This window comes from Giraffa tippelskirchi, chromosome 10, assembly GCF_054371585.1.
Source record: "Giraffa tippelskirchi isolate mGirTip1 chromosome 10, T2T-mGirTip1v1.2.pri, whole genome shotgun sequence".
Taxonomy (NCBI): Eukaryota; Metazoa; Chordata; class Mammalia; order Artiodactyla; family Giraffidae; genus Giraffa; species Giraffa tippelskirchi.
Genome location: NC_137284.1, coordinates 256,434 through 322,416, shown reverse-complemented (window position 1 = coordinate 322,416; position 65,983 = coordinate 256,434). Strand labels below are relative to the sequence as shown.

The 65,983-nt window shown below is 60.0% G+C and overlaps 4 protein-coding genes across 9 annotated transcripts in view; 2 read left to right on the top strand and 2 right to left on the bottom strand.

Moving 5' to 3' along the window:
• The window catches only part of ANO9 (anoctamin 9), a 23,763-nt gene extending 1,277 nt beyond the window's left edge, over positions 1-22,486 (top strand). The window contains exons 2-24 of one of the 3 annotated variants that reach the window (XM_081536086.1): positions 5,821-5,895; positions 5,999-6,124; positions 6,309-6,451; positions 7,679-7,725; positions 7,851-7,909; positions 7,990-8,060; positions 8,283-8,417; positions 8,641-8,737; positions 8,872-8,932; positions 9,013-9,095; positions 9,850-9,954; positions 10,035-10,196; positions 10,279-10,315; positions 10,527-10,638; positions 19,355-19,412; positions 19,505-19,602; positions 19,717-19,844; positions 19,927-20,079; positions 20,824-20,971; positions 21,494-21,595; positions 21,667-21,760; positions 21,857-21,966; positions 22,039-22,486. In XM_081536086.1, coding sequence (XP_081392212.1) covers positions 5,821-5,895; positions 5,999-6,124; positions 6,309-6,451; positions 7,679-7,725; positions 7,851-7,909; positions 7,990-8,060; positions 8,283-8,417; positions 8,641-8,737; positions 8,872-8,932; positions 9,013-9,095; positions 9,850-9,954; positions 10,035-10,196; positions 10,279-10,315; positions 10,527-10,638; positions 19,355-19,412; positions 19,505-19,602; positions 19,717-19,844; positions 19,927-20,079; positions 20,824-20,971; positions 21,494-21,595; positions 21,667-21,760; positions 21,857-21,966; positions 22,039-22,066 — 2,232 coding nt within the window. In that variant the 3' untranslated portion in view covers positions 22,067-22,486. Of the gene's footprint in view, positions 1-5,820; positions 5,896-5,998; positions 6,125-6,308; positions 6,452-7,678; positions 7,726-7,847; positions 7,910-7,989; positions 8,061-8,282; positions 8,418-8,640; positions 8,738-8,871; positions 8,933-9,012; positions 9,096-9,849; positions 9,955-10,034; positions 10,197-10,278; positions 10,316-10,526; positions 10,639-19,354; positions 19,413-19,504; positions 19,603-19,716; positions 20,080-20,823; positions 20,972-21,493; positions 21,596-21,666; positions 21,761-21,856; positions 21,967-22,038 lie in introns of those variants that run through there. The other 2 variants (XM_081536087.1, XR_014067331.1) reach the window with 2 other exon arrangements.
• Positions 22,487-26,303: 3,817 nt separating this feature from the next.
• SIGIRR (single Ig and TIR domain containing) lies at positions 26,304-32,345 on the top strand. Of its 3 annotated transcripts, none has more exons than XM_081536083.1 (10): positions 26,304-26,491; positions 28,153-28,315; positions 29,124-29,322; positions 29,825-29,958; positions 30,057-30,197; positions 30,556-30,699; positions 31,043-31,145; positions 31,210-31,360; positions 31,543-31,732; positions 32,078-32,345. In XM_081536083.1, the coding sequence occupies exons 1-10, from the start codon at positions 26,441-26,443 to the stop codon at positions 32,173-32,175; spliced, it is 1,374 nt and encodes a 457-aa protein (XP_081392209.1). In that variant the 5' UTR covers positions 26,304-26,440; the 3' UTR covers positions 32,176-32,345. The 3 variants fall into 3 exon arrangements, with proteins under 3 accessions (XP_081392209.1, XP_081392208.1, XP_081392210.1); XM_081536082.1 differs by having other exon boundaries at positions 32,012-32,345; XM_081536084.1 differs by having other exon boundaries at positions 31,543-31,798; positions 31,894-32,345.
• A 1,020-nt stretch (positions 32,346-33,365) lies between these two features.
• On the bottom strand, positions 33,366-44,130 carry PKP3 (plakophilin 3). Its single transcript, XM_081536081.1, has 14 exons — positions 41,893-44,130; positions 40,241-40,436; positions 38,196-38,272; positions 37,437-38,062; positions 37,226-37,349; positions 36,520-36,724; positions 35,997-36,171; positions 35,401-35,518; positions 35,159-35,326; positions 34,894-35,079; positions 34,520-34,673; positions 34,110-34,302; positions 33,928-34,015; positions 33,366-33,744 (listed from the first exon to the last, which is right to left on the bottom strand). Exons 1-14 carry the CDS (start codon positions 41,971-41,973, stop codon positions 33,709-33,711), a joined length of 2,427 nt encoding a protein of 808 aa, XP_081392207.1. The 5' UTR covers positions 41,974-44,130; the 3' UTR covers positions 33,366-33,708.
• An 8,549-nt stretch (positions 44,131-52,679) lies between these two features.
• Positions 52,680-64,492, bottom strand: B4GALNT4 (beta-1,4-N-acetyl-galactosaminyltransferase 4). Of its 2 annotated transcripts, XM_081532874.1 has the most exons (20): positions 64,260-64,492; positions 61,360-61,463; positions 60,905-61,000; positions 60,738-60,833; positions 60,566-60,656; positions 60,392-60,492; positions 60,166-60,233; positions 59,939-60,017; positions 58,716-58,782; positions 58,463-58,597; positions 58,275-58,384; positions 58,056-58,156; positions 57,868-57,965; positions 56,889-57,786; positions 54,786-55,075; positions 54,547-54,700; positions 54,338-54,410; positions 54,083-54,236; positions 53,616-53,742; positions 52,680-53,139 (listed from the first exon to the last, which is right to left on the bottom strand). In XM_081532874.1, the coding sequence occupies exons 1-20, from the start codon at positions 64,408-64,410 to the stop codon at positions 53,001-53,003; spliced, it is 3,132 nt and encodes a 1,043-aa protein (XP_081389000.1). In that variant the 5' UTR covers positions 64,411-64,492; the 3' UTR covers positions 52,680-53,000. The 2 variants fall into 2 exon arrangements, with proteins under 2 accessions (XP_081389000.1, XP_081389001.1); XM_081532875.1 differs by lacking the exons at positions 60,738-60,833; positions 60,905-61,000; positions 61,360-61,463; positions 64,260-64,492 and having other exon boundaries at positions 60,392-60,481; positions 60,566-60,606.
• Between the last annotated feature and the right edge of the window lie 1,491 nt (positions 64,493-65,983).

The following is a 65,983-nucleotide window of genomic DNA, read 5'->3' as shown; positions in this document are numbered from 1 at the left end:
GGATCTCCTTGTAGTCCAAGGGACTCTCAAGAGTCTTCTCCAACACGATAGTTCAGAAGCCCTCTGGTCTAGCTTCTGCTAACTCCCGGTCTCACCTCCTGGCAGCTGCCCTCTTGTCCTTTATACTTCTGCAGAGCTGAAGTGCTGAGTACCGAGTCTCTATGCCATCAAGTCCCTGAGTCTCTGTAGCAGGTCCTTGGACACCAATTGCGTGCTGCCCCTCAGGCCCCATCCACGCTACCAGGGCAAGCTCTGGGCTACCTCCCCTGCCAAGCAGGTACCTGTCTCTCCAGGTCCATGTCCACTCACGCTGGGCACTGCCCATGAGGGCTGCACACAGCACGCAGCATCTAGGGTGGATGACTAGACGGACACGTGTTCTGACAAATGAGATAGATGGACAGTGGGAGGCATGGTGGGAAGGAGGGGCTGAAGGGAGGAGGGAGGCAGATGACAGAACTTGGAAGACAAGGAAGCCGGGACTGGCGGCCCAGTGGTTAGGACTTGGCGCTTCTACTGCAGGGTGCACTGGTTTGATCCCTGGTTGGGGAGGTGAGCTCCTACATGCTTCATGGTGTGGCCCCCAAAAGATGAGGAAACAGAGCCAGGAGGGGGGTCGCGAGTGTGGGCAGGCCTCTCCATATCTGGGCTTGGTGGTGGGGGCTGGCGGGTCCCTTTGCTGGGTGATGAAACCACCGCTTGCTGATAGGGCCAGGAGGGTGTGGAGCGCTGGCTGGGCTGTGGTGTGACCCTAAGCCTGAGGCAGGCCATGGATGGTGGGGGGAGGCCCCTGCCTGCTGCGGGCAGCTGGGGTGATGTCGTGTGCTCCAAGTCGCCTGCCTGGCCAGGAGGGTCGGGAGCTGGGTGGCAGGCACACCCACACCGCAGTCCCCTGCCCTGCTGGTGACCTGCAAGTTGCCTGGGGATGGACAGACAGAGTGTGAATCCCCAGCTCTGGCCCCCATCCCTGGGCTGGTCTCCCAGGGAGCTGCAGCCTCTAAAGAAGTCAAGCAGGCAGTGGGTGGGTCGACTGGGGCTCTGGCCTGGACTCAGTCCTGGGCCTGGCCCACTGGGTGTGGCCTGCAGGGAGTAGGGGCTGGAAGCCCCAAGGGAGGACAGTGGAGAGCCGGGCGCCGGGAGCCTCCCGGGTCCTCGTGCACAGGCTTGCTGGAGACCTGCACGTGGTGGGCCTGGGATCCCCGGGCCAAGCGGGCCCGGGGAGCCTCCAATCCCGCCTGGCGTCGGGGAGCCGGATGGGCACACGTGGCTTCCTGGAGGCGGGGCCTGATGGACTGGGACAGCGGAGCCCCCAGATACCTCGCCTCAGGTGCACCAAGCAGTCTGGTTGGCTGGAGGTGGGGGTGACTTTAGGGGAACCTGGTTCTAATCCCTGAAGGCCTCTCTCCCTGGAGGACAGGTGGGCAATGGACAGCCTGATCCTGGAGCCTGGGGCCCAGGCAGGTGGCCTGGGGATGGGGCCGCTGGGCACAGAGCATGTGGGCACCAGATGTCCGGACGTCGCATGTGGAGTGGCTCGACAGGCCGGGGCAGGGGACTTACAGCTGGCTGCTCCTGTGCCTACCGGCCCTTTCCCTGGGGGACCAGGTCATGACCGGGGAGGGCGGGGCTGTGTCCCTGTCCTGTGGCCGGAATCAATGATGGGTGTCAGTGCCCATGGGACCCCTCTGGTCCGGGTCACACAGCAGCCTCCAGGGAAGGCTGACTCCCCTCTTCCAAGAGGCTCTGGGTAACGCCCCAAAGTCATGTGATGTCTCTGGGGAAGACAGCTGCCCCAGCCTCATTCTGGGGCCACTTGAGGGTTAGCCTCCCGCTGCTGCCTTTGGGAGTCCCTCAGGGACAGTCCTCCCCAGGCTCCCTCTTCCTGTCTGGATCCCTGTGCCGTCCCTCCCCACCCAGGGACCCCATCTCCCCGCCCAGGTACCTCATCTCCCCACCCAGGTACTCCGTCTTCCCGCCCTGGGGACCCCATCTCTCCACCCTGGAGTCCCATCTCCCCGCCCCAGGTACCCCATCTCTCCACCAAGGTACCCTGTCTTCCTGCCCTGGGGACCCCATCTCCCCACCCAGGTACCCCATCTTCCCGCCCTGGGGACCCATCTCCCCGCCCCAGGGACCCCGTCTCCCCAGCTGGGACCCCGTCTTCCCACTGCTGGTCCTGCCCACTCTTCAGCCTCAGGGTCACGTGAGGGAGCCTCTCTTTTCAGCCTCTGTGGGCCTGTTGGCGAGGGACCCTCAGAGGGTCGTCCTGCAGGGGGTCCCGGCCCAGCAAGCGTAGCCCTCCCCCTGGGTCCGAGGTCGAGTGCGTGAGGACCCATTTCACTCACGAATTTGTCTGACATGACGCTTAGCTCCTACAGTGGGCAAGTCACAGAACTGGCTGCTGGTGACAGAAATGCACCCACATCCCTCATCCTCGTCTGCATGAGGCCAACTCCCTTCGCTGAGACGGGGCCTCAGCCCGGAGTGTGTGTGCACCCGCCGGCCTGAGAGGGCGGCCTTCTCCTCCGCCCCGACCCCACTGTGGGTCCGAGGGCTGGGAGTGGTGGGGGGTTGCAGCTGGGGTAGAAGGGGGCAAGCCTGCCGGAGGGGGGTGACCGCTCCCCAGGGAAGCGGGGCAGAGGGCCAGGCGGGGGCTGCACTGGGGCACCAAGACCCTGCTGTCCCATGCCCTGGAGCCGGCCGTTTTGTGGCTGAGACAGAGGGGAGAGAGGGGGCAGACCCGGGCCTGGTTCTGGACCCAGTAGTTCCCGGTGTGTCTGGGGGTGGGGAGTTGGGGTCAAGTCCCAGATTTAACGACACGAAATAAAAAACAGATCCCCAGTAAGCTGAATTTCACACAAACAACAGTATTCTTTTTTTTTTTAGTATAAGTTATGTCCCATGCAATAATTGGGACATACTTATACTGAATGGTATTTATTGTTTATCTGAAATTCGAATGTGATGGGTGGCCTCTGTTTTCTCTGGCAGCCCTCAAGGGCAGACTGGCTGGAGCAGTCCAGTGAGGCTTTCTGGAGGAGGCAGGAATGTGCCAGGGAGGAGAAAGGGAGCAGGCCGGGGGAGCCGCTGGGCAGAGGCCGGGGCAGGAGCACAGGGCGGCTGCGATGCATGGGGTGGGGTGGGGCGCCCAGGGGCGGTAGTGGGTGGTGGGCTGGCGGCGGGCCCACGGTGAGGTGGGGAGCCACCAGGCCCTTCAGGGAAGGCAAGGGGCTCCAGCGGACACGGCTCTCAGTGCCCCCAGGCCCTCACCCCGGGCTTCCTGTCCCTCCGGGGCCCCGTGCTCCCTGGGGAGCTGCCGGCGGGGACACGGCTGGAGGCCTCTCACTGAGCACACGGCCTGGCCAGCCCTTTGCTGGGCCTGCAGGATGCTACCCGCGTTGCATCAAGCCCCCCAAGGCTAGGAGAGGTGGGCTCTTGCTCTGGAGGCAGTGTCTTTCCCCCGCCTCGGCCCCAGGGCTCTCCCTGATAACCTGCCTGTCTGCCCTGGTCCCCCATCTTGTGTGTCCCCGACTCCCTTCAGCCCAGTGGCTCTTCCAGAGAAGGGGCCCTGGGTCACTTTGTCTCAAGCCTTTCGAGCCTGCTGTTTGCTCTTTGGGAATCAGTGAGGCCTCAAGACGCCCCCTCCCACCCGGATGCCAGTCCCAGCACTTTCTGCTCCCCCACTCCTGTGTGCGTTGTTGCTCGGACCCTGTGCGGCCCCATGGACTGTAGCCCCCCAGGCTCTTCTGCCCATGGATTTCCCAGGCAAGTGGAACCCACTGGAGTGGGTTGTCATTTCCTACTCTAGGGGATCTTCCCAACCCAGGGGTGGAGCCCATGTCTCCTGCATTGGCAGGCAGATTCTTTACCACTTTGCCACTTGGGAAGCCCCCGACTCCTACTTGTACAGTTTTTGCAAGTCTGTAAGTTTTCCTAAAGTGTCACAAAGACAGCACAGGGTCTGCTGTGCCTGTTGCCTGGGGCGCCGGTGCAGGTGAAGGGCCTGACACGGCCTGGACTCGCGTCACCGGCTTTTCCGAGGGTGTCATGCAGGCCCCCTGCGGCATCATCGCCCTGTCCCCACGTCCCCTCTCATCTGTGATGGTCTCTCCGTCCCTCTTGTCCTTGGCCACCTGACTCCACTGGGGTCTGCTCGCTGGGGCTCTGGTGGAAGTCCCTCTGCCATCTCCTGCTGAGATGGGACTGTGGGCTTTCGGGACCATCACGTGGACCGTCATCTCCTGGGCTGGGTGCCTCTGCCAGGTCTCTGCTCTGTAAAATGACTTGTTTCCTGTTTCACGCTTTCTTCATTAGTCACCGAGTCCAGGCCACCCTCAACAGGGAGGATTCACCTTCCGGAGGGAGGAGCATGGAAGGACAGCTGTCGTTTGTTAGTGAAAGTGAAAGTGTTAGTACTTGGTAGTGTCTGACTCTTTGCCACTCCATGGACTGTAGCCCACCAGGCTCCTCTGTCCATGGATTTCCCAGGCACGAATCCTGGAGTGGGTAGCCATGCCCTTCTCCAGGGGATCTTCCTGACCCAGGGGGTGAACCCAGGTTTCCTGCATTGCAGACGGATTCTTTACTGTCTGAGCCACCAGGGAAGCCCCGTGCACCATCCGCTTCCTCCTGAAGGTTCTGTCCCTGGTGTTAGTGTCCTTCTGTCTGTCCTGGCCGTCTGCCCTGCACCAGTCGCTCCGGCACAGTGCTCACTGGACTTACTTTTTGGAAACTCAGTGGCATGTCGCACTGACCCCCCGGGCAGCTGCGGCCCTCACGTCCCCTTGCGTGTGCTCACAGCGCGGGGTCTGCATCCCTCTGCCCGCCGATGAGAAGGGGACAGAAGTGTTAGGCGCTCAGCCACGTCTGACTCTTCGACCCCATGGACTGTAGCCCCCCAGGCTCCTGTGTCCATGGGATTGCCCAGACGAGAAGACTGGAGTGGGTTTCCATTTCCCTTTCCAGCGGGTCTTCCTAACCCAGGGATCGAGCCCACGTGCCCTGTGTCTCCTGCATCGGCAGGTAGATTCTTTCCCACTAGCGCCACCTGGGAAGAAAACTGATGAGAGTTGGGGTTATTTCCACAATTTTGGTTTGAAATATGCTCGTGTGAGCACCTTTGTCTGTCTCCAAAGGGGGCTGGGCCAGGGGGCAGGTCCAGGAGGTTTCTGGGATTCAGGCACCAAGGCATGCATGGCAGCAGCACATGGGGTCCTGCTGAGTTGCCCGGGCTTTTTTTTTTCACACATGTAGCTTATTTTCAATATTACATGATTTTCAGGTGATTTACAGTATTATGTTACAATTCAATATTTTTATAGATCACCCGGGTTTTTTTTGGTTGTATTGTGCCTGCAGGGTCTCAGTTCCCTGACCAGGGACTGAACCTGGGCCCCGGCAGTGAAAGCGCCGAGTCCTAACCACTGGACTGCCAGGAACTCCCACACCTGGACGGTTAACGTTGTCTGACTGTAACATGTTTGCTACCAAACGGGTGGACAGTGGTGCCTCCTTCGTCACCTGCCTGCGTTTTCCGAATGGTCTCCGTGTCCGAGTTCCAGGCTTTCACCTTCTGGGTGCCCCTCCTCCGTGAAGTGTCCATTTGCGTCTTCGGCCATTTTAACTGGGCTGCCTGCCTTTTCTTATGAAGCCGGGCTGCTCTTTGTGTTTCCAAACAAACCTTTGCCATTTGTGCTGCGGCCTCGGTGTGCACGTAGCCCCACCAGAAACCATCCCTTTGGTGCCGGAGTGCCCCGCCTGGAAGGCGCTCTACTGTGGCAACGAGTGCCAGCCTCTGTTCCGTCTGCGCTTCACCCCCAGGGGGAAGAGAGTCTCCGGATCCTGGTGCCGACGGAAGGTGAGAGCCTTCCGCTGATGGACATCAGTACTTGTGAGGTGAGCCTGCGTGAGCCCCTCCTGGGCTTGGTCCCACTCCCGCATGCCCTGCACCCGGCCTGCCCTGGTTGCCAGCCCCAGGCCCCAAGCCTCTCTCCTCTAGACCGAGGCCACTGAGCTGTGGGACTATGTCCTTGTGGTTGATCGTCGCACCCAGAGAAACCCCAGGCAGGTCCAGCGGCAGCGGCAGTTCCTGGAAGAGCTTGAGAACCAGGGGTTTTGTTACAAGGTGGGTGGGCTGAGGGCCCTGCCTCGGTGCAGCAGTCACAGGGGCTGGGTGGGTCCCAGGAAGGAGTCTGGGGAGGTTGCCTGTGGCCTCATGCCAGAGTTGGAGGGGACAGACTATTGGCTCTGGATGAAGAGGGAGAGCCCCAAGGAGGAGCAGAGGGTCCCATGCTGCCCCCAACCCTCAGGCAATGGAGGACCGGGAGAAGGAGTTCTTTGGGATCCGAGCTGACAACAGGATCTTTGACCGGTACCGGAGACTTATGGAGCCTGAGGATACTGTCCCCAGAGGGGAGCTGTCCAGGCCAACTTCCATCCGAGCCACCAACAGGTGAGAGGCTGGCCCACAGCGGGGCCAGGAGGACCCCTGCCCACCTACATGGTGGTCCAGACTGGCAGCAAGGCTCCCAGGTGTGGTCCTGGGGCAGAGGCCATAGGGGGCAACCCTCTGTGCCTTACTTACCATGTCTGTAATACTGGAAAACGTGCTTGAAGGTTACATCTGTGACTGTGTCCCCAGGTACAGAACAGAAGCCAGCCTTAAAGGGTGGGCTTGAAGGTTATGTGTGTCTATGTCCCCAGATGCAGACCAGAAGCCAGTCTTAAAGGGCGGGCAACATTTGGAGATGCTGGGAGGACTCTCTCAGCTGTCCCTCCTGGGCTCTGAGGTCGTCTCCCTGGATTCAGTCGCCACTTCTTTTCTCCAGACCGAATGCCCTTCTCTGGACATCTGTCCCTGCCTCCCAGGCACCCCACACCTCCTCTCTCTCTGCAGGAACCTGCTTCTCCCCACTTTGATCCTTTAGCTCACCAAGCCAGTCCACCTGCCCTCCCCACAGCCCGCCTCCAGCACCTTCCTGGTCCTAGCCCCAGCCCTCTGAACTCACCTGGGGCCAGTCAGGGAGGTTAACAAAGAACACTCTGGGAGTTTGGATATGAGGCAATGGAGGGGGGCTTCCTGTGAGCTCAGGAGGACGGGCTGGTCTGGGAGGACACATGAGTGGAGGCACCTTGTTGGGGCCTGGACGGAGCAGGCTGTGGCGAGGGCCCTGGGACACTTGGGGGGTTGTGCCTCACAGGAGGGTGTTCCAGAGGAGCAGGACTCTATAGTCAGATGCCTGGATGTGCCACTTCCTGGCTGTGTGGCCTTGGCCAAGTTACTCACCCTCTCTGAGTTTTAGTCTCCCATAGGCAAAATGGCTCACAGGGGTGTAAAGAGGATTTATTTGTGCACATAAAGGGTGTGCTCTGAACGTGTTGGGGCTCCAGGTGGGAGGTGTGATTGGAGGTGGGGAATCCGGGAGGAAGTTGGACGGCCAATTGTAGGGCTGAGCACTGGGGCCCTGGGACGAGAGACCACCCTGAGAGAGGCCCACCCTGCAACCACGGTGTAGCTGGACTCTGGGAGGATTCGAGGAGGTACGCTCCCAGATGAGTCCTGGATTCTGGGTTCCGGTCAGGCAGTCCGGGCTGGTGGTCTGGGGGTTCTGCCAGGATGAAGAGGGGCCTGGGACCTGGCCAGACAGAGGACCATCCTGAACCAGCTCTTGTGTTCTAGAATCCGAATTGTCGACTTTGTCCTGAACAGCAAGGCGGCAGCGGGTGGTAAGGACTGGATGGACAGGTGGCCTGTGCCGCAGCCCTCCAGGAGGGGCGTCGCATGGGGAGAAGGGGACAGGGTCCTCCCTCATCCCCGCCCTTTCTGACCCGAGAACCCCTGTGACCAGCAGACACGCTCCAGGATTTGGTGAAGGATGGGGTCTTTGAGGCCGCGTTCCCCTTGCACAAGGTGAGGCGTGGGCTGGCTGGGAGAGGCCCTGGGGCAGGACTTGAGGCAGGAAGCTCTCACTGTGTCTCACCTGCGCCCAGGGGGAGGAGCACCTAAAGAAGTGGGCCCGGTGGAGAAGCATGTTCCAAAGGCAGCCAATTACCGACATCAGGTACTACTGCCCTCGCGGACACACCTGCGCCCCCACAGGCAGGCTGCCCCTCTGTAGACACACCCGTGCCGCCAGGAGACAGCTGTCTGGCGAACCATTTAGACACACATTTAGATGCCCTCAGTACACTTCTTGCCCCCAGCATGGTGAGCTTCACCCAGGCGTTGGCGGTGGACAGTCACCCCTGGTGGGAGTGGCCCTGACGGGACGCTGTGCCCGCAGGGACTACTTTGGAGAGAAAGTAGCCCTGTACTTCGCCTGGCTCGGCTGGTACACCTACATGCTGGTTCCCGCTGCAGTGGTGGGCCTCATCGTCTTCCTGAGCGGGTTTTCCCAATTCGAAGCCAGCCAAATCAGGTGGGCGGGGCCAGGGAAGGGGCGGGACTGAAACGGAGGGTGGGGCGAGGTCAGGGAAGGGGCGGGACTAAAGCTGAGGGTGGGGCGGGGTCAGGGAGGGGGCGGGACTGAAGCTGAGGGTGGGGCGGAGTCAGGAAAGGGGCTGTCTGGGGAGGGGCCCGGGAGGGGCCCCTCGAGGGTCCACAGGAAAGTGCTGCCGCCAACCCGGTCCCTGTGCCCTCAGCAAGGAGATCTGCAAGGCCCACGACATCTACATGTGCCCTCGCGGCGACCATAACCGCAGGTTCCAGCGGCTCTCAGACACCTGCGCCTATGCCAAGGTTTGCGTGGGGTGGGGGGCCCTGCGGCCGCTGGCCCCGGGGAGGTGGGCCCAACAGGTCCTCCCCGGGAAGGGGAGGCCTGGGCCGGGGAGTGGGGGGAAGGCCGCCCCAGCGCCACGTTCCCTTCCCTCCAGCTCACCCATCTCTTCGACAACGAGGGCACCGTGCTGTTTGCCATCTTCATGGCGCTGTGGGGTGAGTCGCGCGGACCTGGGGCCCCCTGAGCACCACACGTAGAGGGGACACGCCCCTGAGACCTCTGCTTTCTGCCGCAGCCACCGTGTTCCTGGAGCTGTGGAAGCGGGAGCGAGCCCGAGTGGTCCTGCAGTGGGAGCTGTACGGGTGGGACGAGGACCAGGTGAGGCTGAGCTGGCGGCCGGCTCGGGCCCTGAGAGGCTGCTGAGTCCGAGGGGTTCCACATCCAAGAGCTTCCCGGCGAAGGTTCTCGTGTCTGAAGGGGTTCTGTGTCTGAGAGTGTTCCATGTCCAAGGGCTTCCCGTCGAAGGTTCCTTTGTCTGAAGGGGTTCCGTGTCCAAGGGCTTCCTGTCCAAATTTCCTATGTCCAAGGACTTCTTGTCAAAGGTTCCCGTGTCCAAGGGGTTCCGTGTCCGAGGGGGTTCCATGTCCAAGGGCTTCCTGTCCAAAGTTCCTATGTCCAAGGGCTTCTTGTCGAAGGTTCCTGTGTCCCAGGGGTTCCGTGTCCGAGGGGTTCCGTGTCCGAGGGGGTTCTGTGTCCAAGGGAGTTCCGTGTCCAAGAGCTTCCTGTCTAAGGTTCCCGTGTCTGAGGGGGTTCCGTGTCCAAGGGCTTCCTGTCCAAAGTTCCTATGTCCAAGGGGTTCCCGTGTCTGAAGGATTCCGCGTCTGAAGGGGTTTCGTGTCCAAGGGGTTCCACGTCCCAGGGGTTCCGTGTCTGAGTGGGTTCCATGTCTGAGTGGGTTCAGTGTCCATGGGGGTTCAGTTTCCAAGGGGGTTTAGTGTCCAAGGGGTTCTTGTGTCTGAGGGGGGGTCCTCTGTCGGGGGGGAGTCCCAGGCCCCAGGGGGTTCCGCGTCAGAGGCAATTCCGGCATCAGAGGCAATTCCTGCGTCTGAGGCGAGTCGGGTACCTTCCACAGGAGGAAATGGCTCTGGGGCTCATCAACTGCCCGGACTACGAGCCGCGGCTGCACCAGCATTCCTACCTGCGGAGCACCGTCATCCTCCTCCTGTCTCTCCTGATGGTACTCCTGGGCTCCCGCGGCTGGGCTGGAGAGCTGCCGGGGCAGCTTCCCGAACCCCGTTCATCCTGCTCCCACCTCAGATCTGCCTCATGATCGGCATGGCCCACGTCCTGGTGGTCTACCGGGTCCTAGCTGCCGCCCTCTTCAACTTGGCCTTGCCCTTCCTGGGGGAGCAGGTGACCACGGCTGTGGTGGTGAGCGGGGCCCTGGTTCACTATGTGATCATCATCATCATGACCAAGGTAGGGGTCGGGGCAGGGGAGGGTGCAGGGCAGCGTGGGGCTCTGCCCAGGTCCAAGGTGAGCCCTGTCGCCCCTCCTGCAGATCAACAAATATGTGGCCCTGAAGCTTTGTGACTTTGGTGAGAGGAGGGCTTCTAGGGGGGAGGATTCAGGGTGGGGGTCTTGCAACCGTGGGGTAGGGAAATGGGGCCCATGAGAGGCCAGGGCATCCTGCTTGGGAGACAGGTGAGGGTCCCAGGTGACCCCGAGATTTTAGGATATGGACAGGCTGGGCGCGGGCTGTCACTGGGGTGAGAGATGGGGGAAGGATGGCCCCACATCTCATTCCAGAGAAACCCAGGACCTTCTCAGAGCGAGAGAGGAAGTTCACTATCAAGTTCTTCACTCTGCAGTTTTTTGCTCACTTCTCCTCCCTTATCTACATCGCCTTCATCCTGGGCAGGTAAGGGCCACCGGCTCTCACATGCCTCCCTCTAACTTATTTCTCCCCACCTTGAAAATGGAAACACATGTTCTTTTTAATTTTTTAAAAAAATCAAGCTCAGAACACATGGAAACCTAATCCAGAAATATGTGAAGGAATCATACAGTCAACCCCTAACTGTCCAGTTCATGTCCCCAGAGATGACACTGTATGTTGCATCTCCCCAGATATTTTTACACATTTAAGTACACACAGGTACACCTATTATAAAATTTTTATGTATTTGTTTTGGCTGTGCTGTGTCTTTGTTGCTGTGCACATGTGATGATCTGGGGCTACCCTCTAGTTGCGATGTGAGGGCTTCTCCTTGCCGTGGCTCTTCTTGCAAAGCATGGGCTCCAGGCACACAGGCTTCAGTAGTTGCTCCGCACCAGCTTCATTGCTCTGTGGCGGCGCGTGGAATCTGCCTGGACCAGGGGTTGAAACTGTGTCCCCTGCATTGGCAGGCAGGTTTTCAACCACTGGGCCACCAGGGAAGTCCCAGATACACTTATTGACATAAGTGGTTTGTCATGTAAATTATCCTCTCTGCCTTACCCTGAAAACACACAATAGATATCTTCCATGTCCACATGGGTGGTGAGGCTTTGTTTTTAAAACCATACATGAGCATTCCTTTGAGAGATGTCCTTGAATTTATCTAAGCATTTCAGTTGGTGGACTTTGGGGTTAATTCCAGTTTTGAACTTTGTAAGTAAAGCGGCAGCGGGCATCTCATATACCAGGCACAAGCACACACTTGCCCTCACCTTCCAAACGTGGGCATCTCATATACCAGGCACAGGCACACACCTCCCCTCACCCTCCAAACTAGTGCAGTTAACCTTTTTGATTCAATCCACAGACATTTTCTTGTCTTTTTGGAAGAAAATAATTGCTCCACGTGCTCTCTGTGTTTGCTCAGATTTTGTAAGTTGCATCGTTGTTGTTGTTCAGTCACTAAATCGCGTCCGAGTCTCTGTGACCCCCATGGACTGCAGTGCGCCAGGCCTCCCTGTCCTGCGCCACCTCCTGGAGTTTGCTCAGACTCATTAACCCCGAACTCTCTAGTGGAACTTTAAAAACAGAAAACTCCTCCTAGTTCGTTCAAAGACATCGTGAGGTCCTTGGAGAGGCTTTCCCGGCATCTGTCCCCCTGTCTCCGGGCTCTGCTTGGCCTTTCCGTCCTGGAGATCCCATCCCTGTCTGCCAGGGGGGACCCTGAGTTTTCCAGTGGCTTTCTGGGAAAAGGTACAGGGGAGATCATCTGTGCTGAGTTCCTCTTTATTGAGGACCGGACTGAGCAACTGCTAGAGACAGGACACTATGATGGATATGGTTTTCCTCAGACTTGAGGGATAGCTTTGCTGGCTTCCAGTGTTCTGTCCCACAGACCTGACGTCAACGCGATTCTGACTCTCTCTGCATCTTCTCACTATCCTCCATCTCCGGAAACTTCTTAGCAGTGTGACTTGGTGGTTCTTTTTCATTCCACGTTGCTTCAGTAATTCACACCTCTCTCCTCCACATACCAACTTTTCTGTCTCTCCTGGATGATTTCCACATCACACAAACTTGCCATCTTCTTTCTCTCCAATGCCCGTCTCCCTGCCGTGCCCAGTTCCTGGTCCTCCCCAGCTCCTGCTCCTCCCTCCCCACACGGAGGCCACCTCTGGCCTCTGACTTCTGCCCTTCTCCTGGCCTCTGAAGAGCGCTGGACCCAGAACTCTGCTCCCTCAGACCCGCTCTTGCCTTGCCCCGTCTGCTCCTAACCTGCCCTCTCTCCCTCCATAGCCCTCAGGAGGGAGGTATGCACTGGCCAGGTATGTAGAATCAATGCTGATCAAGTGGAAAGAAATTACTGGGTACTCGCTGGGCATGGAGCCTCGGGTCCTTCTGTTTTGAGTGATTTTCTGATGTGTCTGATAGCCCCCTCCTTTGGTTCCCTCTCTTCCCGTCTGGGAAATTCTTTTTGTTTGGAAATTGGATCTTCTGAATCGATCATCAATTTTCTTTGCTTTTTCCTTCCATCCTTGTCCCAGTTTCTCAGAATTTTTCTATTGAATGCATCACTTCTGCTTATGTTCTTAATTTCAGAGCACTCGTTTTGATGTTTCAGGGTCTTTACAGCCTCCTCTTCACGTCACCTGGACACCAGGGTTTTTCTTGTCTGAGGACGTGGCCTCTTTTTCTTCTACTCTGGTGTTGCTTCTGTCCCTTCCAAGTATTTTATGCTCTTTTGTTGACTGGTCTCTGATTCCGGTGTTAGGGACCTCCCTTAGATGTCTTCTATTCTTGGACACGTGTCTTTAATTGAGAAAGGCGTGTGCCAGTGTGCTCTGAGAAAGGCATGTGCCAGTGTGCCCTGGACCACGGGTCTCCTGGCAGGGCCTCCTGCTCAGTCAGTTCCTGAAGAAGAGTCCCTGGTGTCCTGCCTGGAGGAGGGAGGATGCCCTTGGTATGCTGGGAGCCCAGCTGGGGAAGGGACAGCGTGGGGTCTCGGTGTCCATTGGCTCAACCCTCAGATCTGAGTCTTTGGTTGTTCAATCCCCTGGAAGTGTCTCTGTCTTTTCACTTGTGTGGGGGGATTAGAGGTCAGATAGGAGGCCCAGGGGTTCAGCTGGGCCTGTGTCCCATCCAGCGGGTGCGCCCGGCCCACCAGAGGGGCGTCCCATCCAGCGGGTGCCCCCGGCCCACCAGAGGGGCATCCCATCCAGCGGGTGCCCCCGGTCCACCAGAGGGGCCCAAGTCCTGGGTGCTCCGGGCTGAGGCAGGGCTGCCGGCTGTTCAGACGTCAGCCCTGCAGGTTCAATCCTGCAGGATGTCTTGAGTGGGCTGCAGGCCTCTCCAGGTCCCTCCCTGCTCTGAGGTGATGCCCAGCTGTGGGTGTTGGCAGCCAGCCTTTTTAATTGAAAGCTGGGAGCGCACACTTGCGTTGCGATGAGCATTGCTAAAGCGACCTCTGGAAGCGCTGTGGTGACTCACAAAGACACACACGGTTGATCTGACGAACAAAGACCCCTCATCCTTCTAGGTGCCTTATTAAAACCTATTAATGAGAATCCAGCTTCTTCCCAAATATTTGTTGGCCATTAAATTTCCTTTTCTATAAACTGTTCATATCATCTGAGCATTTTGGTAATCTCAAAATCGAATGGATTCTCTTGACATTATCAGTTTCTTAAAATCATGTGATTTTACTTTGCTTCTTATTTGACCATTTCTTTGTCATACAGCTCTTTATTTTTCCTGTTGTTTCCAGCTGCCTTTTCCCCCTTGCGTGTCTTTACCGTATCAAGGCTATCCAGCCCCTCTCTGTCAAACTGTTGGTTGCACAGAGTCCCTTTCTCCATGGGACCCTCCTTGGGAGCCCTGCCTTCTCCCACACTGGGCTGGCTCCCCTCCGCACCTCCTTTATATCTGTCTTCTTGGGACTTCCGTTGCTGCTTTCCTGGGTTAGGACCATCATTTCCTGATCCCCAAGCCTCCTTCTTTCTTGATGTTTGCTCTCATTCATTCTGAGAAGGTGTATCGGAGAGGAAACCTTCCGAACTCTTTTCTGTCTCACGTTGTCATGTCCTGCCCTGGCACATGATTGCCACGGCTGGGTAGAGAAATCTAACTTCAAAACAATTTTCCCTTCTAGAACGTCAAAGACATTGCTCCATTGTCTTTGAACACGCAAAATGGATGATGAGAAGTGTGCAGAAAATCTGATTTTTGTTTTTTCCTAGTTCACCTAGATTTTTTTCCCTCTGGAAGAGGGATCTTCTGTTTAAGGTTAGGATCTTCTCTTTAAACAGGGGGACAGCCTCGGGTAGGCTTCTCTTCATGCACTGCGCTGGGCGACTGTTGGCACCTTCCAATGAAAAAACCATGTCCTGCTTAAGCTCACTAAATTTTCTTCTTTTTAACCTCAAGTTTTTGAAAAAATTTCCCCTTGCTTTCTCTCTATTTTTTTAAATTAGTTTATTTTCTATTTTTTAACTTTACAATATTGTATTTGTTTTGCATTAACATACATTAACATGAATCCACCATGGGTGTACATGTTTTCCCCTTCCAGAACCCCCCTTCCACCTCCCTCCCCATCCCATCCCTCCGGGTCATCCCAGTGCACCAGCCCTGAGCACCCTGTATCATGCATTGAACCTGGACTGGCGATTCGTTTCACATATGATGATTTACATGCTTCCATGCCATTCTCCCATATCATCCCGCGCTCGCCCTCTCCCATAGAGTCCATAATACTGTTCTATTTATCTGTGTCTCTTTTGATGTCTCGCATACAGGGTTATCTTTACCGATTGACTAAATACCATATATATGTGTTAGTATACTGTATTGGTGTTTTTCTTTCTGGCTTACTTCACTCTGTATAATAGGCTCCAGTTTCATCCACCTCATTAGAACTGGTTCGAATGTATTCTTTTTAATGGCTGAGTAATATTCCACCCTTGCTTTCTCTTTATGTGACTCCTGGTCCTCTTGGGTTTGTCCTCTGTGCTTCTTGTCTTTTTCTCCCATATAGTCCATCTCTCTGTCTCTACACTCCACATCTGGAGAAAGTTCTTTCACTTTGTCTTTTTTGCCTTCTGTTGTTTTCTTTTAAGTTTAAGAATTTTAAGACAAAGTCTTAATTTTCAAGAGATTTTTAGTCTTTTGTTATCCTTATAGTGTCCTTTTCTTGTTTCCATAGATACAGTACTTTTTTGAAGTTATCAATGTTCTTTTTTCCTGTTTTTTTCTTTTAAATATTTGTTTGGTTGCACCATGTCTCCGTTGCGGCCTGTGGGATCTAGTACCCTGACCAGGGATTGAGCCTGAGTCCCCGGGACTGGGGGCTCGGAGTCCTAGCTGCTGGGCCACCAGAGAAATCCGATTTCCTCTCCTCATCTCATTTCCTAAAGAGTCCATCATCCTGTTCCTTTACCGCAGTCTTTCTCTGTTGTACAGCTGCTTTTCCTCACGACTGAAGATTTGCAGCCCTCCACTGACTTTGGATAACGAAGGTCTCAGTTGATTTTCCCTGGCAGGGTGGGATATGTCTTTATAATAATAACTCACGTCACAGACACTCACATATTCTATCCTGAGTCATGTTCATCAACTCTAATCTGCACAACAGCCCTACGGGGTAGGGACTCTAAACCCCATTTCACAGATGGCTTGACGGAGAAGTTAAGAAACTTCTCGGGGTCACGTAGTCAGCAGGCGGTGGAGCAGATGAAGCCCCACTCCGCTTCCTTCTGCGCCCCGTCCCTGCATGCTGCACTTCTGGGTGAAGGAGGTGAAAGCCTAGGCGATCTCTCGTGTTCCTCTGAAGGCGGTTTCTTTCTTGTTACGAGGTTTATCAGTACGTTTCTTCACAGTTCCTGTTTCTCACGCCACGCTCAAAAAGGCCTCCACCTCCTCAAAATTAAAAATGTGTTCAGCTGTGATTTCCTTAATGCTTATGGTGTCAACACTTTTAGACACTCAGATCTTTGATCCACAGGAACTGGTTCTGCTGCAAGGGGCACAGGAGGGAAGCTTGTTTTGTTTCCAAGTGACAGCCAGCTGTCCCCAGACCATCTGCTGACTGTTCCATTACCACCACCACCTTCTGCACACACCAAGGCCCATCATTCACTTCAATGTTTTGGTCTTTCTGTGAATTCTGATCATTTTAGTCTAGTATCTTACTGTGTAATTATTACTCTGTTACGCTTTACTATCAGATAGGACTAGCATTAATTTTCTTTTTCTCTTCTTTTTCACTTTTTTTTTTTTGTAGTTATTTACATGTTTATTCTTCTAGGTGAACTTTAATTTTTGTCAAACTCCATCAAAATTCTGTGGGATTTACCTTAGGATTGCAGGGAAATTATACATTCTTTTAGGGAGAACTGACATGCATACTATATTAATTTTCTTTTACTGCAACTTAGTGGCTTTAAACAATACACATTATGTACAGTTCTAGAGGCCGAGTCCAAAAAGGGTCTTGCTGGACTAAAATCAAGGTGTCGACAGGGCTGCATGCTGTCTGGAGACCCTCGTGGAGAATCCAGACTGTTGTTTCTTTCAGCTTGTAGAGGCTGCCTGGATTCCACAGCTCCTGGTCCCTTCCTCCTGTGTCTGCAAAGCCGGTGGTGTCAGGCTGAGTCCCTTGCATTTTGTCATCTCTCTGGCTCTCCTCCTTCCTCATTTAAGGACTCTGGTGATTAAAACGGGCACACCTAGATAACCCAGGGTTCTCTGTCCATTTTAAGGTCCGCTGATTGGCAGCCTTAATGCTGCTACATCATATAACATATGCCAGGAATCATGATGTGGGTGTCCTTGGGGGCCTGACATTCAGTCTATCTCAAACAGACAATCCTAATTTTTTCTATCAAAGAACAAGGCTTCTCTGTTCAAGTCTGTTTGATGCTCTTTAGCTGCCATGTGAACTCTACTCTCAGTCCAATCGCTCAGTCGCTCAGTTGTGTCCAACTCCTTGTGACCCCATGGCCGGCAGCACGCCAGGCTTCCCCGTCCATCACCAACTCCCAGAGCTTGCTCAAACTCATGCCCATTGAGTCGGTGATGCCATCCGAGCATCTCATCCTCTGTCACACCCTTCTCCTCCTGCCCTCAGTCTTTCCCAGCATCATTGTCTTTTCTAATGAGTCAGCTCATCAGGTGGCCAAAATATTGGAGTTTCAGCTTCAGCATCACTCCTTCCAATGAACACCCAGGACTGATCTCCTTTAGGATGGACTGGTTGGATCTCCTTGCAGTCCAAGGGACTCTCAAGAGTCTTCTCCAACACCACAGTTCAAAAGCATCAATTCTTCAGCGCTCAGCTTTCTTTATAGTCCAACTCTTACATCCACACATGACAACTGGAAAAACCATAGCTTTGACTAGATGGACCTTTGTCGACAAAGTAATGTCTCTGCTTTTTAATAGGCTGTCTAGGTTGGTCATAGCTTTTCTTCCAAGGAGCAAGCATCTTTGAATTTCATGGCTGCAGTCACCATCTGCAGTGATTTTGGAGCCCCACAAAATAAAGTCTGTCACTGTTTCCATTTTTTCCCCATCTATTTGCCATGAAGTGATGGGACCGGATGCCATGATCTTAGTTTTCTGAATGTTGAGTTTTAAGCCAACTTTTTCACTCTCCTCTTTCACTTTCATCAAGAAGCTCTTTAGTTCTTCTTTGCTTTCTGTGTCATCTGCATATCTGAAGTTACCGATATTTCTCTCAGCTATCTTGATTCCAGCTTGTGCTTCATCTAGCTTGGCATTTTGCATAATGTACTCTGCATATAAGTTAAATAAGCAGGGTGACAATATATAGCCTTGAGATACTCCTTTCCCAGTTTGGAACCAGTCTGTTGTTCCATGTCTGGTTCTAACTGTTGCTTCTTGACCTGCCTACAGATTTCTCAGGAGGCAGGTCAGGTGGTCTGGTATTCCCATCTCTTGAATTTTCCACAGTTTGTTGTGATCCACACAGTCAAAGTCTTTAGCGTAGTCAATAAAGTAGAAGTAGATGTTTTTCTGAAACTCTCTTGCTTTTTCGATGATCCAACAGATGTTTGCAATTTGATCTCTGGTTCCTCTGCCTTTTCTAAATCCAGCTTGAACATCTGGAAGTTCACAGTTCATATATTGTTGAAGCCTGGCTTGGAGAAGTTTGAGCTTTACTTTGCTAGCAGGTGAGATGAGTGCAGTTGTGCAGTAGTTTGAGCATTCTTTGGCATTGCCTTTCTTTGATTGGAATGAAAACTGACCTTTTCCAGTCCTGTGGCCACTGCTGAGTTTTCCAAATTTGCTGGCATATTGAGTGCAGCACTTTCACAGCATCATCTTTGAGGATTTGAAATAGCTCAAATGGAATTCCATCACCTCCACTAGCTTTGTTTGTAGTGATGCTTGCTAAGGCCCTCTTGACTTTGCATTCCAGGATGTCTGGCTCTAGGTGAGTGATCACACCATCGTGATTATCTGGGTCGTGAAGATCTTTTTTGTACAGTTCTTCTGTGTGTTCTTGCCGCCTCTTCTTAATCTCTTCTGCTTCTGTTAGGTCCATACCATTTCTGTCCTTTATTGTGCCCATCTTTGCATGAAATGTTCCCTTGGTATCTCTAATTTTCTTGAAGAGATCTATAGTCTTTCCCATTCTATTGTTTTCCTCTATTTCTTTGCATTGATCACTGGGGGAGGCTTGCTTATCTCTCCTTGCTGTTCTTTGGAACTCTGCATTCAGATGGGAATATCTTTCCTTTTCCCCTTTGCCTTTCGCTTCTCTTTTCTCAGCTATTTTTAAGGCCTCCTCAGACAACCATTTTGCATTTCTTTTTCTTGAGGATGGTCTTGATCACTGCCTCCTGTACAATGTCACGAACCTCTGTCCACAGTTCTTCAGGCACTCTTGTCTATCAGATCTAATCCCTGGAATCTGCTTGTTACTTCCACTGTATAATCGTAAGGGATTTGATTTAGGACACACCTGAATGGTCTAGTGGTTTGTGCGTGTGAGCATGTGCCCACGGGCGTGTCTGGGCACATGCTCACATCCAGCTGCTGCTCACCGGTGGGGCAGGTCTGCTTCCTTCCCCTCCAGGGCCCACTGTGCCCGGTTCCCACTCTTGTCCTGCCCCCCCCCCCCGCCCAGTCAGAGGCCGGGTCCTGCCGCGTCCCTCAGCCTGGCTGTCCTTCACAGGATCAACGGTCACCCGGGGAAGACGGTGCGCCTGGCGGGGCTGTGGAAGCTGGAGGAGGTCAGCTTGTCCCGGGTGCCCCACTGCCCCCCCTCCTGGCCTCTGCCAGCACCCCCACGCCCCCTGCGTACCTGCCACCCCTGTCCCCGCAGTGCCACCTCAGCGGCTGCATGATGGACCTGTTCCTGCAGATGGCCATCATCATGGGTCTGAAGCAAACGCTCAGCAACTGCATCGAGTATCTGAGCCCGTGAGGACCCCCCTCTCGGAGCGCCGCCCGCCGCAGGGAGTCCGGCACCCATGGGACCCGCCCCCCCGGCCCCTCTGCTCCTGCCCGTTCCCCACCCGGTTCTCCTGCCCCTAGGTGGCTGGCCCACAAGTATCGATCCTTGCGGGCCCCGTCTCAGGACCCGGAGCTGGCGCACTGGCAGCGCAACTACCGCCTGAGGCCGGTCTACCCCTTCAGCCTGTTCGACGAATTCATGGAGATGAGTACGCGGGGTGGGGCTGGGGGGCCGAGGGGCTGGCGGAGGCGCTCGGCGAGGGGGCGCAGGGTGACCGCCCCCGCCCGCAGTGATCCAGTACGGCTTCACCACCATCTTCGTGGCCGCCTTCCCGCTCGCCCCGCTGCTCGCGCTCTTCAGCAACCTCGTGGAGATCCGCCTGGACGCCATCAAGATGGTCCGGCTGCAGCGGCGCCTGGTGCCACGCAAGGCCAAGGACATCGGTCAGGGGCTGGCCGGGGGCGGGGCGGCCAGCGCGCCAGTCTCCTTGAAAAGCCGGCTCTAAGCCTTGGGGGGCAAGAGGGGCCCTCACCCCGTGGTGGCCCCCAGCCCTTCCCAAGGTCTGCCTGGGTTGGCGTTTGAGCCCAGGTCCCAGGAAGAGGAGGGGCTGGCATGCCCCCACCGCCTGCCCCCCACCCGCCCAGTCGGGTTGAAGGGCCAGAGCCGCTGGGAAGTGGGTGCAAAAAGGCTGAACTCTCAGAGCAAGAAGCTGGGGGAGAGATGTCCAGCAGCTGGGGGCAGGGACTCGGGCACCTCGGCTGGCCTTGCCAGGGCGGATGGGGTCAGGGATGAAGCAAGGAGATGGTGTCCTGGACGGGGCAGCAGGAGAGAGACCTGGGAGGGAGGCCTCCATCCCAGGACCAGTAAGGGAGTCGGCCCCTGCCCCTGGACAGGGGAACCTAGGAGGCGGAGTAGGCCTGGGGGCAGCCGAAAGGTTCAGGCATAATATGGGGGATGGAGACCTGGGCACCTCCCTGGCCATGTCAAGAAGTGGGGTGCAGGAGAGTGGAGTTTGCCCTCCACTGGCCTTGGCCAAGACTGTCCTCATCGGGGCCTGGCCCTGTGGCTGCCATAGGCATAAGTGTGACAACACCCTTGGCCATCCAGGCTCCCAGCTTTGGGGAATCAGTGGGGCTGGGGGAGGAGGCTTGTGGGCAGACCGGGCCTCACTCCCTACTGTGGCCCAGGGGGCTGGCTGCAGGTCCTGGAGATCGTCGGCGTGCTGGCGGTCATCGCCAACGGGATGGTCATTGCCTTCACGTCTGAGTTCATCCCCCGAGTGGTGTACAAGTACCGCTATGGCCCCTGCCGAAGGGGGGCCCAGGCTGAAGTCGAGTAAGGGGACGCTGCCACACCGCGCCTGGGGGAGTCTCAAACTGGCCAGAGGCCCCTGGGAAACTGGCCCCACCCCAGGGGAGCTCAGGGCAGGGCTCAACGCTATCAGTTTCCCCTGGGGTGGTCTGCCCTCGCCCTGTGCCACCTGCAGACCCTGGGTGGAGCCTGGGAGTGTGGACTGGGACCCCAGGAGGGCACTGATGTTCCAGAGCTGGCCATCTTCTGAGCAAGCGCTACGGGAATGGCTCCCTTCCGAAGTCAGACGCTTTGTGGGGTCTGCGCGCTGTCCTCATCCAGCTCCTCCAGCCCTGCAGGGGGCTGGGTCTCCAGGGGTCTCTCCCGGGAAGCCTCCCCCAGCCCCTGGGGGTCCCTTCAGCCTCCCCGAGGGCCCATCTCCCATGTACAGAGGTGGAGGAGGGGGTCTGCAGCGTGGCCCACCCTGACAGCCCCCACCACGTCGGGCCGGATTCGAGCCAGCACCCCGGAAGCCTGAGGGGCCAAGCTCCTGTCCTCTGCCCACAGCTGCTTCACCGGCTACGTCAACCACAGCCTGTCCGTGTTCTACACCAAAGACTTCCAGGACCCTACCAGAATCGAGGGCTCGGACAATGTGACTGAGTGCAGGTGCGGACCCCCATCCCCCGCGAGCACCCTTTGAACTCCTGACCCCTGACCTCAGCTGCTCCCCACCCCAGGTACCGGGACTATTTCTCCGCTCAGAACTCCGACTTCTCAGAGCAGCACTGGTTCCTCCTGGCCATCCGCCTGGCCTTCCTCATCCTCTTCGAGGTGAGCCAGCAGGCAGGGGCCCTGGAGTGGGGCAGCTCTCCGACCCTTGAAGGCCCTGTGCAGCCCTCCTGACCTCCCCTCTCTGCTCGTCCCCAGCACGTAGCCTTATGCATCAAGCTCATTGCGGCCTGGTTCGTGCCTGATGTCCCACAGTCTGTGAAGAATGAAGTCCTGAAGAAGAAGTACCAGAGACTGCAGCAAAAAAGGTGGAGAGGGAGGGCTGGCTGGGAGCGGGGAGGGGCTGGGGTAGGCCCACTCAACCCCTTTCCTGCCTCCAGCTGCAGCCCCAAGAGCACAGACGTGTAGGGGACCCGGAGCAGGTGGTGTCCGGAGGCCCACGACTCAGGAACTGCCGCCACTGCCTCCCACCCCAGCCTGGCTGGCTGTGTGTGGGGAGCTTTAGGAAGACCCGAGTATGTGTGGGGGCCCTGGGAGCCCCTGGGTGTTTGGGGTGTCTGTGAACTGCAAACTTGTCCGTGGTCTGTGAGGCCTGTTCCTTGTGTTAGGTCTCAGGCTTAGTACTGCACGACTTGAACTCTGAGTGACTCCTGCCACCCCTAGAACTGGGCAGGGAGGGCAGACAGCAGCAGGGGCTCCGGTGCAGTCACAGTGCAGGGTGCTGGCTGCTTTCCTGGGCCGCCCTCTGACTCCTGGGCCCCAGATCTTGCCCCACCCCCTGGCTCCCTTCAACCAGCAGAATTTTCTATAATAAAAACTTTCTGTAGATTTCTGGGTCTCTGGTGGATTATGTCTGCCCTCAGGGCTAGCAAGGTTATACTCAAAATCCTTTCACATGCTAGCAAGATTATGCTAAAGATCCTTCAAGCTAGACTTCAGCAGCACGTGAACAGAGAACTGCCAGATGTACAAGCTGGGTTTTGAAGAAACAGAGGAACCAGAGATCAAATTGCCACTTGTTGGGTCATCAAGAAAGCAAGGGCCTTCCAGAAAGACATCTACTTCTGCTTCACTGACTACGCTAAACCCTTTGACTGTGTGGGTCACGACAAAGTGGACAATTCTTAATGAGAGGGAAGAACCAGACCACTGTACCTGCCTCCTGAGAAGTCTGTATGTAGGTCAAAAAGCAACGGTTAGAAGCAGACATACAACTGACTGGTTCAAAATTGGGAAAGGATTATATCAAAGCTGTATATCGTCACCCTGCTTATTTAACTTATATGCAGAGCACGTCATGCAGAATGCCGGGCTGGAATCAAGATTGCCCAGAGAAAAATCAGCAACCTCAGATATGCAGATGATACCACTGAAATGGCAGAAAGCAAAGAGGAACTAAAGAGCCTCTTCATGAGGGTGAAAGAGGAGAGTGAAAAAGATGACTTGAGACTCAACATTCAAAGAACTGAATGGCATCCAGTCCCATCACTTCATGGCAAATAGAAGAGGGAAAAGTGGAAACCGTGGCAGATTTTATTTTCTTGGGCTTCAAAATCACTGCGATGGTGACTGCAGCCATGGAATTAAAAGATGCTTGTTCCGTGGAAGGAAAGATATGGTAAACCTAGAACAGAGTATTAAAAAGCAGAGACATTACTTTGCCCACAAAGGTCCATACAGTCAAAGCAATGGTTTCTCCAGTGGTCATGTACAGATGTGAGTTGGACCATACAGAAGACCGAGCACTGGGGAAGTGATGCTTTCAAACTGTGGTTCTGGAGAAGACTCTTGAGAGTCCCTTGGACTGCAAGGAGGTCACATCAGTCAATCCTAAAGGAAATCAACCCTAAGTATTCATTGGAAGGACTGTTGCTGAAGCAGAAAATCCAATACTTTGGCCACTTGATGCAAGGAGCTGACTCACTGGAAAAGACCCTGATGCTGGGAAAGACTGAAGGCAAAAGGAGAAGGCAGCAGATGATGACATGGTTAGACAGCATCACCGACTCGATGGACAGGAGATATTGGAGGACGGGGAGCCTGACTTGTGCTGCAGTCCATGAGGTAGAAAAGGGTGGTACCCGACTTAGCAACTGAATGACAACAAGGTTAGCTGGGAAACTGAGGTCCAGATGGGGAAAGGCCTGGGATGCAGTAACCTCCCGCTCTCCTCTGGTTTTCCGTGGGCTTCCACGGAAAAGTGAGGAGTGCCTGCACCTGTTAGGGGCAGGAGTCAAGGCAGGCTTCCTGGAGGAAGAGGAAGAGCTTGGGCGGAGGGGCAGAACTGCCTCAGGTGCCCCTGGGGACGGCGGAATTTCCAAGGGGTCCCTGGGGCACCAAGACCGTCCGGGTTGGTTGGGCCGGTTTGGCCTCTGCCCCCAGGCCCGGCGGCCGCGGCTCCACAGGGCTGAGCGCAGGACACTCTTGAGCACCAACCAGCCCGCGGGCGCAAAGGGAGACACTCGGGTCCGCCCTCGCCCCAGCCGCTGGGCGGGGCCGCACCTGCCGCGGTCGCTGGGGCTGTCGCCGCTGCGCACCTGGCTTAGCTGAGCCGCTCCGCCCTCGAGGCCGCGCGAGCCTCGAGTCTGGGCCGCAGGTGAGTGGAGATCGCCGCTCCTGTCGGCGGAAGTGCGTGGCGGTTTTCGGCTCCCCGGAGCCAGAACCGAGCCTGGAGCCTGGCGGGGCCGAGGCTCCTCTTGGCCCGCGGAGCCTCTGGGCTGTGACGGGTGCGGTTCCGCAGGAAGCGACTCGGAGGCGGGCCCGCTGCGCGCGTGGCCGGAGCTTACCTGAGTCCTGGCCCCTCGGGCCTCGCGGGGGCGAGGGCAGCTCTCCCCGCTCCGCGCGCGGCCCTCGGCCAGAAAAGGGCAAAGGAGCGCCACGGCGAGCGGGCCCAGGCCGAGGCCTCCCCGGGCGCCGCCGGCCGGGAAGCCTGCTGGCGCCGCCGCGCACCTGTCTCCGGGCGGAAGTCCCTCCAGCCGCGCGCGCCCCGCCTCGCCCCGCTCACCGCAGCCGGAGGGCCGGTACCGAGGGCGGCCCACGCTCGGAAGGCGGGCAGGGCGGTGTGGGGGTCCGGGGGGCCGCAGGGGGCCTCTCGGCTGGCGGGGCCGCGGCCCTTTGTGCGGGTCCTTTCCTTCGGGAGAGACGTCCGGGAGGAAGCACGCGCCAGGCGCAGAGGGCCGCCTGTCCCAGATGAGGGGTCGCTCAGACCCTCTGGGTGCCAAGCAGCCGGCCAGACGGCAGAGCGTGGAGTCGGGGAGCGGGCGCGGGCCGGGCCTCCGGGCCGACGTGGAGCCCGGGGGAGGCGGAGCGCCCGCGCGAGGCCGGGCTTTCTAGGAACCGCGGGGCGCGCGGCCGAGCGCGGTGGGCGGTGCAGGGGGCGGGCTCCGGCTCCGCGGGCTGTTCTCCGGAGCGCCTGAGACTCGGGGGTTTTCTTTTCGCTCTGGGGAGAGGGCCTGGGGGGCCGGGCGGGGAGGCCGGCCGTGAGCGGAGACGGCGGGGCGCCCGGTCGCGGGTGTGAGGCGGCGACGCCGGCGGGCTTGTGGGGCGGCCGGCAACCTGGCAGGAGCTCTGGGAGGCAGCAGGGCTGGTGGGGACACCGGGGGCTCCCTAGCTCTTCGCCTCCTGGGTGCTTCCGGGCAGGTCGCTGACCGCCGGCGGCCAGTCACCTGTCCATCTGGTGTTATGTTGCTCACTCAGCCTCAGGGCCCAGCGGGGCACCCTGGAGAAGCTGCGGCTCAATGGGGAAGGTGTGCAGTCAGGGTCTATGGGACCTGAGCCCAAGATGCACCATTATCCAAAGGCCCTGAGGGCCACGGGGTGGGGTGTTTGAGCAGGGCGCCTTGGAAAGGCTCAGATTAAGGATGTAGGAGGAGAATGCTCCAGGGGAAGGCCCTGCCCCAGGGGTGAGCGCAGGGACAGGGGCCACAAAGGACCCTGATGATTTCCATGAGCGGCGCCGTCAGCCACCAGTGCTGGGCCGAGTGTGCCGGGTCAGTCTGGGGTGAGGGTGCAGAGGGATCCGTGGTGACCTCAGGCTGCCACCCACCTGGGCTCAGATCTGGGAGCCTCACTGAGGCCTCTTGACTGCTTCCTTATGTAGAAAAGGGGGCTAAGGTCCATGTGATAACCCAAGCCCCTTGTAACTGCTCACCGTTTGGGGGCTACACCTCGGGGGTGGCCAGGGTGGGGGGCCAGAGAGCCCTGTTCAAGGTTCCATCATTGGCGAGTTTCCACGGGGGCTGCACCCCCCAGCAGGTCAGAGATGCCTGCTGGGGCCCGGGAAGCTACACGGAACCCACCCTCTCCTGGAGCCGGGACCGCAGGGCTGTCCGGGAAGCAGGCCGTGCTGCCCAGCTCCTCGGTGGTGTGCGGGACAGCCCTGACTGGGGGTCTGCTGGCCAGGACCCCCACATTTCACCGTGGGCCCCGGCCTTCTAGACCTAGCCTGAGAAGGGAAGGCCAGGGCCGCGGTGGACTGGGGCGGGCCCCGGAGGAAGGAGCCGCTTGACTCAGAGTTACAGGAAGACTGGGGCAGGCGGGGCTGGCGGGGAGAACCACCAACTGCCCGCCAGCCCGCCGGGGAGGAGGGGTGCCTGGGTGGGGTTTAGGTTTAGGAGAGGATGTGACTGCAAAGCCAGGAAGCTACGGGGAAACTTCTGATTGAAACACACAAACAAGAGCCAGGTCCTCGCCGTGCTCAGAGATGCATCTGGGGCCGCTGTGCTGCTTTAGACTGGGCCGGGGGCCCAGCTGAGCAAAGTGATCGCACCCAAGCTCGCGTCAATGACCTCAGTGACGGGCATCCCCTCCTCAGGAGGAAAGAGCTGGAACCAGGTGACTTCATGCCCTCCCTGCTTGGCGTGGGCCTGCGGCCCTGTCCTCAGATGCCTTTCCTGGCCTGAGGCCTGTCCTCAAAATCAGGCCTGTGTGAGGGGAGGCCTGCAGAGCAGGCAGCTTTGGTGCGCGGGTGTGCACGGGGCAGGTGTGCCTGTGAGAGGGTGAGGGGCGACGGGAGGCCGAGGCTGGGCGCGAGGAGCAGTGTGTGCGCTGTGGGGTGTACACAGATGCTCTCGGCGGCGTGCCCTGGGGAACTTTGCAAGTGTGTGCTGTGTGCCAGGTGTGTGGACCACCAGAGTGTCAGAGGTGTGAGGAGTGTGAGCATGTGCAAGGGGAGCAAGCGTGCAGGCATGAGTGGTGTGCAGGGGGTGGGTGTACAACACAGACTGTGCCGAGGAGAGGGCGGGTTGTGGCGGGGGTTCCCGGGCATGGTGTGCAGGGGACACCTGTCACCTGGCCATGTGGTTTGGCCTTAACTTCCATGAGGCTCCGAGGTTGACTTTCCAGGGGTCAGAGGTGTGTGAGCGTGTGGAGGCCAAGGGGCCACGACGGGAGTTGCCCTGGACCTGCTGGTCTGGGCCAGGGGGTGCGAGCTGCCCAGGTCCCCACAGCCCTCGTGGCTGGTTCTTCTGCTTCAGGGACCTCCCAGGCCGCCCTCCACTCCAGACGGCTCCTGGCAGGACCCTCTGCCCCTGCCCGCTGGGAGGGAGCCTGTACTTCACCCGTTTGTGAGGAAGTCCCAGCCCAGCCAAGGCGGGGGCTCCAGCTGACCCTGGGTCCACGTTGGGTCCCCCCGTGCAGAAGGAATTGGGGGAGCTCGTCCCCGCAAAGCCTCATGGGCCCACGGTGGGGAGGGGGCCTGAAGGAGCCAGGGCCCCAGTGCGTCCACTCACAGGGAGGAGGGAGAGGACTGGATGCCCAGTGAGAACCTGCCTGGCACCAGGGAGCAGGTGCCCGAGGCCCGGGAGCCAGGAGGCTGTCCCCGAAGGCTCTGAAGCTCGGGCTTCACTGCCCTGCCCTGCAGCCCAGGTCACTGTAGAGCTTTTTGTGTCAAGAGGTGTGTGTATAGCTGCTGTCATTCTGGCTGGCGGTGGTCCCACCCTGCGTGGGAGAGAAAGGTCACCTATGGGTCAGTGGGGGTTTCCCTCAGAGAACCGATGGACAGTCTGTGGTCTGAAGATGACAAATGGGTGGGGGTGCCAGCACAGGACCTGGAAGGAAGGCTGCCCCCAAGGCCAGCCTGAGCCCCGCATCCCCTTCTGCGTTGGCACCTTGGCCTCGAGTGCTTTGTTCTTACGTGCACGCTGCATCTAGGCTGGGAGTGAGGCCCAGTCAGGCAGCCGGGCACTCACCACCCCCAGCCCCTCAGAGCCTCAGTACAGGCTGAGCGCGGCCATACACAGCCCCCGTCTATATGTGGCGGCCTTGTCCCAGAGGACCTGAGAACCAGGCCAGCTCCTGGGCTCAGGAAGGGTGCCAGGGGTGCTGCCCACCCTGGGCCATCGGGTGTCCCTGGGGCAGATGAAGTTCAGTCCAGGCCGTGCCCAGTGCTCTGTAGCTTCCGCAAGACGGCTGGGCCAGAGGCAGGGCTTCCGAGGCCAGAGTTACACGTTAACTCATCCTGTTCTTGTTTAACTTGCTCCTGGGGATGGCGGCAGCCTCTGACCCGTCCTGGTGCCCTGATTGACCAGCCACAAGGACAGAGAGTGAATCTTGCTCAACCCTTGGGGGATCAGTCTGCTCGGCCAAGGAGCCCCGTGGCGCCGTGGGTGGCACCAGTGTCCAGCCTGCCTCGAGGAGGCCCCGGCCAGACCATGGCAGGTAGACGGTCAGAGAGGGGTGGGCACGGGCTCCACTCCACCTCCTGCCCCAGGCTGGCTCCCGCAGCAGTGTGGTTAAGAAGGGCCCTCCTCCTCTCCTGCTCATGGGGCGTCAGTAAAGCCCAGGGATACTGGGAGTGGGCACCGGTGGGGGGCCATTGGGGATCGGGTGGGTAGATGTGGGCTACTGGGAGACCTCACTGCCAAGATGATGGCATTCTTCTCTGACTGCCGGCTTGGGCTCATTACCCCAATTTAAAGACAAGGAAGTTCAGGTCTCAGGGAGGTGAGAATGCTTGCCCGTGGCCAGGAGTAGAGGGTCCTGGAACCCAACTTTCTACCAGGTAGAAGGTGCTGGCATGTCCAACCCAAGTCTCCCAAATCACCACTGTCCAGCTGAGGGGCCAGAGCTTAGACGTCACAGAGTGGGCCACAGGTGCACATAGAAAATGTGTGCTGGCTCCTGTCCTGGGCACACAGGCAGCTAGATGGGTCCTGCTGGGCTGGGGTGGGGCTGGGGTCAGCTCAGCCATGACTCTGGCCACTGCCTTCCACGCTGACATCCTCTCTGAGGACAGGGCAGCCACATCCAGGGCAGGCAGAACACGTTTAAGAACCAGCTGCTGCTGGGAGGAGGTGTGCCAAGGGCCAGGCCCTGTCCCCCTGGGACTTGTGGATGGACAGGGTGTGGTTACCAAGCAGCACATGCCACTGGCCTCCTTGGTTTTTTCCTGGCCCACTGACCATCTGTGCACAGTGGGAGGCTGACATCACAGGCACAGGTAACCCACTGGGTCTTCTTTCTGCAGGAGCCTGCGACAAGGCCCCTGACTTCCTGTCCCCATCTGGAAACCAGGTCCTGGGGCCTGCCCTGGGCAGCGTGGTCACACTGAACTGCACAGCCTTGGTGGTCTCGGGGCCCCATTGCCCCCTGCCCTCAGTACAGTGGCTGAAAGATGGGATGCTGCTGAGCAATAGAAGCCTCTATGATCTCCACGAGGACTCCTGGTAAGAGATGAGGTGTCCAGGGTCAGGTGACATGCTGGATATACCCACAGCCAGTGGCCTCTCTGACCTACACTCTGGTCTATAATCACCTGGACATGGGCTGGGGAGTGACTGGCCAGACACGACATGGGCAGAGTGCCACTCTGGATGCAGACTAAGTCAGTAACTACAGGGACAGATGGCCCCTCTAGACACTCACCTTGTAGACCACCCAGGGCCATGGGTGCCAGCAGAGCGCTATGGCCTGAATTTACTCATTGACTGCTGGGCCAAGCCTGGGATCTGAGTACCTCCAGGACCCGGACTCAGGATCAGGGTGACTGTCCCAAAAGAGATCCATACCCTCTTCATGTTCTGGCGATTTCTCTTAGCTTACGGTCTAAGGACTGCCAGGAAGCCCAAATCTGCAGCCTCTTTGGGTGAGTCCCAGACAACTGGGGCTCTGGGGCATCCAATGATGCTCTCGGGCCCCAGGTGAGGGGATGGGGCCTGGTCTCCCCAGGGTCAAGGCCAACTGGTCAGAGGTGCTTGTGTCCAGTGTTCTGGGGATCAACCTGACCAGAGCTGAGGACTTCGGGACCTTCACCTGCTCCATCCAGAACATCAGCTCCTCTTCCTTCACTCTTTGGAGAGCTGGTGAGGGGGTGCACTGGGGTACAAGGTAGGAGGGAGCCCTGGGGAGACTTTAGGCTCGGAGGGTGCTGGGGATGCTCAGACAGCGGCTCTGTCCCCAGGCCTGGCTGGACATGTGGCCGCGGTGCTGGCCTCACTCTTGGTCCTGCTGGCCCTGCTTCTGGTGGCGCTGCTGTACGTGAAGTGTCGGCTCAATGTGCTGCTCTGGTACCAAGACAAGTATGGGGAGGTGGAGATGAACGGTGCGTGGGGCCCGGACGTGGGAGAAGGGGGTCTCCCTGGGCTCAGCTCTGCAGGTGGGGGTGAGAAGGCATCTGTCCCTGGAGGGCTCTGGCGAGTGCTCAGTACAGGAAGAGGGGTGTCCCTGTGCAGCCCAGGAGGGCATGGGGCAGGCAGAAGCGGGTCACGGTACCCTGGTTCCAGGCCTCCACCCGGAATCCTGTGCTGAGGACGAATCCAGGCGGTGCTTGAGCCGGGATCTGCTGAGTCTCGTCTGGGGGGCTTGCCTGGCTTCCTTGGCACGGGGGCAGGTTTAGGGGGCCCTGAAGGTGGTTGGTCCAGGCCGGGAAAGCGGCCGCGCTGACCCGCCGCCGTCCGCAGACGGGAAGCTCTACGACGCCTACATCTCCTACAGCGACAGCCCTGAGGACCGGAAGTTCGTGAACTTCATCCTGAAGCCGCAGTTGGAGCGGCATCGTGGCTACAAGCTCTTTCTGGACGACCGCGACCTCCTGCCGCGCGCGGGTACCGGCGCCCTGCCCCTTTCCTCTTGGGCCCCGCCCCCGCTGGGTCACAGATCCCGCCTTCCCAGGCCCCGCCCCTCAGGTCGTCCTCGGCCCCCAGGCCCCGCCCCGCCGCGCCTTGGGCCCCGCCCCCTCGAGTCCTCTGCCCCTTTCCGCTTGGGCTCCGCCCCTATCCCGGTGCACGCCCCGCCCCCGCTGGGTCACAGATCCCGCCTTCCCGGGCCCCGCCCCTCAGGCCTTCCTCGGTCCCAGGCCCCGCCCCGCCGCGGGCTCTGGCCTCTCCCAGGGCCCCGCCCCTCCAGGGCCCAGTCTGGGCTGCCCTCGCTGATGCCCGGGTCCCGCAGAGCCGTCGGCGGACCTCCTGGTGAACCTGAGCCGCTGCCGGCGACTTGTGGTGGTGTTGTCGGATGCCTTCCTGGGCCGGGCCTGGTGCAGTCACAGCTTCCGGTGGGTCCCGCGCTGGGCTGGGTGGGCCTCAGCCGCGCCCGCTCTGACAGTGCCGCCCTCGCAGGGAGGGCCTGTGCCGGCTGCTGGAGCTCACGCGCAGACCCATCTTCATCACCTTCGAGGGCCAGCGGCGCGACCCCGCGCACCCTGCGCTACGCCTGCTGCGCCAGCACCGCCACTTGGTGACCCTGCTGCTCTGGAAGCCCGGCTCTGTGGTGCGTAGGGGCGGGGGCGCGGGGTGCTGTGGATGGGACCCCGTGAGTGGAGGCTCCGTGGTCCGCTGCCCAGAGGAGTGGGCTTTTTGGGGCCGAGGAGGCCAGGGTCTTTATGTGTTGGCACCACCCCCCAAACCCCATTCACGTGTTCACACACGTTAACTGCCCCACCTTGCCTCCAGACGCCTTCCTCCGATTTTTGGAAAGAGCTACAGTTGGCGCTGCCACGGAAGGTGCAGTACAGATCGATGGAGGGAGACCCCCAGACCCGGCTGCAGGACGACAAGGACCCCATGCTGATTATGCGAGGCCGGCTCCCAGAGGGTCGGACCCTGGACCCCGAGCTGGACCCCGACCCTGAGGGGGACCTGGGTATGCCCGCCAGCCCCACCTCTGACCCCGAGAAGCTCAGCCTGAGTTGGAGGGAGGCTGCATAAGGTGAAGGAGCCCCCGAAGGGGCCCGGGTGGTGGGGGCTGCCCTGCAGCCCTGGATGGCTTTAACTTCCAGCACCTCCCACTGCCTCTTTCCATAGAGGTGGTTGGGCCCAGGGCCTGCCTGGGAACCACAGGTGCCACCATGCAGCAGGGAGTGACCTGGTGGAAGGCAGGCAGTGTGCAGCCCGCCTCAGGCCTGGCGGTGCCCTTCTCCAGGTGTACGAGGGCCTGTCTTTGGGGAGCCACCAGCTCTGCCACACGCAACTGCGGTCTCGCTTGCAGAGGGCCAAGGCAGCGAAGTGGATGTGTCGGACCTTGGCTCCCGAAACTACAGTGCCCGCACGGACTTCTACTGCCTGGTATCGGAGGACGACGTGTAGCCCTGCCCCCTGGAGCAGTAGGGTTACCAGGGGCGCCGGGGGCAGGGCCGGGTGTTTTTAATCCCACACAGCAGGACTTGCCTACTTGGAGTCTTGGGACCTCAGGGAAAGAGAGTGGCCCCAGCCCCAGCTGTCCGCCTGTGCCAGAAATAAAGACCTTTTGAATCCCACCCGAGTCTCAGCCTCTCCCCTGGGGAGGGAAGCAGGTGTGCAGTCTCCCGGGCGGAAGGCCCCTCACTTGCATCCTGGGGCCTCCAGGGCCCTGGTTGTTGCTCAGTTGCTCAGTCGTGTCTGAATCTGCGACCCCATGGACTGCAGCACGCCGGCCTCCCCTGTCCTTCACTGTCTCCCGGAACTTGCTCAAATTCATGTCCATCGTGGTGATGCCACCCAACCATCTCATCCTCTGTCACCCCTTCTCCTGCCCTCAATCTTTCCCAGCATCAGGGTCTTTTCTAATGAGTTGGCTCTTTGTGTCAGGTGGTCCAGCATCCAGGGCCCTGGACGCTGCCCTTGTCTCACCTCATGGCCACCTGGTCGGCACACCTGGCCGCCCACTCGCACACCGCCTTTCCCTCCCGAGCCAGCTCAGGCGCCTTTCTCAGTGTCCTCCTCGGGTCTCCCTGCACCGGGCCATGACTGTCCCAGTCCCACGAGGAGCGGGCGGCCCCTGGGGGCCCTTACAGACTGCAGGTGCTGAGCCTCGCGGAAAAGTCTGTTGTAACATATCTGTGGGAGCGTCACGACCAAATGGCCTGACTTGGTGGGATGGGGAGGAGTCCCAGGACTCCTGGACCCCAAGCCTCAGATAGAATGAGTGAAGCTGTCAGGGCACCCCCAGGGCGGGGCAGGGTAGAGAGATGTTGGGGTGTAGGTGCCACGTGAGCACAACCCAGCAGGGTGGCACTAAAGTCAGCAGTGGGCACACTGCCCCAGAAGAGGTCATTCCTCTGCACATGTGTCTCATTCAGCTCAAGGCCGCCTCTGCCGTCCGCCTCAGCGCCTCTGCCCTCCGCCGGCTCTCCTGCTGTTGGGACGCTCCCTCCCCTGGTCCTGTGTCCCCTGACCAGAGAGGTCTGTGTATGGGCCCGGGGGGAGTGTCCTCAGGGGCAAGCACGGCCGTGCTTGGGGACACTGTTGCGTCCTTGGACCTGACCCCAGACCTGACCAGCCAAGGAAGCACGAGGGGCTGTGTTCATGGCCACCTTTATTCCCACCGCTGGCTGTCGCAAGGTACCGCTGAGCCACAGCCAGCACCACCTCTGCCAAAGTGACCTGGCCACCACCCCACGCATCAGAGCACCCTCAAGCCCTGCCCCCCCATGCCCCGCAGAAGCCAATTCCCCAGCTGCAAGCCCTCGTCCCCTCCCCCGTGGCCCAGGCCTTCACGTTGCATGTGGACAGGGCTCCAGTGAGAGGCTCCTGGGCCATCCTCAACCTTCTCCTCCAGGCCGGCTGGCGAGCAGCCCTGAGCTGAGCCCTTCCCTAGGAGGCTGGGTCACATCGGATTCTCCCTCTCCAGGAAGGCTTCGCCTACGGCCCCAGGAAGTCCTCCTTCCGGTAGCCCTTCTGCAGTGGAGAGGGGACCCAGAGTCAGGGCTGTGCTGCCCCGCATCCAGCTCTTCTAGTGTGCTGGCAGCAGGCCCCCGGTGGTCCAGGCCTCCCGTGCCACGTGGCTTCCCTGTCCCTCCCTGCCGGCCCGTGTCCACGCCCCTCGCTTGCAGGCCCCCGCCCTGGGCCACGGGAACATACCGCCCGGAAGTCTCGGTGGAGCTTGTTGTACTGCCACAGGTTGGCCAAGAGGCTGGAGGCCGCCCGGGAGGACTTCTCACTGTCAGGGCTGGGGGGTGGGGGCAGGGGTCAGCGGGGTGATGGGCGCGGCCAGAAGGCAGGGCCAGCCGGGGGCAGGGTGGGCGTGGGGTTTGGGCCCTGACCTGTCCCGCTTCTTCTTGATGAAGACTAGCTTGCGGAGTCCGTCGAAGTAGAGCAGGTCCCGGGCGGCCACGGGACTGGCCACCACCAGGTTGTTGAGGACAGCTATAATGTTTATCAGCACGTCGGCTGGAGGAGACTTCTCACCCACGCTGCCAGGCAGCTTCTCAATCAGGTGACTCACCAGCTTGGTGGCTGCCAGGAGATCAGGGAGGTGGGTCTCACCACCCCCTTCCCCGCCGCCACCTTGACACCCGCCGTCCCTAGCTCCCCCACGGAGCTGGCGCGCCTGCCTGTCCACTGACCCTGGCCTCCCAGAAGCTGGCCCCAGGGCGGCAGTAAAGACAGAGTCCAGGCATGCGCCCAGTCTGCAGGGGAGGCGGAACCCAGGCTCCGAGACGGCCGGACTCACACATCTCATCCTTGTTCCTGGCGTTGCGGGACAGGTTTCGGATGAGGCCAGTCAGTGAGCGCAGCTGGTGGTGGTCAGCGGTCCGAACTCGGTCCAGCAGCGGGTTCAGTATGCGCTCCTGCTCCAGAGCCAGCCGGCTCAGCACCCCTGCCCACTGCCGGCAGGAGGGGGACAGTGAGTGAGGTGCGGGGCCCCGTGCCGCCTGTGGGTCAGGCCCTCCCAGCCCAGACTTCCCAGCACCTCCCTCAAATCCGGCGCAGAACCCAGGTCCTCAGGAGCCGAGGCCCGTGCTGCCTGGGGTGCTGACCTCACGCTCCTGCTGCCGCTCAGCGGCCCCTACCTTCCCGTCCTGCCCACCCTGGCCGCCGCCTCACCCTGCGGTCCCCTGCGGTGATGTTCTGCAGCGCCCCGGCCGCCGCCTCGGTCGTGTGCCGGTTGAGCTCACAGCGCTGCAGCAGCCGGTTGTACAGCCCCACGATCTGGGGGCTCCACAGCCACTCGAGGCCCTTGGGGTCCTTAGACACCTCAGCAAAGGTGAGCGCGTCGGCCGTGAGGGGCAGCTGGGCAGGAGGGCACGCAGGGTCAGCTGAGGTCGCCCAGGACCCCTGCTCCTCCCCGCCTGCCCCAGTCTGGGCCCACCTCTCGGAGCCGCCGGCTCTGTGGCGTGAAGCAGCCCACCGCCTCGCCCGGGGGTACCCCTGTGTCCTGGCGGCCCCGGCCCTCCAGCCGCTGAAGGGCCGAGGGTGGCATCTCGTCGTACAGGCGGTAGGACAGGTTCCTCAGCACGCACACGGCGTTCTCCACACTCTGCGGATGGAGGGTGGACCGCGGTCAGGGCAGGCTGGCACCCCTGGGGCCCCGGGGCCTGGGCCGACCCTCACCTTGTCCTCACACTTGCCCACGTCCAGGGCGTGGTTGATATAGGTGACCAGGGCGTCCACCAGCCCGTGGCACTCACGCATCTTCTGGCGAGTGGCCTGGGAGGCAGAGCTGAGGTTCCTGCGGATGGAGGCAGATAAGAGGCCCGCATAGGGACCCCAGGCAGAGCCACCCCATGGGAATCCCCCAACAGAGCCCATCCCACAGCGACCTGAACCCGAGGCTGAGCTCCTGGGCACCGATTCCCTCCCCCTGCACTGGGCCCACCCCCAGCACCTCCCGCTCCTGGTCCCTGTTGGACACTGTCACTGCCACGCTTTTGCACGCCTACCCCCATCCACTCCTCAAACTGTCCAGGGTGGGGGCAGGTTAGAACTGTCAGGTCAAGTCCCTGATTTAAAGAAATCTGAGCCTGCAGCCCCCAGTCTGTTGACACCCGGCGGCCCACCCCACCCGCGGGTCAGCACCTCCGCCTGGCTGGGTCCGTCCACTTCGCCCAGCGCCCCCCGCCACCCCCAGCCCAGTGGCTCCGCCTTGTCACTCGGACCTCAGGTCCCCACACCCCTTCTCTGGGCCTCCCCACGGCCACCCGGCGCACCGGAGGAAGCCGGTGGCGTTGTAGAATATCTCAGCTTCAGAGGCGTTCTGCTGGATGAGGGGTGGTCCCCCCGCCCCCGAGAGGGGGCTCAGCACCAGGTCTGTGAGCTGCTCCAGCGTGTCCCGGGCCAGGCGGTCCTTCAGGTGGTCGCTGGAGGACAGGTTCCACAGGATCCCTGTGGCCGGTGGGCCGAGGGCGTGGTCAGGGACGACCTCTGGAGACCTCAGAGGCCTCCGGCCCCCCTGTCTCTCTCAGGCGGTAGGGAGGAGGCTCCTGACCTTCCCTTGTGGGGCACAGCCAGCCTCACCCAACAGCCTTCCTGGGGACAGCCTGGGTGTGACCCAGAGGGTCACGGGGCTGCAATAGGGCAGAGAGGACGACCCCTGGGGACATGGGCCCTGGGGCAGAGGCTGGCCCCAAAGAGACATGCCCAGGAATGGCCATGGGGGCCAAGGGAAGAGGCGGCGGGAGGCGCGGGAGTGGGGTGGGAGAGGGGAGGGGCAGCAGGCGGGGACCAGGCCACCTGTGACATTCTTGCGGAGCTCGTCGTCCTGCTCCCGCAGCGCCCGCAGCAGCTCGAAGATGCCGTTCTCCTCCACCAGGGCCAGCTTGTTGTCCGCGTTGTCGTAGACGAGGTTGCGCATGGCGCCCGTCGCGTGGCGCTGCACTTCCTGGTTGGCATGGTTGAAGAGCTTCACCAGCCTGGGCACAGCCTGCAGGCTGCGGGCCTGTGGGCACAGGCATGTGGGTGTTAACAAGCATGCACACGATGGATGGGTATGTGCGGATGTATGCAGATGTGCGCAAAGGTGTCCAGGTGTAGGCATCTATGTTAATAGATGTGTATGAACATATACAAATGTGTGCAGAGGTGTGCAGAGGTGCTCAGAGGTGTGCAGGTGTGTGCAAAGGTTGCAGGTGTAGGCAGGTGATTATACTGATAGACGTGTGTGTGTCCATATTCAAGTGTGCGCAGAGACGTGCAGGTGTGTGCAAAGGTGTGCACGTGTAGGCAGGTGTGTACACATTCAGGTGTGCACACAGGTGTGCGAGTGTGAGCACGTGGACTCAGACATGTGTAAGTCCATCCCTCCCACCCTTCCTCTGCTGAGGATGCTCTGGGTAGGACGAGGTCTGCCCAGTCGGTTTGGGGGGTCAGTGAGGGTGGTCAGGGGCCAGAGGACAGTGAATGAAGGGGGTCCGTGAGCGTGGTCAGCAGGGATAGTCACCTGCTTCTTGGCGGCTGCGTCGCTGTAGCACTTGTGCTGAATGTAGGCGGCTCCCAGCACCTGCAGGTTGGGATCTGAGGCCATGAGGTACTTGACTGCTGAGGGCAGGTCGATGTCATCAAATCTGCGGCGACAAGAGGCGGGTCAAGCTGACCCGAGGATGGGCCGGGCTCATGGCAGAAGCCTCCCCCACAAACACGTCCCAGCTCACCCGCTGCTGAGCCTCTGCAGAGTGCGGTGGCCACCGTAGCTGTCCAGCCCACGCGTGTCTGGCAGGTGGCCCGTGTCTCCAAGGCTAAGGCTGCGCACAGAGGGTGCCCGGGTCACGGGCTCCAGGACGCCCCCTGGCCCACCCCCAGCCATGCCACGGCTGCGGTGGCTGCTCTGGAACCGCTGCAGCGTCCGCATGGCAGGGGCACGGATGGTCCGGCTGGGTGGTCCCTCGGTAGCCTCCGGCCAGTCCAGGCCCCCAGCCCGGCTAGAGCTGGAGCTGGCCCGGCGGTCGTAGGCAAAGGCCCTGTAGGAGGACGTGGCTGCCGGCTCCAGCTGCTCGGACACCACGCTGTATCGGTCGTCCGGACCCCCGGCTCCTAGCCTCAGCGAGCGCAGGGACAAGGTGTCGTAATCTGCCCGGCTGCCTGCCCCACCACGCTCGTGGAAGGACACAGGCCGGGTGGGCACCGGTGCGGCGGGCGGGGCACCCCGGTACCCTGTGGCCCCAAAGGCACCACCCCCGTTGTGGACGGAGCTCAGCCTCCGACTGGAGCTCAGGTCTACGGCTGAGCGGGAAGACCAGGAGGCAGGGCTGTAGGTGGGCTTGGCGATGGGCCGGAAGGTCTGTGGGGAGGGGAGGGGAGGGGAGGGCAGTGAGCAGGTGTGGGGGCTCAGCGGGCCCCTCTTCCTGACCACGGAGCCCAGCCCCCCTCGGAACCTCCCTCTCAGGGCTCCGGGCCAGAGGGGCGTCACTCACCGAGGTTTCCCCGCTCAGGCCCTGGGAGCGAGAGCTGAAGCCGGCCTGCAAGGTGTGGTACTGAGCCCGGGACGTACCTGCAGACGGGGCAGGGGCAGCACAGCCCGCTGGGCCGACGGCAGGCGCTGGCCTCCTACCTCCCCTCCGACCTGAGGCTGGCGGGGGGACTCGGGGCCGGCGCCTCGTCATCCCTCCCACAGCCCCCCCTCAGCGGGGGACAGACGCGCTCACCCTGCTGACCTCCTGGCGGCCTGGGGCGTGTGCCAGGCCCCCTCATCAGCTCCCCGGCACCTGCCAGGGCACGATGCTTGGCCCCCACCCCCAGGAAGCCGCACTGACCCCTGGGGGCCTGCCCTGTGCTGTTGGCTACACGACGGTGACACTACAATGCTTGGGGACACGCTGTGTCCCGGGGTTGGTCCCCTGACCCACCTGGCAGGGCCATCCCCACCCCCTGGCACATGCAAGCCAAAGGCACAGGTGCCAGCCAGACTGCATGGTGAGTGGACAGGGCGGGTGGGCAGAGGGCGGAGGGATGGGGCAGCCCGGACCACCAGAACGCGGTGGGTGGGGGAAGAGACTGGTGCGTAAGCGGGCATCTAGGCCGGGAGAACGGAGGGACGCTGAAGGCACAACTGAACGAACAAGCGGGTGGACAGGCGTGCAGCAAGAGCTGAGGACACCCTGACCGGAGTGGGGCGAAGGTCACACCAGGCAGCGCCGCGGGAGCCTGGCCGGGTGGCTTCACCTGCCAGGCAGGGTCTTTGGATGGGGAGGGGGCTCCTGAGTCCCCCTCACCCAAGGCCAGGGTAGAGAGACTTGGCGGAAGGGGCTCAGGGCAGGGGTAAAGGGGAGGGGGCGCCCTCCCAGCCTCTGCCTCAGCTAGGTCTGGGGGGACTCCTGGAACTGGCAGACCCGCCCTGGTTAATGAGGCTTCTGGGCAGGGGCTATTAACCCTTTGATGCCAGGGAGGCTCAGCCTGGGGGGACACACCCCCAGCCTGGGGACTTTACCCCCACCCCAAAATTATAATCCTCTTCCCCCTAATTGCCAGGGTAGCTGGGGTGGTAATTAACCCCTCCCTGCTCCCTCCTCTACCCCGTGACCCTTGGGCATCCAGCTGGGCCACCAGCAAGGCTGAGAGGCCCAGGGCGGGGAGGACGCAGGAACCCGGCGGCCCCTACGCTGGTTGACCCGCTTCTCCCGACCGGCACGGGAGGCCAGTACTGGGAAGGGCCCTCCGAGCATCTGTGACCGGGGCTTGACCCTGACATCCCAGAGGCTCTCCTTCCCGCCTGACCTCGGTGCCTGTTGCTGCGGCCTGGCAAGGAGGGGATGACATTTCCAGAAGTGCCCTGAGCTCACCGCAACACTCATGCACATGCATGCCCGGTGGAACTGGGTCTCTGCACGCAGGGGGCTGCCTGGCCCTGAGCGCTTTCCTCGCAGGCTGTTCTCAGTGAGAGTATCTGGGTCACACTGGCAGGCCCGCCCCCCGCCCCCCCTGCCCCGCAATCCCGCAGGGAGACCCTGGCCCCGACAGGCGGTGGCTCTCCTCCAGGAGCCCCAGACCGCTCCCCTCACCGTCCTGTCTCCTCATTCCCAGGGGGCCAGGGGTGGACGCCAGAGTCTGGGCGTCGGTGTCTCCGGGGGACTGACGTGTATGTCCGCATGGGTCCGAGACTGCGTGTGAGCCCGTGCGAGGTGGGTTGTGTGTGTGTCCTGGCTTTGCCGACCGAGATGGGCCTGGCCGGCCGGCCATGTGCCGCTTCTCCCATGTCTGGCTGGGGCACGGGGTGCAGGGGGCAGGTGGGGCCCGTCCTGGCTCATGGTGAGGACCCCGGGGTCCCTGCTGGGAGGTAGAGGCCCCACCCATGGCGTCTCCCACGCCTGGCGGGGCAGGGCGGTGACTCAAGGCGGCCCGCTGAGTCAGGGAGCTGAACTCGGAGTCGCCCCACGGCGGCCTCTGGCCCTGGCACCACCACGCCCCTGGGGCCATCCCTACCTGCCGCCCTCCGGTGCCCACCCGGCCAGCGTCCGCCTACCTCTGGCCGCCTCGGCCGCCCCGTCGGGCTCGGCCGGCCCATTGTGCCGTGGCTGCTGGCCCAGCTGCAGGAGGCGCGCGCGGACCTGCTCCTGGACGCGGGCCGCCCTGAGCCGCTCCGCCTCCGGCCCCTCGGCGCCCCGGCGGTCCAGCTGCAGATCGGAGGGCAGCGCCAGGGAGCACACGCCCGCCTCGGGCTGCAGGGCGGAGAGCAGGAAGTTACCATCCTGCATGGCGGCGGGCACGGGGCGGTCGGCCTGGCCTGGGCCCCTTCGCCGCCTCAAGCCCGAGCTGTCTCCGCCGTCTCTTCCCGCGCGGCCCTGTCCCTGAAGTCCCCTCCCCGCTGGCCTCGCCCAGGGCTGGCTCAGAGACCGACGCCGCCCAGCCCTACGTGCAGCGAGGGGCGGGGACACCTGGGCCAGGTGGGAGGGCGGGGCTGCTCAAGGTGGAATTCGGGCGGAAGAACAGGCCCTGCGCGTTCCCCTTCCTTCCGCCCATCCCGGGACGGGGCAGAAGGGGTCTGGGCCTCTGTTCCCCACCCGTAAAGGCCACAGCTGGGCCTTTGGGCCTACTGTCCCGAGCGCTAGGACAGGGCCGAGGGCGGCCACCTTGGGGAGTCAGGGCCAGGGCCCTCCCCTCCCGGGGAACGGGGTGCTCTGGGAAACTCCGAGGACCAGGCGGCCAGCCTGAGGCTGGTGTGAGGCCTAGCAGGGGTCGGGCACTAAGGGACTGAGCTGAGGGTTGAAGGCTCGGGGCAGAGCTTCAGGGTGAAGAGGGCCCCGTGAGGTCCTTGTCTGGTCCCTGGTGCCCACGAGACCCCAGAACCAGGGGGCTAGATGGGCCCACCCCAGGCTCATGACCCTCCCAATCTCCATTCTGTAGACCCCGGAAGTCACCCCCAGCCCCCTCCTCTGCAGAGGCCTCCCAAGGGCTGGCTGGGCCCTCTCTGGTCCCCTCCCAGGCTCCTGTCCCCCAGTCTGTGGGGGTGGGAGGCTGTTCACTAAGTGAGTCAGGGCTCAGCTCAGCGGGGACAGGTGGGGCTGCCCCGGGGGGTTGACTCAGAGGGGCCCTCCTGCCCGGGCTGGGGACGCAGGGAGGAACTGGCAGTCCAGGCCAGCAAGGACTGGGAGGGCTGGAGTTGTGCGGACAGGGGTGGCCCAGGAGTCAGAGCCCGGCAGAGCAGGGCTTGCCCCAAACTCTCCCTGGAGCGCCCCCACCAGCCGGACCCGCCTGCTCCAAGGCCTCCTGGGAAGGCTTGGCTGGGATCCCGGACAGGCCCCTGGAGGACCGACTGGGGCGAGGGCTGAGCCCAGGAGGGCTGGGGGGTGGGGGCCCAGCAGCCTCACCTTCTTCCTGGGCTCCCCTCACCAGCCTTCCCTCCCGTGGGAGATCCTTACCCTGGGCCCTGGGTCCCTGCAGGCAGGGGACATGGTCCCAGGTGGGAATGGTGGCTGGGGGCAGTGGCCTGGGGGTGAGGTGGGGTTGGGTCAGGAGGCAGCCCTCGGGGTGAGGTCAGTGCTGGGGAGGAGGCTGGGGAGGGAGTCAGAGGTGAGTGTAGGGGTGAGAGGGGTCGAGGAGGGTCCCTGGAAAGGTCCAGGTGATGCCTGGGGTGGAGCCACTGGGCAAGGGGGATGCACAGGGTGGGCCACCTACCCTGCCAGCCTTTCGGAGACTGCTGGCCCCGGGGCTCACCCCAGAGACGGCTGCTGCGGGCTGAGGAGTCCTGGGCTGCATCCCGAGCCCAGCACTGCTGCTGGGGCCTCGCTGTGGGCCAGGACTGCGGGGGCACCAGGAGGGTGGGGTGGGAACGCCTGCACGCCCAGCCAGCTCATCAGACCGGTTGCTTCCCTGGGAGTTGCATTTTGAGTGGAAAAATCCCGGGAGACAAGTTCGTGCGGCGCTGAGCGCGCCTGGAGGAGGTCGCCTGGCACGGGCCTGGGGCCCGCCCTGCACTCATCCACCTGGGGCCCAGCCCACCGGGCCACACGACTGGGGAAGCCGGCCTCAGGGGCGGACTGCAGGTGGGAGTCAGGCAGACAGACCCATGGCCCAGTCTTCCAAGCCTGCAGGGCCCCCAGGGCCAGTTCCGTGGAGCTCACCCCTCCTCTTGGCAGGGGGGGCTGCAGGTGGCCCCAGGCTGTGCCGAGCTTCCTGAGGATCTGTGCGCCCCTCCCACCACCCGCCTCGGATCTCTGGCCTTTGTGACTCCCTGCCCAGGGAGAGCCTGGGGACCCGAGGGAGCTTCCTCTAACCGCTGCAGGGCCTGAGGGACCAGCTGTGGCTTGAACCTGTCCCCCCTCAAGCTCAGAGCCCAGTCCCACCCCTGGGACCAGCCTTATGCTTCTGAGAGTCCCCCTCTCCCTGGAGCGGGTGCATGGGGGAGACAGCATAAGGACGATCGGTGCCAGCTTGATGGGGGGCTTCCTGGAGGAGGGCATCTCTAGCAGGGGGTGGGAAGATTAGAAAACCTGGGAATATGCATTGGTGCTCTATGGAGTCTGAGATCCCAGGACCTGAGGGCCTGGAAGTGTGAGGAATGCTCTTACTTGGGAGGTGGGTGGTGGGGGAGCCAGGACTCTGCCCTGGGGGGTGTGAAGGAGGGCTGTGAGGGCCCAAGGGGCAGGCTAGCATTTACAGGTAAGGACTGCCTGGTCTTAGAGGTCGGGTTGGGGCATCTACCGGTGGAGAGGACCCCAGGCAGTTGTTCCAAAAGTCTCTGGGGGAGGGGTTGGGGATGAGCAGGGGCGGGGGCCAGAGTAGGGGCGGGGTGGAAGCAGGACCCTTTGCTGGCTTGGCTGCGCTCACTGCGAAGGGCGAGGCTGCCGGCTGTGTGCAGGCACAGCTGGAATAGGTACAGAGGGCCCGGCACCCTACTCGGTCGAGAGCCTGGAAGAGGGCGGAAATGGGGAGAAGAGGTGAAGACGCAGACAGCAAAATCATATTAACAAGACTCAGGAGCGCGCTGGAGCGCAGAGAAGTTTAGATCGCCCGGGAGGCACAGCGTGCCGGCGCGGGGATGGGGCCGGGCGAGGCGCTCACCCGGCGCGGGCGCGGGCGCGGCGGTGGGCGGTGGGCGGTGGGCGGTGGGCGGGCGCGGGGAGACGCCGGGCTTGGCGGCTCGCGTTCCGGCGCGCGCGTCCTGGCGCTTCCTGTCGGGGAACTCGCGCCCAGGCTCGAGAACCTTCCAACGTCCGGCGGCTAGGTTCCCGCCTCGGGCCCGCCTCCTCCACGACGCCTACCTGGACTCGCATACCCGGCGCAGCGCTTGTCCCTCTGGCGCGGGCACGCTCCGCGCCTCCTGGCGGGAAGGTCGCCGAGGGCTGCGGACCCACCCCTACCCCACCGCCTCTTCTCAGCCTCCCACCCTCCGGGCTGGTTCTGAGCTCTTCCCAGGCTCTTCCCAGATGTGTGACCGAGATGGACACAGCGGTCCACACGCAGTGATGCTGGTCAGGACGGCGGGGCAGCCGAGCTCCTCTGGGACAGAGAGGGGAGCCTTGCAGGGCCCCAAAGAGGACCCAGAAGGGAACAGGGGGGCCGGAGCTCATGGGTGGGGGGCGAGCGCGGGGCATCCTTTGGCTGCTCCAGAGGGGGAGGAGGGGAGTGAGCTGACCGAAGGGAGGCTGGGGATGCGGTGGCCTGGACCCGGAGGAGGCCCCGGTGGCCGGGAGGGTGGAGTCCAGACCCTGGAGGAGTGAACCCTGGTGCTGCTCCTGGCAGGAGGCCCGCGCCGGGTCCCTCGGAGACGCCGGGCACCAACCACAGGTCCCTGTTTCCCGGGAGTGGTCGGTGCTTTGTTCAGTCTGTTCTTGGTCCTCTCAGGAGCCCCAGCAGGCCGAGCTGTGACCGCTCCATTTTACAGCCCGGGAAACAGGCTCCGCAGGCTAAAGAGGTTTCCAGGGGTTACAGAGCAAGTCAGGGTGTGTGGAAAGGTCGCCCTGAGCAACAGCGGGCGGGGCTGGCCGGCGGGCGGGGTCTCCGCAGGCCCCCCCAGGCCCCTCGCTAGGGCTGCGCCGCCCTGGGGGTTAAGCCAGCCTTTGTTTGCCTCCTCTCGCGTTCAGCTTCAGCCTTGTCCTGAAAGGGGTCCCTGCCCCCTGGGCCACCCCGGCAGCCCTTCCCTCTCACCATCCGGATCGGGTGCCGGGCCCCCAGGCCTGCTGTTGCCTTTCTGCTTGAACAACATCAGGGCTGGGTTACCCGTCCGCCTCCAGGTCCCTCTCCCGCAGGACCTGCACCCTGGGGGTCAGTCGGAGCTGGTCCAGCCCAGGGGAGGGGGCTGCGCTCCTGCCCGGTGCCCACAGGGGCCTTCACCTCGGAGGCCTGTGACTTCCTGTGACTTCCTGTGCACACGTATGGCCGCTTGGTTGTTTTAAACTTTCGACAGTGGCCTGTGTTTCTTTCCTTCGGAAACATTTTCTTCCGCTGTGTCCCTGGGGTGTCTTTTCTCTGATTTCCTGTCTTTTCCGTCTGGGCTCCAGGATCCATGGTCTCCTCATGGCCTCTTCCCGCTGTCCTTTCCCATTTCCTTTTGTGTGCATCTCTCAGACTTGTCTTCCGTGTTCCTATTTTTTTGGAACTCCTAAAGTGGCTTTTATCACTGTAACGATTTTATTTTTCTCATCTATTTTTTTCCCCATGTGCTGTCAGATAGTTTTAACTTTCTTGTTTTTGCCACTGATTTTTTTAAAGGAGACTTTCTCTTTTAGAGCAAGTTTTAGGTTCACAGCAAAACTGAGAGGAAGGTGCAGAGAATTCCCATGTACCCCTGCCCCCGCCAGGCATAGCTCCCCCCAGTTATTGCATCAGCTGGCACATTTGTTGCAATCGAAGAACCTGCACCGAGAAGGCATCATCACCTAGAATCCCTAGCTTACATCAGGGTTCATCTTGGTGTTTTACACGCTAGGGGTTTGGACAAGTTCACAGTGCCGGTCACTACAGTCCCGTGCGGAGTACGGCCACCGCCCTGAGCATCCTCTGCGCTCTGCCTGTTCATCTCCCCCTGCCCCTCCGCCAGCCTCTGGCAACCACCGATCTTTATATTTTCTTTGTGGTTTACCTTTTCCAGAATGTCACAGGTTGGAATGTCACAGTATGTGGCCTTTTCTCGTTCGCTTCTCTCAGTTAATACGCGTTTCAGTTTCGTTTCAGTTTCCTTCGTGTCTCATTGTGGCCTGAGAGCTCATTTCTTTTTACATGACTCACATTCCACTGCTCAGTGTACCACAGTTCATTTATCCGTTCACCTATTGAAGGGCATCTTGGTTGTTTCCAGGTTTGGGCAGTTATGAGTAAAGCTGCTATAAACATCATTTGCAGGCTTTTGTGTGGACATGTTTTCAGCTCCTTCGGGTAAATACCAGGGAGCCTGATTGCTGATCACGTGGTGAGAGTGTGCAGTTTTGTGAGAAGCCGCCCAGCTGTCTCCACGGTGGCTGCAGTTCGCACCCCACCCGCGCTGGATGTGAGCTCCTGCCGCACTTGGCTCTGGATTCTGGCCGCTCCAAGAGGCGCATAGTGATATCTCACTGTTCTATAAGGTGCATTTCTCTAATGACATAGGCTGTGGAGCCTCTTTTCACGTATTCAGATGCCATTTGTGTATCTTCTCTGCTGAGGGGTCTGTTAAGGTTGTCTGCTCATGTTTCAGTTGGGTCACTCATTTTCTTGTTGGGTTTAAAGAGTTCTTTCTATATTTTTGAATAACAGTCCTTTGTCAGACATGTCTTTTGCAAATATATTTTTCCTAGTCTGTGATTTATCTTCTCATTCTTTTGACGTTATTTTTTGCAGAACAGAAGTTTTTCATTCTAATGAAGTTCTGTGTGTCAGGTGAAAGTCACTCAGTCATGTCTCACTCTTTACGAGCCCAGGGACTGTAGCCTGCCAGGCTCCTCGGTCCATGGAATTCTCCAGGCCACAATACTGGAGTAGGTAGCTGTTCCCTTCTCCAGGGGAATCTTCTCAACCCAGGGATCAAACCCAGGTCTCCTGCATTGCAGGCGGATTGTTTACCATCTGAGCCACCAGGGAAGCCCTTCTTTGTCTTATTTTTGGCTGGCCTGGGTCTTCATTGCACAGGCTTTTCTCTAGTTGCAGGGTGCAGGCTTCTTACTGCGGTGCCTTCTCTTGTGGAGTTCCGTCTCTAGGGTGCGCCAGCTGCAGTAGTTGTAGCTCCTGGGCTGCAGAGCACAGGCTGGATCATTGTGGCGCGTGGGATCTTCCCAGATCAGGGATCAAGCTATAGGTGGACTCTTTGCCACTGAGCCACCAGGGAAGCCCTCAGTTGTTTCTTCTATGGGTCAGCCTTTCATGTTGTATCTACGACATCATCACCACACCAAGGTCATCTAGGTTTTCTTCTGCACCATCTTCTAGAAGTTTCATAGTTTTGTGTTTTACATTTAGGTCTGTGATTCATCCAGTGTTAATTTTTGTTGTCCAGTTGTCCCAGCACCATTTGTCGGAAAGACCGTCTTTGCTCCGTTGTATTGCCTTTGCTTCTTTCTCAAGGATCAGTTGACTGCATTTGCATGCGTGCTAAGTTGCTTCAGTCTTGTCCAGTTCTTTGTGACAAGAACACTGGAGTGGGTGACCATGCCCTCCTCTGGGGGGATCTTCCTACCCAGGGATCAGACCCGCATCTCTCATGTTTCCTGCATTGGCCGGCGGGTTCTTCACCACTAGTGCCACCTGGGAAGCCCTGGCTGCTTTTACGTGGGTCTGTTTCCAAGTTCTCTCTTCTGTCCCACTGATCTGTCTAATCTTTTGCCAACACTACACTGTCTTGATTGCTGTAGCTTTAGAGGAGGGCTTGAAGTTGGATACTGTCAGTCCTTCAAGTTTATTCTTCTCCTTGAATATTATGTTGGTTATTCTGTGTCTTTTATCTCTCCAGGAAAGAATCAGTTAGTTGATTGGTGGGATATATTTTTTTAAATAATTGGAGGAGAAACTATGTTTATCTGACTCTGGTACCAGAGCAGTTTTACTTACTTATTTAGCTGTGTTGAGTCTTCATTGCGTCATGCTGGGTCTTTCACTGCAGCGCATGGACCCTAGTTGCGGTGCATGGGCTCAGGGGCTGCGGTGCCTGGGCTAGCTTAGTTGCCCCACCACATGTGAGATCTTAGTTCCCTGACCAGGGATTGAACCCATATCCCCTGCATTAAGAGGTGGGCTTGTAACCACTGGACCAGCAGGGAAGTCCCGGTTGGTGGGGTTTTGATTAGAATTGTATTGAATTTACAGAGATCAGGTTGGGAAAAACACATTCTGACAGTATTGAGTCTTCTGATCCATGAACGTGGACTATCTCTCCATTGATTTAGGTCTTTTGATTTCTTTCATCACAGTTTTGCAGTTTTCTTCATATAGATCTTATATATGTTTTGTTAGATTTTTACCTGGGTATTTATTTATTTTGGGGGGTGCTAATGTAAATGGTATTTATTGTGTTTTAAATTTCAAATTTCACATAGTTCATTGCTAGTATATAGGAAAGCAAGTGACTTTTGTACATTAACCTTGTATCCTGCAGCCTTGCTGTAATTGATCATTCCAGGAGTTCCAGGACTGTCTTTCTTTTTCTTCTTGGCTGATTCTGTTGGATTTTGTACGTATGTGAGCAGGTTGTCTGCAAACTAGAACAACTGTATTTCTTCTTCCTCAATCTGTAAACCTTTTATTTCCTTTTCTTGTCTTATTAACTAGTTCTTCCAGTATAATATCGAAAAGAAGTGATGAGAAGGATTTAACATTGATTTCTAAAAACTTGCTCAAATGTCAACACTGCATACATCCTCCCCTCCCGCATCTGTGTCCTTGGCAGACTCACAGCCTCAGGGCTTTGCTGGGATGTCACTGTCTCAGACTTTTCCTGACCACTATTTACAATGGCAGCCTCATTCAGACTCACTATTCTTTTACCTGGCTTTATTTTTCTCTACAGCAGCTGCCACCAGCTAAAATCCTAGACATCTCTTTGTTGTGTCTGTCATCTGCTCCCCCTCACCTTTCACTAGAATGTAAATTCTACAAGGGCAGGGATTCTTGTCTGTTGCATTCACCGGTTTTCCGTCAGTACCTGGCGCATAGCGGGTACTCAGTAGTTGTTAAAATGGGTTAATAAATCATGGTATATATGTGCTCTAGATTAGATGAAGTGTCTGACTTTTTTTTTTTCTGCTTCCAGAGGTAATTATTTTTCTGATGTACATGCTTCCCCTGGCTGTTACATCCCCTCTCCCTCTTTTGGCAAAGTGATTGAGGAGTCCTTACAAATAGTTGAGAAAAGAAGAGAAATGCAAGGCAAAGGAGAAAAGGAAAGATATACCCACCTGAATGCAGAGTTCCAAAGAATAGCAAGGAGAGATAAGAAAGACTTCCTCAGTGGTCAATGGAAAGAAATAAAGGAAAACAATAGAATGGGAAAGACTAGAGATCTCTTCAAGAAAATTAGAGATACCAAGGGAACATTTCATATAAAGATGGGCACAATAAAGGACATAAACACTCTTAACAGAAGCGGAAGAAGAGGTGGCCAGAATCCACAGAAGAACTGTACAAAAAAGATCTTCACGACCCAGATAATCATGATGGTGTGATCACTCACCTAGAGCCAGACATCCTGGAGTGTGAAGTCAAGTGGGCCTTAGGAGCATCACTATGAACAAAGCTAGTGGAGATGATGGAATTCCAACAGAGCTATTTCAAATCCTAAAAGATGATGCTGTTGCACTCAATATGCCAGCAGATTTGGAAAATTCAGCAGTGGCTACAGGACTGGAAAAGGTCAGTTTTCATTCCAATCCCCAAAAAGGGCAAAGAATGCCAAAGAATGTTCAAACTACCACACAATTGCGCTCATTTCACATGCTAGCAAAGTAATGCTCAAAATCCTTCAAGCTAGGCTTCAACAGTGTATGAACTGAGAACTTCCAGATGTACAAGCTGGATTTAGAAAAAGCAGAGGAACCAGAGATCAAATTGCCGACATCTGCTGGATAATAGAAAAAGCAAGAGTTCCAGAAAAAATATTTACTTCTGCTTCATTGACTATGCTAAAGCCCTTGTGTGGATCACAACAAATTGTGGAAAATTTTTAAAGAGATGGGAATACCGGACCACCCTAGCTGCCTCCTGCAAAACCTGTATGCAGGTCAAGAAGCAACAGTTAGAAACGAACGTGCAACAACAGTTCAGTTCAGTCGCTCAGTCGTGTCCAACTCTTTGCCACCCCATGAATTGCAGCACTCCAGGCCGCTCTGTCCATCACCAACTCCCGGAGTCCACCCAAACCCATGTCCATTGAGTCGGTGATGCCATCCAACCATCTCATCCTCTGTCGTCCCCTTCTCCTCCTGCCCCCAATCCTACCCAGCATTAGGGTCTTTTCCAATGAGTCAACCCTTCGCATGAGGTGGCCAAAGTATTGGAGTTTCAGCTTCAACATCAGACCTTCCAATGAACACCCAGGATTGATCTCTTTTAGGATGGATTGATTGGATCTCCTTGCAGTCCAAGGGACTCTCAAGAGTCTTCTCCAACACCACAGTTCAAAAGCATCAATTCTTCGGCGCTCAGCTTTCTTCACCGTCCAACTCTCACATCCATACATGACCACTGGAAAAACCATAGCCTTGACTAGACGGACTTTTGTTGGCAAAGTAATGTCTCTGCTTTTAAATATGCTATCTAGGTTGGCCATAATCTTCCTTCCAAGGAGTAAGCGTCTTTTAATTTCATGGCTGCAGTCACCATCAATAGTGATTCTGGAGCCCAAAAAAATAAAGTCTGACACTGTTTCCACTGTTTCCCCATCTATTTCCCATGAAGTGATGGGACCAGATGCCATGATCTTAGTTTTCTGAACGTTGAGCTTTAAGCCAACTTTTTCACTCTCCTCTTTCACTTTCATCAAGAGGCTCTTTAGTTTTTCACTTTCTGCACGTGCAACAACAGACTGATTCATAATTGGGAAAGGAGTACATCAAGGCTGTATATAGTCACCCTGCTTATTTAAATTATATACAGAGTACATCATGCAAAATGCTGGGCTGGATGAAGCACAAGCTGGAATCAAGTTTCCCAGGAGAAATATCAATAACCTCAGATATGCAAATGACACCATTTTTATGACAAAAAAAGCGGAGAGGAACTAAAGAGACTGTTAATAAAGGTGAAAGAGGAGAGTGAAAAGTTGGCTTAAAACTCAACATTCAGAAAACAAAAATCATGGCATCCAGTCCCATCACTTCATGGCAAATAGATGGGGAAGCAATGGAAACAGTGACAGACTTTATTTTTTTTGGCTGCAAAATCACTGCAGATGGTGACTGCAGCCATGAAATTAAAAGATGCTTGCCCACTGGAAGAAAAGCTATAACCAGCCTAGACAGCATATTACAAAGCAGAGACATTACTTTGCTGACAAAGGTCTGTCTAGTCAAAGCTATGGTTTTTCCAGTGGTCACGTATGGATGTGATAGTTGGACCATAAAGAAAGCTGAGTGCCGAAGAATTGATGCTTTTGACCTGTGGTGTTGGAGAAGACTCTCGAGAGTCCCTTGGACTGCAAGGAGATCAAACCAGTCAATTCTAAAGGAGCTCAGTCCTGAATATTCATTGAAAGGACTGATGCTGAAATTGAAGCTCCAATACTTTGGCCACCTGATGTGAAGAGCCGACTCATTGGAAAAGACCCTGATGCTGGGAAAGATTGAGGGCAAGAGAAGGGGGCAACAGAGGATGAGATGGTTGGATGGCATCATTGATTCAATGGGCATGAGTTTGAGGAAACCCTGGGAGATGATGGAGGCCAGGGAAGGCTGGCGTGCTGCAGTCCATGGGGTCACAGTCAGACACGACTGGGCGACTGAATAACAATTGTTCATTTCACTGCTAGTTCTTTCTTGTTACAAACATCTGGGGACCATTCCTTCTGAACTAGACAATTAGGCAGGAGTGGACAGTGTGAGCTGGGGCATCTGGGAGCTTGAGGCAGGTCTGCTGTGTCCTCCACCTTGTGGGCACTCGCCCTCCGTGAACCAGGAGGACCTGCGCTGAAGTCCAAGTCACAAGTGACTTAATGTTCACACCCACTGGCTGCCCAGGTCAGCAGCCACAGGGCTGAGTGCCGTGGGCATCTCTGGGGTCTCTCCGGGGCCCGATCCCTCTTTCATTGAACTCCTCCCCATGGCGAGGTAAACCTTGTGAGAACTGTTTGGAATTCTGGGCGGACATGCTGCTCCCCGTGGAATAAGGACACGCAGTGGAACCGCTCCGCAGATGCCCGTGCCTCGAATCCCCAGAGCCTCGGGCTGTCACCTCCACGGCAACAGGGACTTTCATGGTGGATTTTTAACCACTAGACCACCAGGGAAGTCCCACTTGGTGGGATTTTGATTGGGATTGCATTGAATCAAGTTGGGGAAAACTGACATCGTGACAGTATTGAGTGTTTCCATCCATGAAGGATGTTCCTTGAGATGGAGCAATTGTCCTGGGTTATGTGCATGGGTCCAGTGTCATCATAAGAGTCCTTATAAGCGGGAGGCAGGAGAGTCAGAGCCAGAGGAGGAGACACGATACGGTAGCAGAGGTGAGGGCAGTGACACGAAGGTGGCCAGCTGGTGGCTTTGAGGGTGGAGGAAGGGCCCACGCACCGAGTCCCGGCGCCCTGGAGGAATTGGGAAGGGAAGGGAGCAGATTCGTCCCTAAAGCCTCCAGAGAGAAGGCGGGCTGGAAACCTTGATTTTAGGACTTCTGATGTCCAGAGCTGAAAGACAGGAAATTCCATTTTGTTCCTGGAAATCTGGTATAGCAGCCACAAGGAACTCACGTGGGTGGGACACCCAGTACCAGGCGAGGGGAGGGCTGGCCGTTGGCAGCGTCGGCCAGTCTGTGTCTGGCTCCCCAGGGGCTCCCGACGCTGAGTGAGGGTCACATGAGACGAGTCAAACAAGCAAACCTCTGTTCCACTTAAAGCAGTGTGCACTGGGGTCTCCAATCATGGCAACTGAGGCCTAACTATAGCCCCCCACCTGGCCATAGGACATCCCCTGCCCGACCCCCGGCCCAGTCCCGGGGTGCTGAGTGCTCCCGCATCTTTGAGGCGGATGGGGCAGGAGTCACGTCCAACGTTTTCACTACAAATGAGACTGCGGACATGGTCGGCTATCATTTGGTCGCGGGTGGAAAGGCCCTGCGCCTTGCCCATGACCAGTGGCTCCATGCGCAGGGCGGTGGCAGGAGGTCCGAAGCCCCTTCTCCTCAGGGCCCGAAGCTCAAAGGGAAGACGGCGCAGAGGCAGGAAGCCGCGAGGGTGGAGGAAGGTGGGGTCAGCATGGCGTCCAAAGCTCAGGTCAGGAAGGGGTGTCAGGAGCAGGCACGGCGCCCAGGCCCCTCTGCCCCCAAGACAACCAGGCACAGAGAACGAGTCAGAACTAAAAAAAATATTTCATTTCATTCTGAATAAAAAATGGAACAGACGGAAATCCTGAAAACAATGTCATCGCTACGGCAAAATTTCACAGAAATCATGGCACAGGGCGCGCGGGCCGAGCCTGGGCCCCGCCCACTACGGAGGCCGCCTCTCTGGAAGGGGCCGGGGAGCAAGGGCCTGGGGGCCCGGGCGGGCAGGCACGATGGTGGCTGCGCCCCCGGGCTGAGCCCGCCGCGTTCCCGGGCTTCAGGCGCTGAGCCCGGCCTCCAGCTGCCAGCACAGGCCGGCGGGGGGGGGGGGCAGGGGGCGCTGGTCCTTAAGGGGCCTCCTTCCGGGGGGCCTCCTTCCGGGCGGCCTTGCGGCTGCGCGCGCCCCACATCCCCCGCTTGGAGTGGAAGTAGTGGTAGAAGTTCCGCACTCGGAGTCGCTCCACCTCCAGCCCTGCCTGCAGGACCCTGGGGGTAGGGAGGGGTGGTCAGCGCTGCTGCGCAGCCTGGAGGGTCTTCGGGGGTGATCGAGACTGGGGAAGGGGGGCGAATGGGGCTGCCCTTATTCTGGACCCTGGAGGGGAAGGGCACATGTGTCAGGGCGGCCCTTGAGCCCACAGAACCGTGGGGTGGGGTGGAATGGAAGAGGTCATAACCCGGTCCAGGGGCTGCATGTGGGGGCTTCCACTACTGCAGGACCCTGCTGGGGGCAGGGGGGACCCCAGGGCCACCACCAGGCCTACAGGATCTGGGGGCTTCCCTGCCTCTGCAGAACCCTGGAGCTGGGAAGGGGCTTGGGGTGGGGGGGCGTCTAGAACCTCTCTAGGCCTATGGATCCTGAGAGGAGGAGGAGGAGGACAGCAGAGCCTTGTCGGCATGTGAGGACCCCGGGGCCCCTCCCCACCCAGAGGGGAGGACGTGGAGTCTGTCTGGGGGGGGGTCACCTGTCCAGGAGCTCCCAGTCCTCGCCTCCCCACTGGTCCCGGAATTCCTCGGTGTTCATGCCTCCAATGCGGTCAAAGTCGGACTTGTAGATCCCAAAGAGCCCAAAGCCATTCACCTCCCAGTAACCTGGTGGGGAGGGGGTGCGCTTTCAGGTCCCGAAAGGCCTTATTTCAGGAGGGCTCTTGGGGTCACTCCAACATGTTGGTCATACCTCGGCCCCTGGGCATGATTTGGGTGCTAGAAGAGGTTCCTAGAGGCCAAGGGTGACCCTGGGGTTACTAGGGGGGGGACTTGGGGTCCTGGGCACTGTGGGGTTACTAGATGCCACAAAGAATCCCAGGCATTACAGGAAACCCTGACGGGGCCCCAGGCCTACCCTGCGGGTTGGGAGGCCCCTGGGGAGCCTAGATTTCACCCTGGCATTGGTTGGACCCCGGGCCCTCCTGGGGGGCATCCAGGGCATTACCGTGCGGGTCCCCTGGTGAGCTCCCGCAGCTGAGCCGCATGACCACAGGCGCGAAGGCCAGCTTGCCCTCCACGCAGTGCTTGCGGATGCCGTCTAGGATGCTGGGGGGGAAGTGGATGTGCAGGTCGCAGAGGAAAACGATGCTGCTGGCATCCTGGGGACAGCGGGGAGGTCTGAGCCTCGCCCTCCGCTCCAGAAGGGCGCTCCACCCCAGCCCAGTTGGCGTTTCCAGCCGGCCCCACCCTGCCCACGCACCTCCACCGCGTCCACTCCAGCTTGCAGCCCCGCAGAGCGCTCAAAGTTTCCGGCTCGCCTCAGGTATTGGTATCTGGGAGAGGGGACAAGCGGGTGGGGTCACATACCGCGGTCTCTGGGGGCGGGGCGGGGGCAGGAAAACTCATCTCTGTTGGGGAGGAGGAAAGATTTGGCCCACCCTCCCAGAAAGGAGGTGGGGGCGCCGTTACCTGGGCAGCCGCGCTGCCCGGAGGGCCCGCTCCACGTCCATGTCCTCGCTCTCAAAGTCCACCAGGACGACATTGAAGCGGGAGTCACCTGTGCGGGCGTGCAGTGCGGCCATGTCTGCCAGGAACTGTATCACCCAGCGCGCCTGGTTTTTCACTGGGGGAGGATGGGACACTGAGCCCACCTGGACGCAGCCCGGCGGTCCCCGCCCCAGGTGGCGCACCCGCCGTCCACCGCGCACCTGGCACCACGAAGTGCACCATCACGTCCTGGCGCCAAGCCAGACGCAGCGGCCGGCACAGCTCCAGGCGGCCGTCGGGGCGCGCGGACGCGGCTGCGGCGGGCTCGGGACTCTCTCGGGCTTCCTCGGCGTCGCCCGCACGGGCCCCGGGCAGGCGCAGGAAGACGTACTCAGACAAGCGCAGGCGGCGCCCGCCGCGTTCCTGGAGCTCCAGTTCCAGGAGGAAGCGGCTTCCGCGCGCTGAGTCCCGGCGCTTCTCCACGTTCACGATGCGCAGAAGAGCATATCGCCTGGGGGCGGAGCCTGGTCAGCGGCAGAGTGGAGGCCCCCCGCGGCCCCCCATCGCCGCCGCAGAAAGGCGCCCACTCAAGTGACTGGGGGGGCATGGCTGCCATGCACCCCTCCCCCCAGCGGCCATGGGTCCCGGTCCCCACCCACCCCATCCACCCTCAAGGCCGAGGCCCTCTGAGGGGTGCCGTCTCAGAAGGCAGACCCACATTTCAGGCCTCCTCCTCCCTGGACGCCCAGGTCCGTCCTCTCTCCTCCCGGCCACCGCTGCCGTCCACAGCCACACGCTCAGACACCTTTAGGGGGACCCACTGCCCACGGGACGAGACTCAGATGCCTTAATTCTAACTCGGGTGAACGGTATCTGACTTGTGCCTCAGTATCTTGTCCCGCAGACAAGCGAGCTTCCTCTCCTGGAGGGAGGGCTCTGCCCCGGCTGCCCCTGCCTGGATGCTGGGCCGATCCTCCCCACCCGCCGTCTCCAAGGTCCTAAATACCTCCTCTAAGAAACCTCCTTTTTGTCTCCCTGGCACAAGCCCAAGGGCTACCCTGTTCTCCTGGGAAGAAGCCTCTGGCCCTTCCCCTTCACCCCGGCCCTGAGCACCTCACCTCCACCTTCACTCTGCCCACAAACAGTGGTTTCTCCTCCTCGGGGAAGACAGGGCCCTGCGCTTGACTAGGTTGCTCTTCTTTCTGCCACGTGATCCCCCTGTACAGCCAGTCTCACTCACCTGGGAGCCTACCAGTGTGACCTCCAGGGGTCTAGATTTTTCCCCTCGCCCCATGCCCATGCCCACCACGGTCTCCCCCAGTGTCAGGGCCTTTCTGTCCCAAAGGCTCTGAGTCTGTGCTTTCGCTCCTGGGGCCACTCATGCCCTTGTCCTGTTCGGAGGATGGGGCTGCAGCCATGACCTTTCTGTTGGACAGAGGCCCTCATACTCTGGGACGATGAGCGCTCTCAGGAGGCTCGGACCCAAGGGCAGGCTGGCTTTTTCAGCCACTTAGAATCAATCTGCCCCAGCCTCTGCCAAGGGTCCAGGCCGTCCCATCGCTGCCCTGGACCAAGCCTATAGGTCACAGGCCCCACCTTCCACCCCCTCCTCTCCAAGGCTGCCACACCTTCGTCTATGATCCAGATGGGCCATACGCTGTCCTGCTCTAAACTTTGTATCAGAGGCAAAAATGAGTCCTGAACCTGGCCTTCAATGCCCATGAGGCCTGTCCTCTGACCACCAGCCTCCTGGCCAGCCTTTGCCTGTCACTTCTGTCTGCAGGTCCTGCCCCCTGCCTTAAGGGCTCAGCATAGTTCTAAGAACCCCTCAGGGCAAATTGGGGTTCCCACTCTCCAGCCCCACACCTGCTTGAGGTGGAGACAGGATTCAATTCCTGGGGCCTGGCAGACCCGATCAGAGGGATCAATAGGGCAGGAACCCCGAGCTCACCTCTGAGGACTAAGACCCCAGTCAGCATGGTGCTAGTCTGGAGAGGGATCTTAGGGTTCTTAGCTTGATCCTGTGTGTGTGTGTCTATTTCAAGGAGAGACCTGGGTGGCTCAGATCCATCCTCAGGTCCAAGTCCAGGTCCAAGGTGGCAGGCGGGGGGTTTGGAGGTGCAGGACAGGGGAACCAGCCCTGGGTGGTAGGGGGAAGGCTCTTAACACAGGACAGGGGCCCCAGAAGGGAGAGAAGACACTTTCTGACGGTTGTGTGTGTGTGCGCGCCACTCCCGGTGCAGTGCCTTGTCAGACCTTGGGGAAGAGCTGAGGGTCCCATCGAGGCCAAGCTCCGCCCCTCCCACGGCACCCCTGCCCCGTACCCGCTGTGGCGCATGTTGAGCCTCTCCATGTACTGAGCCACCACGTCCACGGCCTCGGCCTCGGGCAGCTGCAGGTTCCCGGACACGTTGCAGCGCAGATCGTTCCAGTCGGAGCGCAGCAGCTCGAAGTCCACATTGCCGACGCTGAACGTGCGCTGCCAGTCGATGGCGTCCTCGCGCCAGCGGCCACGCACCAGGCCTGCCGCCTCCTCGCTGTCCTCCGACGCATTCTCGTCGCCCGGCGCCTCTTCCCCGTCGTCATCCCCTCCCTCCTCCTCGTCCTCCTCGCCCTCCCCAGGCAGCTGTGGCCTGGACACCTGGGACAAGCTCAGGAAGGAGGTCACCGGCTGCGCTTCAGAGGAAGAGTTGGAGTCCGCCGTGGGGGCCGCGAGTCCCGGCGCGCGCGCCCGGCCCTCCCGGCTCTCCTGGGTGGCTGGCACCGGGGCCAGGGCTCTCAGCTCTGTGGCCGGGGGGCTGCTCGTCCTGTGGCCTCGAGCCCGGGGTGGGTATGGGGGCGCCCGCAGCCGCACCCTGGGTAGGGGTCGGGGGCGCAGGAAGACGCCAGGCAAGGGCGGCCGGGGTGGGCCGCGTGCGCCGAGCGGCGGGGCCTGGGGGGGCGCCCGCACCCCGGGCCGCACGCGTGTCACGTACACCTTGGAGGGCCGGGCTGCAGGCCGCGGGGGCGGGGCGCGGCCTAAGAAGAGGGGGAGCTGGCGGGCCGCCCAGCTCAGCGCTCGGGAGCGCCGGGGTGTTGGCGTGGCGGGGTGGGCGGGGGTGGCCGGGGCCTTGGAGGGGGCTGCGGGGGCAGGGGGCTGGCGGCCACCCTGCCTTCTGGGGGCCTCGGTGGGCCCCAGGCCGGCGTCGAGCAGCTCTCCGTCGTCCTCGTCATCCAGGAAGTCTGTGGGAAGCGCGTGTGAGCTGCTGCAGGGCCACGCAGCTGGGGGTGGGGTCACTGTGGGCACTCACCGTGGGCACTCACCGTCGGGGTTGAGGAAGAGGAAGGCTCGGCGCTGCACCTCCTCCCTGTCCTCCTCGCCCTCCTCCCGGTCCATCTTCATGTATTTGTAGAACCCAAACCTGGGGCGGGCGGGCGGGCGGGCGGGGCGTCAGACACCGGCTGGCTGAGGCCCGCCCATTCTTCCTGGGCACCGCCCGCCCGCCGCCCACCTTTCCAGATACAGCGGCGACTCCCGGTAAAAGCACTTGTTGTCCGTCTCCATGTGAGTCAGGCGCGTGTGGTCATTGGGATAAACGAAGGACAGGTACACCTGGGGTGGGCAGAGGGCTCAGGGCGGGCCGCCTTCCAGAGGGTCTGGAGGAGGCTGCCGGGACCCTGGAGAGGGGGAGGCCTGGGTCTCAGGAAAGACCTTGGCGAGGAGCACTTACGAACTGCAGTCCCTGGTATCTTGCGATGGGAAAGTCCTTGACGACGTAGGTCGGGGCGTAGGCGCAGGGCTCCAGCACACTCTCCAGGTCCGAGGGCTCCACCCGAGGCGCTGTGAAAGGGGAGGTCACCCTGTGACCCCAACCCTCGCCTCGACACCCCCTCCACCCTGTGCGCGAACCCTCCTCACTGCGAAAGAAGGCATCTCGGGGATCCGGCCGCAGCATGTCAGCTCTGGGCTCCTCCTGCCGCCAACGCCCCCCCACGTGACTGGCAGGGGACTGGGGCACATGAGCCACGTGGTCCATCTTCAGGGCTGACTCGTCTAGGGGCAGAGGATGTGTGAGGTCCCCAAGGGGTTCACAGAGCCCTCCTCACCCACATCCAGCAACCCCAGAGACCACCCATAGGCGCCTCCCTCCCCCCAGAGGCCCTGGCTGCACCTGTGTAAAGGGAGATGTGAGCAGAGCCGATGACCTCGAACTTCAGACCCGGCAGGAATGCTCGCCACTGGGGGTTGGAGACGGTGGTCAGGGCCAAAGGAAGGGGATGCGGGAGACACCCTGGGGCAGGGAGGAGTGGATCTTCCTGGCATGGGGACGGGGAGCTAGGAGGGCAACACCTTTAAGGACGCAGAAAGCTGGGCGGGTGGACGGGAGAGGAGTCCTAAGAAGGCACGTCAGGGAAGCTGTGGAGGCCAGAAGGTTGGGGTCCCTGGAGGAAGGTGAGAATGTCTTCTGCTCCCTTCAGGCCTTTCCCGACATCCTGGGCACTTCTTGACCTTCTGGTTATGACCTCCGCCCCCACCTGCTCGTGATTCTACGGCCACTGCCCTTCTGGAGGTCAAAGCTGGCCTTCCAAGGGCGAGCTCCGATGGCTCCCAGCTCCCTGGTGGACCTCCCATCCCCACCGCTCCTACTTCTGTGCCTGTGCTTCTCAGCCTCCCTTGCAGACTGTCTCTCCCCGACCTCTCATGCTGGGGTTCCTGGGGGCTGTCCCAGGCCCTCTTCCCTTCCCAGCTCATCCTGGGCCCTTAGTCACCCCCTCAGCTTCCACCAGATCACCTGAAATCTGCCATCTCCAGTCTAGACCCTCTGCCAAGCTGAGTTGGGGTGATGCCCTCCACACACAAACTAGACACCTGCAACACCCCCCCCCGGTCACCACCCCACATCCAGCTAAACTCAGCTCAGTCACTGGGCATCTCCCCCCACCCCCACAGGACCTGCGGGTTCAAGGACCGATGGTCACCTGTGAAAATCCTTCCCAACAGGCAGTGGCTAGAGGGTTTTCCCCGACATGCAAACCCCATTGCCTCATTCTCAGGAGGCAGCCCTGCCTGATCTGGCCACCAGACTGCTTGGAGTTCCAGAAGACTGTTCTTGAGACCAAGAGTTCATCCTTGCACCCCGAATTCTCTCCCCTATGGGTCTCCCTGTGAACGTCTCTCTCAAGAATCTGCTCAGGGGCCACTTTCTCTGTGAAGCCCCTGAGCAGGCTCAGTGGAGCACAAGTCCTGTCCCTGAGCAACTGCTCTGTCAGCCAGATGGGAAGTCCTGGGGGAGGGGCAGCGTCCACGCTGCTGTTCTGTGGGGAGTGGCCGGGAGGAGAGCAGGGCAGGGCAGGGGGAGTCTCCTGAAGCCCCTGGGGGGACAGCTGCACTCACGCCCACTTCCACGTGGTCCGAGCCGCGGTCATCCTGCTTGTGCAGCAGCTCAAAGTAGTACCTCCGAGAGGCCATGAGCCTGAGGACAGGAGGAGTCAGGGGCCAGCCTGCCGCGCCCCAGGAGCCCCCGAGAGGCGGCGAGTCCCAGGGCCAGCGGCAGCAGTTTCACGCATGCACGCGTCACCCCGGGCTCATGCACAGACACACACCTGCTCCCAGTCACTTACCGTCTGGGCTTGGACACCTGGGAGCTGAACTTGGTGAACTCTCCAGGCGCTGTCCACTCTGAGCCTGTCTGGAGGGCGACAGAAAAGGGCAGGGGGCTCACCCTCTCCTTGGGGTACCAGCCCCATCCAGTGCCCATTCCTGAGAAGCTGAAGGGGACAGGTGACCGAGGCCACAGGAGGCCCGTGAAGACAGAAGGGGTGTGGACGGAGGGGTGGGTGGGGATACCTTGCCCACAAAGGCCACCAGCTGGGCACCCGCTGGGCTCTCGTTTGGGCTCAGCCAAAACTCCGAGTTGTCATCCGAGGCCACAGAGAACTGGACGTCGCCTAGGCCGTAAGACAGGGCTCAGGGGCGGGCGGGGCGCTCGGGACACTCCCCCCCACGTCCCCACCCCCGCACCATCTCTCGCCGGGTGGATGAAGCCGAAGAGCCGGAGGCCGTAGTTCTTCCACTTGGGGGACACAGCCAGCTTCTTCACAGTGGTGCGAGTCTGGGGGGACAGCGGCCGCTGACGTCGAGGTGCCTGCCCATGCCCACCCGCCCGCCCAGGACCCGCCGCCCTGGCACTCACGTGAGGGAAGAGCGGGAAGTGCAGGTTCCCCCGGAGCTGGCCCACAGTGCCCCCACACCAGTCCTCGAACACGTGAAGGTTCACCTGCCCCTTGAACTGTGGGGAGCAGGACTCACTGGCCGCTCGGCGCCCCCGGCCCTCCCCGCCCAAGCCCCAGCAGACCTCACCTCCTCCCGCCACGCCGGCACTTGATGGGTGAGGTTGAGCGCCAGGGGTCTTCCAGCGCCCCCAGGAAACAGCACGCCCGAGTCCCGACCCTCAGACTGCGGGAGAGAAAGGGCGCCAAGGTCAAAGCTGAGAAGTGTGAGGGCAGGAAGTCACACACACACACACACACACACACACACACACACACACACGGGCTCAGATGCAGTGTGTTACACAGCCAGCCGCACACACTGGTTCCCGTCACACAGCCCTCCACATCTAGCCATGAAGCCCTGAATCCATCACACCCCAGCCACACGCACACCCAGAAGACCCCCGGCCACCCCGCGTGTAGCACCTGCGTCCCCCCGGGCCTGGGCATGCGAGCGGCTGCGTCCCCCGCCCCCGGCCGCTGGCACACGGTGGCCTTGGATCTCGTATGCATGGCTGTGTTGCTCCCCACAGCCCTGCTCACCCCTGGCTCCTCCTCGCGGCTCTCGCTGGAGTCCTCTGCTCTCTGTGTGGACAGCGCAGCGTGGACGCCCCGGCCGTCTGTCACACCGCTCAGCTTCTCGCCGTCTGTGGGTGGCAGCGGGGGTGTGGGTGGGACCCAGGGTCTTCAGGGCCACAGGCCCTGCCGCTGGGGTCAGCTGGGGTCAGGATGGCCAGTGGTGTCCCCTTTGAAGCCTCCCCTCCCCATGTCTGCTCCCTCATGTTGCCCGATGCCCCCTACACCAGCTGGGAATGCCTTCTACCGGGCTGTTCTGCCACATCCCACCTCTGGGGGGATGGCCCTGCCTGAATCCTCCACCTGACTCTTCCCAGCCCCCACTGGTGTGAGGGAACAGGTATGTGTGTGTACATCCTAGCACACATGCATGCGTGTGCACACCAATCGGGTGTCCTCACCACCGACTCTGCCTCCAGGAAGGCCCCCAAGACTGCTCTGTGCCCTCAGCATATTTCCCATGTGCTGGAGTGTTTTGTGTCTGCCTCCCTTGCCGGAACTGAGAGCCAGGTGTTAGTGCTGGAGCTTGTTGTCAGGCAAGCCAGCACTGTGGTCTTGAGGCTATACCAGCCCCGGCCCATGGCACGTGTGCTACCTGCTGCCCTTGAGGCCACGGTCCCGGACCAAATGAGCCCTGGCACCTGCCTGGGCAGAGGAGGGACTGGCATGCTGGCCTGGCTGTCAGAGGACCTGGGGCCAAGGTGGCCCTGGAGGGAGACTGTCCCCGAGATCCCTTCTGTGGACTTCTCTAGAATGTGGCACACCCCAACCCCCCAAGCCTGGGGCAGACCACCTGCATACCTCAATGCCCTCAACATCCCAGACTTCCTCCTCAAGCTGTGGACCTGGGGGTCCCATACTCTGGGATCTTAGTGAAGATGAGGCTTCACTGTCCCATCCAGGGACCCCCAGTCCAGGAACCCCTCTGCTCCAGGGCCAAGTCTGGCTTCAACATCTATGCCTGCTCTTCAGCCCAGACCCCAGGAGCGAGAGTCCCATACGGACACAGCTGGCCTGGGCCCCTTCTCTGGGGGACAGGGGCTGCCCACGCTCTCCTGCCTGTGAGACTCCAGTGGTGCCTGTCCACTTGGTTCTCCCTAGTCACTGTCCTTTGTCCGGCTGGAGCTGAGCCCCTAAGAGGCTCCGGGCAAAACCCCCACAGCCTGGTCCCGATGCTCCCCGCCCACCAAGGTAACCCTATGCCTGCTGGAAAACTTCTGCGGGGGTGCCACACCCAGGCTGCCACCACGGTCCTGCAGGGCCGAGCCCAAGCTCAGTGAGATCCAGATGGCCTCCTGCTGGCCCCTCCGCCCAGGACCTCTGCCTGCACAGGCTGCTGGACACAGGGCAGGAAGCCTTCCTGGTGGGAGTGAAGACAGTGCTGACGGGACAGTCAGGAAGGCATCAGACACGTTCAGCTGCTCAGCTTCCACAAGCCCTGCCCTGGTGGAGCCAGGTCGCCAGGCAGGAGGTGCAGCTGCCGCCAGAGGTGAGACCCACCGGCTGGGGCTGCTCCTGGCTGGAGCTGCACGAGAGTTTGATTGTCTGTAACCTTGAACAGCTCCTGCCCACTCGGGCACAGCAGGACGGCTTCCCCACTGGTCCAGCTGAGAGAAGAGGATGCCTCAGAAATGGGGTTCCCACACCTCTGCCCCCTCCTAGCTGCTGAGTTAGGCTCCCTGGCTGCTCGGGAAGTCAGGTTGGGGAGGACTGTGGTTGCTCAGAAAACCACAAGGCAGCTGGGTAGGAGGCTGGTTATGTTCTGTGTCACTGGGTCACATTCTGGGGTCCTGCCTTATGTGATGGTAACTGGGGGCCCCTAGAGGATGTGGTAGCTGCAAGATGCGTGCACTCTGGGGAGGGGTAGGTTGGGATCAGCCTCTGACCCCTGGCCTGGGTGTGGGACTGAACAGGGAGCTTTGGGCCCTTTGGTGGGAGTGGCCAGGACTTAATGGATCAAAATCATCGTTCTGAGTCCTCAGGAAGCGAGATTCTCATCACCCACCCTAAAGACACCCCACTTTCTTGAGAAAGGTCAGGGGCAGCTTGGCTGGGACCTTCCCTGCCCTGAAGTGCTTCCTTCTCTCTCTCATCACCAACCTCCCCGCCCCCCCCACCCTGTTCTAGGCACTCTGCTCCTCCTCCCTAAAATATGTGTCAATGGTCACCACTTCCAAGAACCCTTCCAAGATCCCCTAGCTAAAGTGGCAGGACTCCTCCCCTGACTCTCCCCCACATCACTCACCAGGACTTGATTTGTGGGTTCATTGTCTGTTCCCACTGGAGCGTGAGCCTGAGTCTGGGAGTGTCCGCTCCAGGCAGTTCGGGGCTCCCCAGGCTGCACCCCTATCCCCATGACTCAGTCCCGACACACAAGCGTCTCAGTCCCCGATCACAGGTTTACCTAGGGCGCCTCCCCCAGGAAGCCTTCTGACTGCGAGGGTCAGCTCCCCCCGCCAGCCTCTTCCCCAGCAGACGGGGAAACAGAGGCTCTGCTGAGCAGAAGAGTCGGAGGCGCAGCCGGACTTGGCCCCGCGAAATCCCAGCAGGCAGGGCCTGGTAGCGGAGGGCTCTCCAAGACCACTGTTACCCAGGCGCTATCCGCCCCCGGGCCAGACCCCCGAGTCAGCCCGGCTTCGGGGATGCTCAAGAGGGTCGCGCACGTCACGGTTGACGTCATCCGGCGTTCCGGCCGGGTCGAGCCGAACCGAGCCCCCTGCCCCGATACTGCCGAGCTGGGAAAGGCGGCCCGGGTCTCCAGGCAACTCTGGCCCGCGCCGAGACCTGGGCGTAAGGGGAGGGCCCGGGCCCGGGCCCGCTTGGGAGCCTCACCGCCCCCCGCCCCGGGCGCGAGCCCCCTCCCGTACCTCGCCCGTAGCCCAGCCGCTGGCGCAGCGCGCGGCCCTGGCGCACCAGACTCAGGTGCACGTACGTGAGCCACGCGGCGCAGGTAAGCAGCACCAGCACGAGCAGCAGCTTGATCTGTTTGCGGATCTTCTTCACCGGGAACCACGGCATCGCGGCCGACCCCGCCCCGCCCGGGGCCGCGCTCAGCGGCGTCGCTGCGGCCCCCCACTCCTGCGCGCTCCGCGCCGCGGCCCCCGGCCCCGCATGGCCCTTTGTCCGCCGCCCGCGGCCCCGAGCTGCGGCCGCGACCCCGGGCTGCCCTTGGCCGAGGGCCCGGGGTGGGCGGCGGAGCGGCTGCCGGCGGTTCCCCCGCCCGGCCCCGCCCGGCCCCGCCCGGCCGCTCGGGCTCCAAGCTCCCGGGGGCCGCGGCGGGACGCAGCAGCATCCACGCTGCGGTGCTACCCACCGTGAAACGGGCCCGGCCGCCGCGCCGCCCGAGCCAATCCTGGCCTGGCCGGCCTGCGGGGAGCCAATCCGCGGCGCGGGAGGCGGGGCCAGAGGTTAGGGTGTGCCCGCCGCTCGTCTCCACGCAACGCGCGCATCCACCTGGGCGAGCCGGCCCGCGCCTCGCGGGGACGCGGGGTCCCGGGAATGCGGAGGACCCGGGAGGTGCACCGGGAGGCGCGGGGCCGGGGCCAGGAGTCGAGGATCAGAGAATGCACGGGGAGCGGGGTAGTGCATAGGACCGGGGGACGCGGGGAACGCGAGGTGCTGGGGACAGGGACTGGGGTCACAGGGTGTAGTGGTGGAGGCCGCGGGAGGAGCCGGCTATGGATCAGGGGACAATAGGGACACGGGGACAAGGGTGTAGGGAGTCGTGATGGGGAGACAGTACGAGCTTGTGGGACGAAGGGGAAGGATGTGGGCAGCTTGGGCTTGCAGCTTGAGCCTCCTGCTAACAATGCAGCTAGGAGGAATGGGGCTCAGACGTCGTGGAGAGAAGAAAAAGGAAGTCTGGGGGAGAGACACGGGGGAGAGGTGATGGTGGTGGGTCAGGGCAGCTGGGGCGGGTGTGGGCGCACAGGCTCCATGGAGGCAAGACTGAGCAGGGTCTCAAAGCACCTGGCTTCACACTGAGTAAGGGGCGTGAGGAGCTACCAAAGGACTTAGATTGGAGGCCAGGGTCTGACCTGGCCACCAGGTGGACACGGGCAGCAGACTCCAGGTGGTCGGCTCCACTGAGGGCAGAGTAGCTGGGGAGGAGGTGCCCAGGCAGGAGAGGCAGGGCTGTCTGGAAGCGGGTAGGAGGGAACCCAGCTCTCCCCGAGCCAGGGGTGTGGCTCTTGCTGAGCTGGAGGTGGGTGGGTGGGGTGTGGGCTGATTCTGGACTTTGCCCCATTTGGTTCCCATTCCTGCCCCGGCCCCCGCTACCCCTGCCTGCCCTGTCTCCCCCACCCCTGCCCTGCTGCAGCCTGACTCTTCTCTCTGTCCCTCCATCTGTCCCACTTCTCTGTTACTGTGTAACCAGCCAGCCCAGCATCAAGGCTGTAAAACAACTGTTGGTTAAGCTCCTGGAGTCGGTGGTTGGAGAGTTTAGATGTGGCCCCGCAGGACAGCTCTCCTCTGCTCCAGGATGTCTCAGGCCTCAAGTGGGAAGACGTGACCAGCTGGGGGTGACTCTGGTGGCTGGGCTGGGGTCATCTGAAGACTTCTGCACCTTCATGTCAGGGCCTTGGCAGGGACG

Bases quoted from the DNA above. Each gene is read 5' to 3' on its own strand.
- B4GALNT4 (XM_081532874.1), bottom strand. From the start codon at position 64,410: ATGCCGTGGTTCCCGGTGAAGAAGATCCGCAAACAGATCAAGCTGCTG. The intron at 60,834-60,904 runs GTGAGGTCTGCT...TGCTCCCCACAG, and splicing joins TGCCGGCGTGGCGGGAGGAG to TTCAAGGGGCAGGTGAACCT. The intron at 55,076-56,888 runs GTACGGGGCAGG...CTCCGCCCCCAG, and splicing joins CTCAACATGCGCCACAGCGG to GCGATATGCTCTTCTGCGCA.
- SIGIRR (XM_081536082.1), top strand. From the start codon at position 26,441: ATGACCTCAGTGACGGGCATCCCCTCCTCAGGAGGAAAGAGCTGGAAC. The intron at 29,959-30,056 runs GTGAGGGGGTGC...CTCTGTCCCCAG, and splicing joins CTTCACTCTTTGGAGAGCTG to GCCTGGCTGGACATGTGGCC. The intron at 31,361-31,542 runs GTGCGTAGGGGC...CCTTGCCTCCAG, and splicing joins TCTGGAAGCCCGGCTCTGTG to ACGCCTTCCTCCGATTTTTG.
- PKP3 (XM_081536081.1), bottom strand. From the start codon at position 41,973: ATGCAGCCCAGGACTCCTCAGCCCGCAGCAGCCGTCTCTGGGGTGAGC. The intron at 37,350-37,436 runs GTGAGCTGGGAC...TTGTCGCCGCAG, and splicing joins CTGCAGAGGCTCAGCAGCGG to ATTTGATGACATCGACCTGC. The intron at 35,080-35,158 runs GTGGGCCCAGAC...CCTCCTGCCCAG, and splicing joins AGAGCCGGCGGCTCCGAGAG to CTGCCCCTCACGGCCGACGC.